This window comes from Castanea sativa, chromosome 5, assembly GCF_040712315.1.
Source record: "Castanea sativa cultivar Marrone di Chiusa Pesio chromosome 5, ASM4071231v1".
Classification (NCBI taxonomy): Eukaryota; Viridiplantae; Streptophyta; class Magnoliopsida; order Fagales; family Fagaceae; genus Castanea; species Castanea sativa.
The window spans coordinates 15061366-15133187 of NC_134017.1; the positions used below are offsets into that span (position 1 = coordinate 15061366).

General features: G+C 37.9%; 4 protein-coding genes and 1 long non-coding RNA gene across 8 annotated transcripts; 4 read left to right on the forward strand and 1 right to left on the reverse strand.

Annotated features, from left to right (window-relative positions):
* Positions 1-18778: 18778 nt before the first annotated feature.
* On the reverse strand, positions 18779-20145 carry LOC142634807 (uncharacterized). The gene is made up of 4 exons (XM_075809060.1): positions 19639-20145; positions 19306-19537; positions 19151-19220; positions 18779-18899 (listed from the first exon to the last, which is right to left on the reverse strand). Exons 1-4 carry the CDS (start codon positions 20143-20145, stop codon positions 18779-18781), a joined length of 930 nt encoding a protein of 309 aa, XP_075665175.1.
* Positions 20146-29625: 9480 nt separating this feature from the next.
* On the forward strand, positions 29626-37760 carry LOC142636091 (mitochondrial-processing peptidase subunit alpha-like). The gene is made up of 13 exons (XM_075810167.1): positions 29626-29806; positions 30717-30956; positions 31073-31369; positions 32441-32608; positions 32780-32947; positions 33066-33146; positions 33283-33349; positions 33690-33787; positions 36351-36423; positions 36552-36622; positions 36709-36758; positions 37140-37252; positions 37336-37760. The coding sequence occupies exons 1-13, from the start codon at positions 29768-29770 to the stop codon at positions 37386-37388; spliced, it is 1518 nt and encodes a 505-aa protein (XP_075666282.1). The 5' UTR covers positions 29626-29767; the 3' UTR covers positions 37389-37760.
* Positions 37761-39099: 1339 nt separating this feature from the next.
* Positions 39100-40309, forward strand: LOC142634808 (uncharacterized). Its single transcript, XM_075809061.1, has 2 exons — positions 39100-40048; positions 40290-40309. Exons 1-2 carry the CDS (start codon positions 39100-39102, stop codon positions 40307-40309), a joined length of 969 nt encoding a protein of 322 aa, XP_075665176.1.
* Positions 40310-42139: 1830 nt separating this feature from the next.
* LOC142636254 (pentatricopeptide repeat-containing protein At1g51965, mitochondrial) lies at positions 42140-46078 on the forward strand. 4 transcript variants are annotated; one of them, XM_075810408.1, is made up of 3 exons: positions 42140-43012; positions 43423-43933; positions 44024-45746. In XM_075810408.1, the coding sequence occupies exons 1-3, from the start codon at positions 42203-42205 to the stop codon at positions 44626-44628; spliced, it is 1926 nt and encodes a 641-aa protein (XP_075666523.1). In that variant the 5' UTR covers positions 42140-42202; the 3' UTR covers positions 44629-45746. The 4 variants fall into 4 exon arrangements, 2 of the variants coding, with proteins under 2 accessions (XP_075666523.1, XP_075666522.1); XR_012844286.1 differs by adding an exon at positions 45756-46078 and having other exon boundaries at positions 42141-43012; positions 43423-45231; XR_012844285.1 differs by adding an exon at positions 45756-46077 and having other exon boundaries at positions 42141-43012; positions 43423-45224.
* Positions 46079-50773: 4695 nt separating this feature from the next.
* Positions 50774-52233, forward strand: LOC142636256 (uncharacterized). The gene is made up of 2 exons (XR_012844287.1): positions 50774-50952; positions 51067-52233. It is a non-coding gene; the product is annotated as an uncharacterized LOC142636256 (long non-coding RNA).
* The last annotated feature ends 19589 nt before the right edge of the window (positions 52234-71822 follow it).

Here is a 71822-nt window from a genome sequence, read left to right on the forward strand (position 1 = left end):
TTGGTATCCATTTGACACAACTTAATTACCTTAAAAAAAGTTTTTGGAAATATAATATAAATATCATATATTTAAAAAGTGAAGTTTTAGAAAGGTTAATTTTTTAATGAGTTACAGTTAAACTAACTAGTAAAATCTCTGATGGTTGAATAAGAGATCTAGAGTTCAATCCCTGTCTACACCAAAAACTAATTAGTATCTTGGTTTGATAATAAAGAGTTATTATTAAGAGCAAATATTATAGGTTTAAACTCTCTAAAAAACAATTTTGTTAAATTTTGCGGTTTTCAAATGGGCGCAAGACAGCCAATGCTTGCAGGCTTGCAGCAAAAACCAAAAGACACCTCCATAAACATGTTGTAGCACGTGCCTAATATGGTTCTCTTCCTCCAACGCTGAGTTGATTTCAATGTCATCCATTACATTTAATCGTACTAAGTTAATCTTCCTATTTTCTTTATTGATTTCATTGTTGTCCTTGCTATCTATATAGGAACGAAATTTTTTCTCCAAAAAAAAAAAAGGAATGAAACTCAACGTGACAAACGTAAATTAGCCACACTTTAATTTTAATTATGGACCATATAACATGGTACCACACCTCACCTAAGTTGGGGCACATCACTTCTCAATTTTTAGAGAGAGGGAGGGAGAGAGAGAGAGAGAGATTCTTCATTAACAAGGTTCGACAGTAAAGTGCGCTCAACTGGCAGCTGGGCAACTTGGATTATGTAGGTGTAAAAATGTCACATTTAAGTAACTAATAAATGTCACAAAAAAAAATTACTATTTGTGTCTCCATAGATAGGTCAAAATAGCCAAGTACCACTATTTGCTAAAATATACAGTGTTTTACTACTGTTTGAGAAATATTTAATAATTTACCATTCATTTGAAATTTGAGTTTGAAATAATTGAGTTCGCCGTGAAACTCGAGTTTCATAATCAAGCTCGAGTTCTTAACAAAGCTTGGATATCAAGCATAGGGAAAAGTGAGGACCTAGTATTGTAGGAGAGTGAGTGTAAAAGTCTAACTTTGTCATGTGAGTGTAAAAGTCTTCCTACTAGTCTCAGTGGTGTAGGAGCACTTAGATTTTCATAAGAAAAAACTGCGTACCTTTGGTGAATTAATTTTTTGTCAATAAAAATGTCTTTTTTCACGTGTTCTAGTCAGAGACAACAGTTAAAGCATAGTAAGAGAAAACATATTTATTTGGGAGCGTGTTATATTTTCCTATAAAAATGTTTATGTCAAATTTTTAAAGAATTTAGGCTTTTGAAACTCGAGTTTTATGTGAAACTCGAGTTTTATGTGAAATTCGATTTTCACAAACTTGAATTTTAAAAAGTAATAAATTATTAAATATTTTTTAAATAGTGATAAAACACTATATATTTTAGCAAATAGTAGTGATGGTACTGACGAATACGGAACTGACGAGGATAAGTATAGACGAAGCTGCCTTCACGGACGAACATGACCAGTATCCGCGTCATCAAAAAGAATTAATGTCATTCAATGCTGCCAATAAAACTCCAACCGTTACAAGACCAGCTGGACGAACCAATGGGAACGCATTAAAGTCCATAACTCCATCAGAGACGTTATCAGGGAGTCATTAACACTCCAACGGCTACAATCCCCAAGGGTATATAAAACCCTCACAACATCAATACAAGGTACACAAAAAAACAACATCACCACCTGAATCATTTTCTGGTATTTCAAGTATTATCTTCTTCGATACTGACTTTATCATCGGAGGTGTTGTGGCAGGCACCACACCGGTGATCACTTGAGTAAATTCCTGCTCTCGCAGGCTCGTAAGAGTACTTCCAGGAGCCATCTGGACGAATCCAAGCAAATCAACGAGATACTGCTTCATCAGTTTGGCGCCGTCTGTGGGAAACGACTTTCTCATACAACGAGAACGCAGTTCCTACCAGCTCCAGATGGAATCCAACCAGGACTCAGCGGCCTTGGCACAGCAAGTCCGAAATCTCGCAGCCACCGTTGAAGAACTTACAAGACAGAATCAAGAGATGAGACAGAGGTTACAGCAAGAAGAGAACCGGTTAAGAGCTGTTCAAGAAGACGAAGGGGATAGCCATGGAAGGAGTGACCGACGGAGAACGGAACCCCTGCAAGAGCGACGATTCCGACATCCTCCAAGAGATGAGGAAGGAGATGGATGAATTACGAAACGCCATCAAAGAGAAGATCGATCGAAGCCTCGGATAAAATGGTCGGAGCGACGGACTCCCCTTTACCATGGTACTCCCGGAACGACCGGCATACCATGAAATTTTCGGCTACCTCGGCTTGAGCCTTTTAACGGGCTCAAGGACCCCCCAAGATCACCTTAACACCTTTAAGACGACCTTAGGCCTTCAACGGCCCACGACGAGATCATGTGTCGTTCATTCCCCACTACGCCGAAGGAGCCGGACGAGAATGGTTCACGAGATTGCCCACCTCGTCCATCGACAACTTTGAGCAGTTAAGTAGTGCTTTCCTGCGCCATTTCGTCGGGGGGCAACGTCCCAAAAGACCAGCGGATCACCTACTCACTATTAAGCAAGGAGAGAGGGAGACCTTGCGATCATATGTAAAACGCTTCACTCGGGAGACTCTAGAGGTGGACGATGCAGACGATAAGGTCCAGCTGACGACATTTAAAGCAGGGCTTAAGTCCAAAGAATTCGTCGTCTCGTTAGCAAAAAATCAGCCCCGGACGATGGCAGAGATGTTGTTGAAAGCTCAAAAGTACATGAACGTTGAGGATGCACTGGCAGCCATTGTAGACGAGGGGAAGCTAAAGACGGAAGGAAGGAAGGAAGACGAACGCAGGGGACAAAAGAGGGAGCATCCGAGCCGTCGGGGAGGTGACACCGACAGACGAAAAGACGAGAAAGCTCCACGACTGGTAAAATTCACACCCCTAATTATGCCTGTTGACAAAATTTTGACACAGATCCAGGATCAACACCACCTAAGGTGGCCAAGACCCTTGCACTCGTCACCAAGTGTACGGGACAAGAGCAAATACTGCCGATTCCACAAGGACCACGGCCATTACACAGAAGATTGCCGAGATCCGAGGAGCGTATAGAAGAACCGATACGTAAAGGAAAACTTCGCAAGTTTGTCAAGAAGGGGGACTCCGCGAGGTTCACAGTAGGGCGACACGAGCCAACAAGAGCCCTCGTCCAAAAACGAGAGCCGCCGATCTCAACCACAAGAAGTAATCGGGGAGATAAGCACGATAGCAGGAGGACCTTTCATGGGGGGATCGTACAGGTCCCTCAAGAAAGCATACCAGAGACAAGTAAACAGTGTCCATATGGAACCCCCGTTGAAACACAGACGGACGAACCAAGATATATTCTTCGATAATAAGAGGACGCGAGGGGAGTCAGTGCAGCCCCATAACGACCCTCGGTGATAGCACTTACAATTGAAGGGTTCAATACTAAAAGGATCCTCGTCGACAACGGTAGCTCAGAGACATTATGTACCTATCGGCCTTCCAACAATTGAAACTAGGTCCCGGTAGATTGCGTCCGTTTCGAGTCCCCCTCGTCGCCTTTAGCGGTGACCGGGTATACCCCAAGGGCATTGTGACACTAAGGGTCACGATAGGCACCTACCCGAAGCAGCAGACCCGTCATCTGGACTTCCTGGTTGTAGACTGCCCCTCTTCGTACAATGTGATCATTGGGAGGCCCACGCTCAACCAATGGAGGGCAGCAACGTCCACCTACTGCCTAAAGATAAAATTCCCAACTGAAGACGGAGTCGGTGAGGTAAAAGGAGACCAAGTCTTAGCTAGAGAATGCTACCAAGCCGTGTTGGCTGCAGGAGAAAACCACACGTGGACGATTGAAAGAGAAAAAGAAGACAACGTGGAAGCCCTAGAAACGGTGGAACTCGTTGAGGGGGAAAGCTCGAAGGTGACGAGGATAGGTACAACTATAAGCCCCGAGATGAGGAATGAACTCGTCCATTTCCTTAAAGGAAATTTGGACGTATTTGCATGGAGTCACGAAGATATGCCGGGCATACCATGCCAGGTAATCCAGCACGAGTTGAAGACAGATCCGGAGAAGAAACCCGTCCAGCAGAAACGACGGGTCTTTGCCCCCGAACGAAACCAAGCAATCATGGAAGAAGTTAACAGATTGTTGCAGGCAGACTTCATCCGAGAAGTTTATTATCCCGAATGGCTGGCCAACGTCGTGTTAGTGAAGAAAGCAAATGAAAAATGGAGAATGTGTGTAGACTTCACGGACCTAAACAAAGCCTGCCCGAAAGATAGTTTTCCCCTGCCGAGGATAGATCAGTTGGTAGACTCTACAGCTGGACATAAATTACTAACATTCATGGATGCATTTTCAGGTTACAACCAGATAAAGATGGTCGAGGAAGATCGTGAAAAAACCGCATTCATCACAAGCCAAGGACTCTCTTGCTATAAGGTAATGCCCTTCGGATCGAAGAACGCAGGCAACGTACCAAAGATTGGTGAACAAGATGTTCAGCAAGCAAATTGGAAGAAATATGGAAGTGTATGTGGACGATATGCTCGTCAAGAGCAAAGAAGAGTTGACTCACCTGGACGACCTGGGAGAGACATTTAATACCCTCCGAAAATACCAGATGAAGCTCAATCCCAGTAAGTGTGTTTTTGGGGTAGCTTCGGGAAAATTCTTAGGGTTCATGGTATCCCAAAGGGGAATAGAAGCAAATCCGGAGAAGGTGCAAGCGATACTCGACATGGCATCCCCCAAAACCATCAAAGAAGTCCAGAAGCTCACGGGAAGAATAGCTGCACTGAATAGGTTCGTCTCTAAAGCGACGGACAAATGCCTCCCATTTTTCAAAACGTTGAAGCAAGCGTTCGCCTGGACTGACGAGTGTGAGGCAGCTTTTCAAGAACTCAAGCGCTACCTAGGCAGCCCGCCCGTCTTGAGTCCCTCAAAAGCAGGAGAGAGCATTTATTTATACCCGGGTACCTCATCCACAGCCGTCGCCAAAAGTGCGGCCTTAATCCGTGAAGAAGACAAGAAGCGGCTCCGAGTTTATTATGTCGGGCCAAGCCTTCCAAGGAGCGAGAGGCCAAATACCCTAGGATTGAGAAGATTGTCTTCGCCCTAATAGTGGCTTCGCGAAAGCTACGACCATACTTCGAAGCACACCATATCCTTGTAATGACGAATCAGCCCATCGTGAAATCCATGAGCAAGCTCCAAGGTGGGAGAATGGTCCAGTTGGGCAATCGAACTCGGCCGATTCGACATCGAATACCATCCCGAACGGCCATCAAGGCACAAGCTCTAGCACTTCATAGCGAATTCACCCTCCCGACGATGGTGACGGCATGGACGAGGCGGAACGAGTGGACGATTCTGGATCGACGGATCGTCGGCCCCAAAAGAGGGGAGGAGTAGGGGTCATTATAAACACCCCCAATGGAGAAAAACTCCAATATGGAGTCCAATTAAAATTCCCGGCAACCAACAACGAGGCTGAATACGAAGGCATACTGACGGGACTAAGACTTGGCAATGCTCTCGGGATGAAGAACTTGCTCATTCAGAGTGACTCGAAACTAGCGATAGGGCAGATCAGGGAAGAGTATGAGGCGAAGGAAGAAAGGATGCAGAAGTACCTCAAGTTGGTCAGACATCTAGCTCGTGGGTTCGACAAGTTGAATTTCGTTAGGATCTCGAGAAGCCAGAATGCAGAGGCAGACGAGGTCGCCAAGATGGCCTCGTCTATAGAGGAACCAACGAACAAGGAGATTCTCATGGAGATCCAGAAATACCCTAGCATCGAGGAAGTCCCGGTATTCCCCATCCAGAACATAGGTGGTTGGATGGCACCGATCGTCTTATATCTTCAAGACGGACATCTCCCTTATGACTCAATGGAGGCCAGGAAGATTAAGGCAAGGGCGGCCAGATTCACAATTTTGAATGATACCTTATACAAAAGAGGGTTCTCCTTGCCTTATTTGAAGTGTATCAACGAGGAAGAAGCTAAGTACGTCCTCCACGAGATCCACGAAGGGATTTGCGGGAACCACGCCGGGCCCAGATCCTTGGTAAGTAAGGTTATTAGAGCAGGGTATTTCTGGCCAACTATGCAGGCAGACGCTAGGGAGCTCGTCAAGAGGTGCGATAAGTGCCAGAGGTTTGGGAACGTCCAGAGGCTGCCAGCAGAGAAGATGACAACGATTACCTCCCCCTGGCCATTCGCACAATGGGGGATCGATATCGTCGGCCCGTTACCCCTGGGAAAAGGACAGGTACGATTCATGCTCGTCGCTATCGACTACTTCACTAAATGGGTTGAAGCAGAAGCAATAGCAACGATCACAGAGGCAAGAATCCGTAGCTTCGTGTGGAGAAATATAATCTGCAGGTTCGGGATTCCGCAAACGATCATTTCAGACAATGGCTGACAGTTCGACAGCCAGGGATTTAGAGACTTTTGCTCGGGGCTAGGTATCAAGAATAAGTTCTCGTCGCCCGGGCACCCACAGTCTAACGGGCAAACGGAGGTAACTAATCGAACATTGCTCAGGATCATAAAAGCACGACTAGACGAGGCTAAGGGCGCATGGCCAGAAGAATTGCCCCATGTTTTGTGGGCCTACAGGACGACAGCAAGAACTCCCACGGGAGAGACGCCTTTCAGGCTCACTTATGGCACTGAAGCAGTAATCCCAGTCGAGGTGGGTATAGCCAGCACCAGGCGAGAAGTTTTCCGCGAGGAGAACAACGACGACCAGCTTCGAATCAATCTGGATTGCTTAGACGAGGTGAGGGACAAAGCCTCGAACATGACGATGAAGTACCAGCAGAAGATGACTGAATACTACAACAAAAGGGTCAGGCTCAGAAGACTAGAAATTAGCGATCTCGTCTTACGTAAGGTGACGACTGCAACTAGAGACTCTGCCCACGGGAAACTTGGCCCCACATGGGAAGGACCTTACAAGGTCGTGCACTACTCCCGACAAGGCAGCTATCACTTGGAGACCCTGGACGGACAAAAACTCCCGCGACCTTGGAACATAGAAAACTTGAAGAAGTACCACCAACAGAGATAGATCAAGAATGTACTAATTACTCAAAATTAATGAAATGATGGTTCAAATGATGTGTTCATACAAGTACCAAGTATCGGAGAGTTAGAAATAAAAAAAAAATGCCTAAGTAATAAGATTCCGCATCGACGGATGTACATTACTGACGAATACAAAAGCAAAGAACTTTTGTCTAAGTAATAAGATTCCGCATCGACGGATGTACATTACTGACGAAGACAAAAGCAAAGAACTTCTGTCTAAGTAATAAGATTCCGCATCGACGGATGTACATTACTGACGAAGACAAAAGCAAAGAACTTTTTGTCTAAGTAATAAGATTCCGCATCGACGGATGTACACTACTGACGAACAAAAGCAAAGAACTTTTGTCTAAGTAATAAGGTTCCGCATAGACGGAAGTATATTACTGACGAATACAAAAGCCAAGAACTTTTGTCTAAGTAATAAGATTTCGCATCAACGGATGTACATTACTGACGAAGACAAAAGCAAAGAACTTTTGTCTAAGTAATAAGGTTCCGCATAGACGGAAGTATATTACTGACGAATACAAAAGCCAAGAACTTTTGTCTAAGTAATGAGATTCTGCATAGACGGAGGCACATCACTGACGAAGACTAAAAAAAAAAAACGCCTATGTATAGGAGAAGGCTTAAGTGATAACGTTCCCGTCAAGTGGGCAAACATTACTGACGGATACAAAAAAAATTTTTATAGCAGAATATGTCCAAGTAGATGTAATATTATAAAAGCCTAAAACCAAAGGCCATTGTTCAAAAAAAAAAACCCATAAACACTGGGCTAAAAATACACATGAAAATTTCTAGTTGTCCAGGAAATTGAGCCTGAAAAATATGTCAGGCACCTCAAAAAAAAAAAAATATATATATATATATAATAAAAACTTCTTAATGACAGGTTCAGACATCCGGATCGGCATCGTCTTCAGCTGGGGCATCGAGGGCAGGGGCATCGATGACGCGAGCATCAGGAACGTCCCCAGGAGCTTCGGCGGCGGCGGCTAGGGCAGCCTCGTCAGCAGAGATCTCCTTGTCGACCTCCTCCATATCCAGCGCCTCCAAATCCACCCCGGAAGGATGCTTGATGCAATACCTCCTCAAGAGCTCAAACCCCTTAAAGTACCAGCTGAAGAGCACGGAGTTGTACTCTTCAGTCTGCTGGAAGCCCTCGATGGCCCTAGAGGCGACGACCTTGATTTTTTCCTTCGTGGCTGCCACTTGCTCGTCCTTTTCCAGAACCAGCTGCTGTTCAGCCTTAAGATCGTCGCCCAGCTTCTTGACCTCGTCCTTGTATTGGTGAACATCCTCCATCGCGGTTGTCAGTTCCCTCTTCAGCCTCGAGTTCTCCATCTCCAGGACTTTGATCCGAGAAAGCGAAGACTCGACCTTGGCCTCCTGAGCTTGATACTCCGCTGAAAAATGGACGGCTTCCCCCAACACCTAAAAAAAAAAAAAAAAAGGGCATGCAAAAGAATAAATAAGAAAGAGAGGGGCATATATGCAAAGGCGTCATGAGAAACAAACGATTTACCTGGACGAGTTTATGGATATGACGGCCCATCAACTCAGCTGGAGTCGAACCTGAAAGCACCTTCAGGTCCTCAGCATTCACGACCCCATGAGCCCGATCCGTCGCCAACCTCTCGTCATCCCAAATAGTGGACGAGCCGGCGGCCTCCTTTTCTTTATCCAATGTGCGAGGCCTCTTGGAAGCAGGTGTCAGAATTTCCTCTACCGAAGTGGCCGGAGAAGCCGTCCTCGTCGTCTCGACACCCGAAACCACGGGTGTGGTCGAGATCGTCGGAGTAACGGAAGCAACCTTGCCTTTCACTCGAACCACCTTCTTCCCGAGGTTCGACAAGGGTTCGTCTTTCTTGGACCTCATTTTCTCATACATGCCCTTGTTGAATTTCGTCGTCATCTCTGCAAAAGGGAAAAATTTGTAAGAGAAAGAGTAAATTAAACAAGTACAGCCTCAGGGTCGAGACCGACGAACTCAGAGGCTTACTCTTCTTTCCCTCGATATCAAGGCTCCGTAAGACGTAGGGAGACGGATCGGGGCCGAGGTTGTAGAAAGCGAGTGTCCTCGGGTCTACCAAGTCGTCCCAATTGTCAATGGATTGGGAATAAGTGATGGCCGCCTCAACGCGCTCCTTATACCTGCTTTTCAACTTCGGTCTTCGTTTAGCTGCACGAGGACGAAGGAAATTAGCAACAATCACCAAAAAAAAAAAAATATATATATATATATATATACATATGTAAAAAAAAAAAAAAAGGGGGCGAGAAAGAAGACTGACGCACCTAAGGTCGGGGTTCCCCACCGACGAAGCAACCTGGGGATCTCACCCCAGTCCTGGCTGGAGGGAGTCTCAAAATTGTCCCCAGACACAAACACAAATCTGGACTTCCAGTACCTGAAGGACGAAGGTAAGCCCTTGAGGTTCTTCTCTCCCAAGGTACTAGCTCGTAATACCCGTACTCTTTGGACTCTTTTAGACGGTATAAATATACGAGCTCATTTACCTTTATCATATCCCCGTTAGCGGCCAACCATATTTCCATACAGTTGACCACTATTCTCCACGAATTGGGCATAAGCTGCCCGGGGGCAATCCCCAGATATGCCAGGAGCTCCATCATAAACTGGTGGACGGGAAGCCTAAGTCCACAAGTGAAAGCGGCCTCGTAGAAGCACACTTCACCGGGGAAAAACGAGCAAGCCCTGTCGTCGTCAGTGGGGCGACGAACACGGACCCGCTCTGGGAATTGAAATCTATCCCTAAACCGACTGACGGCGTCGAAATCTAACCCGCACGGCTCCACGAGGGCATGAAAAGCCCTAACCTCTCTAAAAGTCGAGACGGCCGTATCTCCCTCCATAGGATCGTCGCTAGACGACAACCCAGTATCGAGGTCACTAGACCTAACCTCTGACATCAACTGAAGCTTCTTCACCAAATCTTCAAACCAATCGACGGACTCTCGGAGCAATGGGAATAAATCACCCAAAACAACACCTAAACTGCTACCCTCAGAAACAAAACCCCTCAAATTGGGAAAAGCACCTAATGACCCCCCTAAGCGAGCAAAAAGAAAAGAAATTGAAGGACAGGTTTCCCTAACCTCTAAATTACTGACCATGAACTTCCAGTCTAAAAAGAAGAATACTAAAATTCCCACAGAAAGAAGGGAGAAACAAACAGGGAGAACCGAAAAAAAAAACAAAAAAAACAAAAAAAAAAAAAAAAAAAAAAAAACAAAACAAAAAACAAAAAACAAAAATCAGATACTTGCAAAGAAAAAAAGAAAAAAGAGAGAGAATGAAGAAGCTTACCTCGAAGAAAGCAAGAAGCCCAACAGCCAAGCAAACAATCAAAAAGGAGCAAAGAAACGTACGGGGGGGATGCTTAGAGGAGAAGAACTGGAGTTTGGAAGGAAATGAAAAAGTAAAGTGTAGAGAAATGAGTTTAAAAGCCAAATAGAAGTGAAAACCGAAAATCGGCGGGAAACCCAAGGGTCAGTCCCTTTCCAACCACATCACGCCACGTGGCCACGACCCACGTAACGCCGCCATAACGCATTCAATGCGGCACGAAATCCTAAAGGACAAAAAAAAAACTGTTCGGCTTCCACGATCGTCACTGACGACCATAAAGCCCGGGGGCATCTGATGGTATTGACGAATACGGAACTGACGAGGATAAGTATAGACGAAGCTGCCTTCACGGACGAACATGACCAGTATCCGCGTCATCAAAAAGAATTAATGCCATTCAATGCTGCCAATAAAGCTCCAACCGTTACAAGACCAGCTGGACGAACCAATGGGAACGCATTAAAGTCCATAACTCCACCAGAGACGTTATCAGGGAGTCATTAACACTCCAACGGCTACAATCCCCAAGGGTATATAAAACCCTCACAACATCAATACAAGGTACACAAAAAAACAACATCACCACCTGAATCATTTTCTAGTATTTCAAGTATTATCTTCTTCGATACTGACTTTATCATCGGCGGTGTTGTGGCAGGCACCACACCGGTGACCACTTGAGTAAATTCCTGCTCTCGCAGGCTCATTAGAGTACTTCCAGGAGCCATCTGGACGAATCCAAGCAAATCAACGAGATACTGCTTCATCAAGTAGTATTTGGCCATTTGGGCCCATAGAAAGCAGCATTTTTATTTATGACAATTTTAGAAGAAAGTTTTCCAATTGTGGTAAATACAGACAAAATGCATCTTTTGGGTTCTTTGAATGAAAAGACCCTAAAATGCTAGATCATTTGCAATTCTCCTCCCAACTAAAAAAGAAAAAGAGAGAAGGTATTTTAGTCATTTTGGCATGAAATATGAAAGGAATCAAAAGATTCTGTTGTGTTTTAATAACAAAGTGGACTACAAAGGGCTATTTTCTTATCTCCAATAGTTGATGGTGTATATTGGTTGATTGAATAATGTCAAAGATACAAATTATTCTACAAACAATTTTATAAATGGTTGATGTGATGAGTAATTATTGGTAAATGAAACAGTTATATTAATGGTGGGTTTAGATAAAACTAATAAAAGTTTGGCTACATCAATATTTTGTAAAAATGTTATAAAATTGTTTGTGGCTGTAGCATTTTATTCTTATAATTTAGGATTAACATTGTGAATGGCTCAATAATTAAAGGGAAAAAAGTGATAACTAAGGCCTTGGACACGAGATGGAATACTACTCCTTTGCTTTGGGCTTTACATGCTCAGCATAATGAGTGCATTACTATTGGAATTCATGTACTTTTTGGGATATGCCGTTTGGAAATTTGTAAAAAACAGAAAGCAGTTTATAAAATTTGTACACAAGACCACTGTCTATGTTCATAAGCATTGAGCAGCTCCATTAGCCTCGCGATCAATGTAGTTAAACTTCAAGGTTTCTTCTAAAATTTCCCTGCACAAGTTCTTTATATACGTCTTCAAATAACAGAACTCACCTCCTATCCTTTTTGCTGGTTGGTCCATTCAGTGTACGCAATGCACCAAATCCTTCAAATCAGATAGAAATCGTAAGCTCAGCAACGCTGAGTTCTTCCATTAATTTAATAAACTTGAGAGTGTATAAATAAGAGCTGACTCTTTACATATTTACTCTAGCTTGGTTTGGATTGATTACCATATACATGTACATATGATATGAAGGCTTAAGATTATTCAAGTTCGGTTTAGCTACAACAACTTGTAGGTTCTCCTAATATATATGATTGTGATGAATGAATTATTTGTTTGATCTTCGATTATATGCTGTGCTATACTTATCCCTGAAGAAAAGAAAATGACAGAGTGATCTTCAATTCTATTGTCTTGGCATAACATGAAGCTTCCGGCCACTAACCCATGGAGTACTTAAACTATTCAGGGGCGGCTGCACATACATTTCAGGGGGTTCAAATGAATCCCCTGACTTGAAAAAAAAAATATATATATATATATATATATATATAATATTGTTTTATTAATTTAATACTTTTATAAATATTTTTGCACACTTTGTTTTAAATCTTGCACACTTTGATCACATATCAGCTTATTTCACAATCAAACAACAACTTATTGTATTATTTATGGGTGGATGAGTGTGGTTGTGTGAGTTAATAATTTTAAAGTACAAGTGGAGTTGAGTTTTTTCATTTAGTTTAAATTATTTTTATAAAAAAATGACAAATATATAACCACAATTACATAAAAACAAAATATTATACAAACTTAACAAAATAAAATGGTCATACTTATATTGACAATAGATAATGAAAACTGATAATAAGCTATCATGAGACGATTTCAAAATATGAAAACTCATAGAAGGAAATTGTAAAATTTCATGTATTTGTGTGTTTTTGTTTTCGATAACTCAATATATTCAAGTTTTTTTTTTTTAAATTAAATTTTTGTTTAATTTAAGTTTCTCAATGGCCCCTAGAAAAAAATTCTAAAGTCGCCATTTACTATTCTTCTTTCTAGTTGATTGTTTGACACCTTTATATGAATTTTTTTTCTCTGAATCCTTTATCTGCTGTCATGTTACTTTAATTAAACTACCGAAGAAGATTTTATCTAGTGGACAGGTGAGGCAATACCAATCAGTATCAATAGCTCTAACTTATTTTTTTCCAGAAAAAAACCAATATCAACAGTTAACAGACATCTAAAAGCTAGCACTTTATGTATAAGATCAATGATTATGGTAAAAGAGAGCAAACCGAATTGATATTTACACAACACAATACTGTGCTGTACATAAAGACTTGAAAATATAAATAATACATAGAAGTATATATAAATATACTGTGCATAGTAACATGAGGGAGTTTTGATATAGTCATGGGCTTTAAAATAAGTTTGGGCCTGGGAGCCCTAGTAGTATAGATCTGACAGCTTCCACATTCTATGGCTAATATTATTTCTTCCTTTTTTTTTTTTTTCTTTATTTATTATTATTATTATTTTTTTGGTGGGGGAAATCCAATGGTTTTTTTAATTATATGTTCGGAACAATTTATATACTTTTCTTTCTTATTGAAAATACTATAAATAAAAATTGAAAGCTAAATAAATAAATAAAACTAATTGTTTTATTTTTTGGGTGAAAATACCGATGAAAAATGAAAGGTTAAAGAGAAAGTCACGTGGGACCCATTGGACTCACAAATAACACTTAGAGCATCCACATTGGTGCAGCCATAAATTTAGTAATATGGCTCTATAAAAAACTAATTTATCTATTTTACATTTTCACTTTACAAAATACCCAACAACATAATATAAAATAATATAAACAACATAATAAAATAATATATCTACTACAATAAAATAATATATTCATTACAAAGCAGTGTGAATACATGAGTAAAATAATATATTTAATATAAGCAATGTGAATACACAATTTAATAATGGAGTACTTTTTTTTTTACCTATGAGCTACTTTGCACAGCCACTTTTGGCTGTGCACTGTTGTTGTGAAGCAAAATTATTTGGTTTTGGTTTTGGCTTTGCCAATATAGCCATAAATTTGTGTTTAGTGGTACTAAAAAAAGTAATATAGTTTTTTACCACCACCAATACTAATGCTCCTATGCAAACAATAGCAATTAGTCGCTAATCCATGTGATGCACGGATTAGTTAAGCAAAAGTTTTAAATTTTCACTTTTCTTAAAGATATAATCACTTGAAAAAATAAGTTACGATTTAAGAGGGAAAAAAAATACTAATACCAATAATGTTAGGCATGCCATGTCTATTATCAATGACATCCTTTATTTAATAAAAATTAAGGTCTCAATCATATTTTTAATATAATATAATCCCCCATTGCTCAATTTGTTTGCAAAATCCTGGATTGTTTCTTGCCATATAAGATGCAACCAAGAAACCCAAGAATAAGAAAATAAAACCATAGTAGTTTTTACATAGAAAACAGTAATTAATTACACTCAGAAATGACATTGACACTCAGAAAGAGAGTCATTAATCTAGAACAATAGGTTTTTGATCTATATATGTTTACAAGTACCACTTCTTCATTGAGGAATTTTATCAACCATGTTATAGTCAACCCCCCCCCCCCCCCCCCACCCAAAAAAAAATTCATGAACATGCTAAAATCAAATTTTGATGGGAAGATAAATTGAGCCTTGGGAATTATCCATTTTTTGGATAAAGAAAGGTTCATAAGCTTTTTACCTTAGATTGAATACAAAAAAGAAAAAGGAAAAAAGAAGAAGAAGAGAATGCTTTTTTCTAAAATCTCCTCTAAAATAGATTGGGATGATGTACTGGTGATTCGACAAAGTAATCGATATAAAGTTTTTCATTATTTGCCAAAAGATTACGTTTGATATTTGGACAACGTTTATGTTGTGATGTTGAACCCTTGAGAAGTTGGTTCATATCTCATCCTTATCTGAGTTATCAAAAAGCAATTTGCGAAAAAAGAGAGCAATCTATGACACAATTTTCAAGACAACATTGTTAAGAAATTATCAATAAATAATAAAAAAAAACTACTTAGAGTCCGTTTGGATAGAGCTTATTTTGCTGAAAACTGAAAACATTGTAACAAATAATTAAAAAATGCAAATGATAATTTTTTACTGTAGCACAGCTTTTTTTTATTTAAGGGTTGCGTTTTATACTGTTTTTTTTTTTTTTGTGCCTTCTCTCCTCACCCACCGTAGCTCAGCAAGCAAGACCCTGGTAGAGAATGCTTTTGGTGAGGGATAAGAATGGTGGTGACGGGTCAGATTCGAAAGAAGGACGATGATACGAATCGATTAGGGAGGTGAGGAGTGGATCGGAGCTGCGCAAATGGTCCAGGGCAAGATCGATTTCGCCATCGAGTGTTAATAGTTACCAACCAACCCAAGCAAAGATCTGCAACTCTCTCTCTCTCTCTCTCTCTCTCTCTCTCTCTCTCTAAGAGTGCGAGTGCAAAGCGCGTGGCGGCTCTCTCACGCATCGCCTTCAGCTGAAAATAAAAAAGCTGCAGAACTAGTAGAGCTAGAAACCATTTTCTGTTCATCTGCTCCAAATTTCAGGTACTCTTTCTTTCTTTTTTTTCTCCTCAACTTTCTAGGGTTCCAAACACGTCTTACCTGAGTCTACTCCTTTTGTTTGACTCCAATCGAGCTCGGATTTCTCAGATCCGTTCTTACATTAGGTTGAATTTCGATTCAATTTAACCTCTGTTTGGTTGCCGAGAAAATGCAGGGAAATAAACAATATTTCGGTTTCTCAATTTTAATTTTTTTCCTTTTCAATTTATTAACTGTGTCTAAGCGAGTTAGAAGTGAAAAAGGGAAAAAAAAAAAAAAAGTCCATGTTTTTATATTGATTTCTTAATTTCCCGAGCAATCAAACTGAGGATTATTGAATTCCTTGCACTTTCTGAATATTATTGTTATTATCTGAAGTATTACTAAGAAATTATTATTATTGTTGTTGTGGTTGTTGTTATAATATAAATTTGGTTTGAATTGGTGTAGGAAGTGGAAATGGCTAATCGAAAGGAGGATGAGAAAAACGAACGAATTATACACGGTCTACTCAAACTTACTGAGAATCGTTGATGTATCAATTGCAATAGTATGGTATGCTATCCATTTCCCTTCCCCCCCCCCCCCCATTATATTAACTAATTACTGAGATAGTTTTAATTACCAAAACCTTACATTTGAGAGTTGCTTTGCTGTATTGCATTGTGAATTAATGGAATTGGACTGTGCGCGATCATTGATTGTTTTTTTTTATTAGTTTCTATTTGGCTTTGTTTAAAATGATGTGAAGTAAGCCAGTAAATAACTTGCCATGAACTAGTGAGAAATTGATTAATAGTGGATGTCATTAACTGCGGCGATCAATTCATTGAAATCTATACTTGGTTTTGTCTGTTTCTTGTTAATATCATTGCTTAGGATATGTGGGCTTGACACATGTGCAATAACCGTTTATAGGGAAATCAAGCAATGAAAGCTTTTATCAAAAACCTTCTCTTTTAAGCATTATACTCGGACTGAGATAAACCTTTAGGATACCTCTAGAGATGCAATCAGTAATTAGAAAGACCTTACTGAAATCAAGGTATATTATCTGGATATCTGAAGAAGGATAAAATTTGGAAATGAAAGCTTTTAATGTTTTAAGGATTTACTTTTCTTTTCTTTTGTTGGGGTAACGGGAATTGTTTCGCTATATTTTTCATTGATACTCTTAAGAATTACTTTTCTTTTAGTTTGTATTTCCCTTAATAAGTCATCAAATGTGATGCGTTCTAATCCTCACTTGCTATGGTGAAAGGACAAAACACAATTGATCCCTTTACTTAAGTGGTTTCTGCTTCTCTTTCTTCCTGTTCCAGATCCTTCTATGGTATCTCCAAATGTTGGCACTTTCATTATGTAATGGGTTATAAAGACAAAATCTTAAATTTATAACCATTTTACCATGTTATGTTAATTATTTTGTATTCTTTTCATTTAATAGGAATCCTGTCTCAATGAAACTGTGCATTTAAGATTCTTCCAGTTTTAGAGAAATAACTCTTCAAAATTTCTTGAACATTCTCTTGGTCTATTGTTTACTTCTGATTTTTGGTTAGAATTTTAATGTCTGTGTGGCTTGTAACATAAATTGTTTTGAATGGTTAGAGAAATCATGGCTTTCACTTATCAAAGAAAGAATTGATATGTTGATCATGACTTTGATTAATCTCTGGATTAAAAAGTTATTGGAATTCAGGTTATTTTGATTACGTATGTAGAGCAGACACAAGATGAAGTTGTTGTTTTTTAGTGTTTTCTTTTAGGATTTACTTTACCTGGAATAAAATTACATCCAACAGTCCAACCTCAAAATCATCCCATTAGTATGTTTAATGAAAGAACCACTGTGGTGGACTCTTTAAGATTGTTACTTGTTTATAGCAATTTTTGAGTTGGTGCTCACTTACATAAAGTATTGGCGTTGTTACTAAGAAGTTCAAAGAGCGTTTACACTCAAATTTTTCCTAAATGGAAAAGTAGATATGGTTTGTTTTACAAGTTCTACTTTATCTTCTGCTAAGCAGGGACCTCAATATGTTTGCACAAATTTCTGGACGTTTGTTTGCACCACCTGCAGTGGAATATAGTAAGTGTTGATGTTTCTTAAAATTTCCTTTTCTTTGTGTGTGTGTGTGTGTGTGTGTGAGAGTGAGAGAGAGAGAGAGAGAGAGAGAGAGGGCAAATAGTATTTCCTTTGATATCATACCTACAGTCTGTTGATTATGTGTAATTATTTTTCAGTTGGGAGTTCACGCATCGAGTAAAATCAGTATCAATGGCCAAATTCACTTCACAAGAAGTTACTGCCCTTCAAGAAGGGGGGAATAAGTTAGACATGCATGGATTTTTTTCGGAGATCTGCCAAGTTTTCTTTCCCTTTGTCTTTTTATCTTCTCAATTTTTCATGTTGCTTATCCATTAAATTGTGAAGTCAAATCCTGTAACCTTTCCTTTTGTTTTTGCAACAATTTTCTTGTATTTAATTCATTTTCTTTTTTACCTATTTCTTACAGTGGAAGCATCAATTAGCTGCAAGAGTAGCGGCATCCTTTGGAACTTGCATTGAAGTTAAGGTGTATGATGAGAAGTTAGCTCTATTGCTATCAAAACTCTGAAATCTTTCATTAAAAGTTGTACCACGTGATTTTTATTTTGTGAGGAACATTTCTTAAATATGAATGTTAGCATCCATAGGCATTGGAAATTAGAATATATTTTTCCTTGTGTTGTATATGTGTATCTAAAAAACTTTGCCAGCAATTTCATACTTCCGATTCTTGGGGTCTTTAAATCAAATTCAGAGTAGATATTCTTTTGTAAGACTATTTTTAATCTGCAAGTTCAACGTCATTTACTGTTGTAATCTTAAAATTCATTGAGTTAAAGGTAGATACTGTTGTAATCAGGGTATATACAAATGCATAAATTAAGTTTGTGAGCCATTAGCTTTGCTTACCAAAATCACCATAATTTGAAAATGGTATATATATTCAAGTTTGTGAACCATCAGTTATGGTCTCCACAAAAAATTACCATAATGTTATATTGTCACGAACATATCGATGCTGTGATATTGTTACGAACCTCTCTCATCTCAGCTTCGTCCAACATTGAGATCACATCTGCCATGGCATCGTAATGACCTCCCTCACTACGTCCATATGTGCCCCTGCAGAGTTGGAATGTTCACTATCGTTGTTTTCACGTGCTCTAATGAAATTGTGAAGAACCATTGTAGCAACAATGATGCAACCTTGAGTGCGTAAGTGAAAGGGTGGCATACTTCTCAAAATTTTCCATTTATTTTTCCAAACTCCAAAAGTTCATTCTATGACCGAACAAAGTGATGAATGGGGATAATTAAATTTCTCCTCTAGACGATGTAGCTGTTCACCTCGGTTAAATTCGGGGATGTGGTACCTCTCCCCTTTATATGGTGCAAGGAAGCCTTGCTTCATAGGGTACCCTGAATCAACAAGATAGTAGTTCCCTGCAAAATTATATGTTAAGTGCATTAACATTTTCATTACATATACATACTTTAATACAGTCAATTATTCTGCATATTTACAAACTTGGTGGAGGTTTTGGGAAGTTGGCACTCTCATTATTGAGGCAGCTTAAAAATATCCTTGTGTCATGCGCTGACCCTTCCCATCCAACACAAGCAAATGTGAATTTCATGTCAAAATCACATGCGCACATGCAGTTTGTTGTGATGATCCCTTTCCTAACTCTATACGGGTGTTGCTCATCAACAGGTACGACCACTTCGACGTGGACCCCATCAATCGCACCAATGCAACCCTAACCATTGCCACAAAAAAATAATGTGAAAAGGTATACGCGGTATGACAATAAAAATAATTTGAATAAAATCAAGTCAAGATACGAAATTCACAAAGTACCTTGAAATGTGGCCAATATCGATTTGAATGCTGAATATGTTCTGGCACATTACGAAATGTACGATCAGCAGGCTTGATAATGTCTGGTGCCATAACAGTGGCTAACAATGTAACTACCGTGGCCACTTGTCGATGCACTGTCTCACCCGAATGCTGAAATCTATCTTGCACTACTCTGTTACCCAAGGCATGACCAAGTACCACCAATGTCATTGCCACAGACTCTTCCACGCAAACTCTTTTGGTACCGTTATATCCATACTGAGTGCGCAATGTATTACACAATTGTCGAAACACATGGCTTGACATTCTAAAAATATTGCGACATTTCTGCTCATTTCCATTTAATATATACTGTACCCATTCATACCCCGTTTGTATATTTGTATGCATTGGTACTTTGGTCATATAGGTCTCCACGTAAGCTACACATGCACACCCAGCTATATATGTCGCGAGTACAATGTCGTCAGTCAGGTCGAAGTCTGAGTCATTTACCAAATCCATCATTCTGGAAGATTTAGAATTGCGTTATCTGACCAGTACACACATATTCACCAGCCAATTGGATATAAAGCAATGCCACAGTACAACGTGAATTAAATTGTCTGCATAAACTACACTTCTTTCTCCAAGCATTTAATACAGTGATTTTGATGTTATTTGAAAAAAAAAAAAAATTCTTAAATCATTTGCATAAACTACACATAATATTCACTAGTGAAAAGAAAAAAAATGGATTATTGTTGTCATAGTGGAGTTTCTTATTATAAATTGCTACACGTAAAACTCACATATGATTTGGATTTTTTTTTTTTTTATAGCTTTTACCAAACTTTTACCAATATAAGCTTTTTTATATATATTTTTTTGTTAAAATTTTTTTTTTGTTTATAGCTTTTAGAACTGTTGGCCACTTTTTATTTTATTTTTATTTTTATTTTTGTTATAGTTTTTACCCATATAAGCTTTTACCAAACTTTTACCAATATAGGCTTTTTTTTTTTAGCTTTTCAAGTGGAGAGAACCGTTGGCCCCTTTTTTTTGTTATAGTTTTTACCAATATAAGCTTTTACCAAAGTTGTACCATTGTGATTTTTTTTTTTAAGCTTTTAAAGGGGAGAAAACCGTTGGCCACTTTTTTTTTTTAATAGTTTTTACCAATATAAGCTCTTACCAAACTTTTACCAATATAAGCTTTTTTTATAGATTTTTTTCTGTTAATGTTTTTTGTTTATAGCTTTAACCAATATAAGCTTTTACCAAACTTTTTTTTTTTTTTAAAGAATCATAACAACAATAGCACATGGAAAATGTCATTCATTTTAAGGCCAATTTAATGATCACAGCCTATCATGGAATACTCAAGGAGTTCATATATTACTTCCTAGCAGAATGTAAAACATGAGTACATGCCTATTATATCCAAATCAAGATGAAGACACTGACCAAGAGAGGCCAAAGTTTTTTAATAGTAATAAATTTTAAAGACATATTTGTGAACACATAAAAAATAAAAATAAACAAAAAAGAGTGCAATAGGTAAATTTTTGAAAATCCGATTACTACACAACACCACATTGAAGCAACTCTATCGAGACAATCCCCTTTCGTTCAGAGAAAATGAAATTGAGGGTTCCTTTGGAACTGCATCTCTAGCCACTTCAGCTGGATGTCCTTTTCATGAACAAGTGCTATAAACATGCTCTTATTCACTGCTGTTTCCATGAAGAAGAGGGTGCTAAACATAAAAAGACAATCGCTCGATTGCACCCCAGGAAGACCCAACACCATGTCCAGAATTTCTTTAAACTTAGTAGTTGTTGTGTTTGCAATTGGTGGACGAGTACTTACAGTTCTACTTTCAACAATAACATTTGAGATACTCTTCAAAGAGTCGGACAACTCTTGCACAACTGAACGCTTTTTTTTTTGGTTTCTTGCAAATTCCCCTAGCAATGTGGACACTACTGAGCTTGCCTTTCCCCTTATCTATTGCCGGTCCTGCCCTCGACAATGATGGGTCTTCAACCTCTATTGGGTCAACATTCACAAGGGATTGACATTGGGGGTCAACAAACTCTTCGCTATCAACGGAGTCCCCAGACCCTTCGGTGCTTTCCTTTGGCATTGGACCACTAGTGCAGAATGCATGTTTCCCCATTCCAACTGTGCCTCCATACATGATGTCCATGGAGTCAAGATTCGGCATTCCTTTTTTTCTAAAGGTTCTTGCGATGGGACATGCCTACATGTAGACAACCAGTAGTTAGAACACAATATAGTTGTAGACAATGGAAGTGAACTCACCGCAATCTTTCGGGACCACCAGTCATCAGTAGCATCAAGCTGCCCAGTTCCAGCGTCAATACCCAACCCATTCTCATGCTCAAAACAATCCTTATACTTCCTCCAAATTCTCCTCAGATGATCCCATTTATTTTTGAACTGCTGGTGAGTTACCACTTTTCCCATTTCTGCCAACTGCTTAATCACTTCATCAACCCCTTCCTTTCTCAAATATCCTCCTTTCCTCTTGCCCTCTAGGACTTGAACAGCACAGAAATCACAAAATGCTTTTACTTCATTCGGTTCTTTCCAATCTTGTCTCACATCATCACCACCATCATTCGATTTCCCCTTACCCATTTTTGCTACAAGCTTGATCTATACTCATTGAGGCATTTCAACAAACAGGCCGTGTGCATGATATGCAATTGGTTACACATGCCCACATGAAAAATAAAAAGTAAACTCACATAGTCACATACTACTGTCATGGCAAACACAAAAACTACACAGACTAGAGTTGAACACAGCAACCACACACACACACACGTTGAACACAAAAAAAACCCACAAATTCAAGCCTCAAACCTCATGGAAAATAACCACAGTATGAGAAGAGAGAGTATGAGAATAGAGAGAGCAACTTACCCGTGAATGCAGATGGCCATAGTGGCAGCAACGGCGTCCTAAGCGGCAAGAAGGTGCGCTGGAGCGAAGGAAGAACAGAGCTCCGGATCGGGTGGGTTTGTTCCGTGTATTTACGTGGTTCAGAGTAATGGGTTTCCTTTGGTTTAATGGATTATTGGTGGGTGGGTAGGTGGAGTTAATTGAAGAGGAAGAGGACGAACTATTGATGAAGAGTAATGAAGACGTTTGCCACGGTAGTTGAGAGAGAGGAGGCTGTGTGAAATAGCCGTTGCTTTGTGTGTGTTTGGTCAGATCAGTAAATTCGAAGAAGAAGAAGAAATATCTCTGGTGAAACTGACCCAAAATGTACAGTGAGAAATTAATAAAAGCACAGACCAGTGAAATAAAAAACAAGAAACGGTGCGTTTTGCAACGCGTTTCCTCTGCTCCTGGTGTCCATCTACAGTACACGTGAGGTACTGTGCACTTGCGTTTAACGCATTTTAGTTGAAGTTCTTGCGTTTCCTGTCCAATGCACTGTAGCTGTGGGACCCATGCTGTGCTAAACGTAAATGTGAAACGCTGGCCACTAGATGCTATCCAAACATTACCTTAGTGTGTGTTTGACAAAAATTAAAAAGCCAGCTTTTTTTTTTTTTTTGTTGCTATTATACATGAGCTCCACTGCACTTTTTGGTACTATTCATGAGTCTTACTGTATTATTTCAGCTAACTTTTATCTTTATCTACAATACTTTTAGCAAAAAGTTTTCAATTTTAGCAAAATAAACGAATCTCAAATAGACCCTTAGTGTATGAAATATAATATAAGAAAAAACTCTTAGAAGAATTTGCCAAAATAAGGTTGAAACAAGACATAAGTATAGAAGATATGACATCAAACATAGAAATTATAAAAGCTAGAATGTTGTGATTACATAAGTGGCATAGTAGAAAATACAAAGGAATTGCATAAAAAGAGTTAGGATCTTTTTCTAAAATAACAAAATACAAGTCATTGCCATGATCTACTACTAAGATAAGGTTGGAAAAATATATCATCTACATGTGCCAAACCTAGGCAACCTTTTTGGCTTTTCTACCAATCGGTCTATCGAACTCTTTTATTTAATCATCCCCCCCCCCCCCCCCCGCGTGCAGGCGACTTAATCTATTCAACTTGAAGTTTGAGATAAACCTTTTGATCTTTCCATAAGCTTACTCCACATTTGTTGGTTCTTTAACATAAGCCAACAATGTTCAAATTGGAAATTTGTATTGTTGGATGATGCTGATGCATATTTATACAAAAGTCTTTGCTTGCTCAAACTATTTTTTTTTTTTAAATAGAACATAATTAGTACATTCAAATTATTACTAAATTAATATTTTGACACAATTGTAATATAATTTATACATTTATTTGGTCAATCACACCACTTTTATTCTTCGCTTCAATTTTTAGCCATGAACCCATAAAACTTATCTGTCTCCTTATTAATCATAGATCATCAGCTTGTTCGGGAGGAAGAAGTATGTGTGGTTCCGAAGATATTGTGTTTTTGCAAAAGCATTGCCAAACTTTTGCACGAAATTTCTCTACCCCCCCGAGCGGGCGACTTAATCTATTCAACTTGAAGTTTGAGGTAAACCTTTTGATCTTTCCATAAGCTTATTCCACATTTGTTGGTTCTTTAACATAAGCCAACAATGTTCAAATTGGAAATTTGTATTGTTGGATAATGCTGATGCATATTTATACAAAAGTCTTTGCTTGCTCAAACAAATTTTTTTTTAAATAGAACATAATTAGTACATTCAAATTATTGCTAAATTAATATTTTGACACAATTTTAATATAATTTATACATTTATTTGGTCAATCACACCACTTTTATTCTTCGCTTCAATTTTTAGCTATGAACCCATAAAACTTATCTGTCTCCTTATTAATCATAGATCATCAACTTGTTCGGGAGGAAGAAGTATGTGTGGTTCCGAAGATATTGTGTTTTTGCAAAAGCATTGCCAAACTTTTGCACGAAATTTCTCTTGCTTTTGCTCATTACCATGCATGGCATCTAGGGGTGTGCAGTCAACCCGCCAACCCACCAAAACCGACCCGACCCAACCCAACCTGCCGGGTTGGATCGGTTTTTAGGGCTTGGTGGGTTGGGTTGGATTACAAATTTTTTTTTGATAGCGGGTTGGGCTGGATTTGGGTCATAGAATTCCAAACCCGCTATACCCAACCTGACCCGCCCATATATTTAAAATATATTATATAATTAATAATTTTTTTAAAAATAAGTAGCTCTTCCTATCCTATATAAAAGCCAATTGGTTTACACAATAGTAATTAATAATTATTATTGTTGTTTAGTCATTAGTGTTGTTTGCCTTTAAAGAGTTATATTGATACTAATCTTTGGGTTAATATAAATATATTTATATTTATATTTTTTTTACTCAATTTAATAATAATAATAATAATAAATTTTTTTTTCCAACCCATGGGTTCAACCCAACCCACGTGGGTTGGGTTGAATTTTTTTTTGACCCATCATGATGGGTTGGGTCAAAAAATTTCCTTAACCCAACCCATGCACACCCCTGACATCCACGCTAGTGTTAAGCCATGCCCAGAAAAGGAGGTTGCCTTCCTTTACACTAAATTTTTTTTTTTTTTTTTTTGGTTTCCCACAGTCCTTTACACTGAAGTTGCCACCCTATTTTGTTGTCTTAGGGGTGAAAATTTCAAGTTCCAGTTAAGAATCTTGGATAGGCTTTGGAGTATTTTGAGATACATCCAAAAATTGTGCCTCTAAATTGGAGAAAAGTGACTGAAGAGAAAGAAAGAGGAGATATTTTGATTAAAATAATATAGTTGGTTTTACCAACATTGCTATAGTAGTTGGTATATTTTTGAATTCACTGTTCACAATTACTATAAAATTTAGCAATAGATACTTGAGTAAAGCTCGTTTTAGGTGTGTATGTTTGTAAAATAGCAATTTGGGGGGGAGAGGAGGGGGGGGGGGGGGGTTACACCCCAATGCTAATGCTATTAAAAATACATACTCATACTAAACACTCAATTATGTTTTTTCACTTTTGAAAATATATTGTTAGAAACATGGTACCAAACATTTTTTTTTTTTTTTTTGCATTATGAGTACTTTAAACATATGCTTTCACAACATTTTTTAAACTACAATTTTCACTTTTCACATTATTTTGAAAACCAGTACCTAAACTCTCTTACCAAACAACCCCAAGACTTGTTGTATAAAGGCTTTATATTGGTTATAAGTAAACTTAAGGTGCCAATCATCATGTGGCATGAGAATGAAGAATTGCAAATAACTTAATTAACATTGCTAATACAACAATTACAATAGTAGTATTAAGCAAAAAGAGTACAACTTGCATAAGACGAGTACAATTTGCTTGACTCACATATGGGTTTGTGTTGGATTGAGATCACCAGCAATAAACTAAGTATTGCACCACTTGCAATAGTTTTTAATGTTTAAGATTGAGAGTTAAGACAAACAACTTTTAATCTTAATCCGTAAATTGAAAAAGTTAGAAAATGTTAAAGAGTGAAAAGTAAAAAAGTGAAGAAGTAATTATTTTTTATTTTTGTGTGGGAGGAACGAGAGTAATTCTATTTAGGGCAATAGTCTACCCTGATCTCAATTCGAATTGGGCCTAATAAAGAAATTGTTTATCAACAATTCTTCTTGGTAATAGTGGAATTTGCTTTCCCAAAAAGGAGTATAAACAATTCCACATTCGTGATTTGACCAAGTGTGGATATCAATGAGTTACTTGAAGATTTATTTTTATTTTTATTTTTCTTCTTTTAAGGGAGGGGATTACCTCAAATGAACAATCAAATAAACAGCAATGTAATATTCCTAAATTTGAAGACGATTAAGCCAACATAAATCCTGATTTTTAGGGGGGGGGGGGGAGGGAACATAAATCCTGATTAAAATATTCTTCATTTCATCTCAAAAATTGTTTTTCATAATAAATTAACCAATCAAATAAATAACGATGTAATATTCCAAAACTTGAAAACTATTAAGCCAACATAAATTTTGACTAAATATATTGATTTCATCTCAAGAATTGTTTTTCATAATAAATTAACCAATTGTTATGAGAACTGTAAGGTCACAATTTGCACCCGGATCCAACAATGTGAAGGGAACCGGCCTAAAAAGTCCAATACAATGAAATTTATAAAGAGTGGGCTTGAAACCTAGGTACTACGGATATGGGATAACATGAATGATAGGCTAGATCTGCAATTCACATGCAACAAGACGTTTACGTAGCAGAAAGTCTCCCCGGACATATGCCGAGAACCATTTGTATTGATTTTCTTTGTTCTAAGGATAGATTACAATTTAGGGTGATGTGTCCAGTGTCTTCTTTCTTTCTTCTTCCATCCCCATCCTCGAATGCCTTTTTTTTTTTTTTTTTTCCTTTTATATCATTTTCCTTCTTCCCTCCATCTTCCACGTATGGCTCAGATCACCAATCTAGATACTTGTCCCATCCACCACCCTCTTAAAGTTTTCAAACAATAGCTGTAAGGCTGATCGCTACTGTTCAAAGGTCATTTATTCATTAATGCGGCCAGAGAGGTAGGTGTAGAGTTTTTAATGCGGTGGTAACAGTTTTTTCTAAGATATTTCTCATTCACTCTTTCTCTCTGTATCCTTGTGGAACACATCTTCATCCACTCGATCTCCTAGAATTTCCTTATAAACATCATGGCGCATAGTAGAGTCTTTATTTCATAGAGCCGAGGAGATCACCCTCCTCGGACTATTTCCACCAACCTCTTTTTCAATAGCTTGCTTGTGAGCTTTTAAGTTTGATATAGTTATTACCACTAAACCCTTCTCGGACAAGTTAATACACTCGGATCAAGCCCAAGGCCCAAAAACATATTCTGACCCTTCTGCGCCCACAAGAACCATTTATTAAGTTGAAAAATATCAACATAAAAATCTTAGTCAAGGCAATAACTAGATTATAATTGTGTTTATATATAAAAAAATAAAAAATAAAAACTTGATAATTGGAAGAAGATGAATTTGAATCATTCCATTGAAAACATTAGGAGGTGCCAATATAAACTATAGGACTCTTGACAACTAGATTATAAATTGTTAACTAGCAAAAAAAAAAAAAAGGTTGTATAACACTAAAAGTCTAAGATTATTCTAAGATTTATTGAAGCAATAATTTTGCCTTTGACATAGCTAGATTTAAGGTGATAGCTAATACATCACAAATTTATTTTACGTAACAATAAAACATGACACTAATTTTACATTTATGTGATCTACATGAGTGAACTCTTATACCAGCTCAACAAAATTGGAGGCTTAAAATGATATATTTAAATGGGGTCTTTTTATTATCACTTAAATAATTTTTTTTTTGAGGAACCCACTTAAACAATATTTAACTAGTGTTTAATATCATAATTTTTATATAACAAAAATCCATTCTTTTTTATTTTGTAATACGTTTTTAATTTTTTGTTGGAAAAATGCTAAAGATATAACAAATTTTACTAATAAAAAAACTTGCAAACGATGTATTTGAATAAATTTTACTAAAAGGTGATTAGTAATACTTCAAGAAGATAATAAACAAGTATTTGAATAGATGATGTTAGAGATATTATAAATTTTACAACATCAGCCTCATCAATCATAAAAAATTAATTAAAAAATGTATTTAATAAGTTATTGATGTCCACAAATTATGTTAATTGTCACATCAATTTAAAAGACCCATGTATATTTAAATTTATAGTATTTTTAGCATTTTTCTATTTGGATTATTTCTTGTGATTAGTGACATATATATTTGTAAGACCCATGTATTTAAAGTTGTATTATTTCCAACATTACTTAATTCTTTAAGACTTCTTAAATGTAGAAAAAAATGTAAAACTAATTTTTTTTCTTATATCTCAATTTTTTTTTGAAAATATATCAAATTTTGCCCCAATTTTGGGCCCTTTTTTTTTGGGCCCTTTCTCTAGTAGGTAGGGGTGCTCTTATATATATTGTATAATAGTAAAAAACTAAAAGTATAAAGCCACTATATACATCTTTACACTAGTGACTAGACTGTAACCCCAAAAAAAAAAAAAAAAAAAAAGAGAGAGAGGGTGTGGTTAGTGTGTTTTTCATAATAGATTAATTTTCTGAGTTTTTTTTTTTTTTTTTTTTTGAGAATAACCACTCCCTCTCAAAAAGCAAATTTAATAATAAAAACTCAGCAGGATATTTTTCTGAGTTATTGATGCTTTTTCAAGAGAAACTTGGTCTAGAACTCCAAGTCACTGAAATTTAAAAAATGGCCAACATCATCGGCACAACCACCTGGTCCTTGGCCTATGTGGTTGAATGGTCTTTGTGATTGCAACATCATCGGCGCAACCACCTGGTCTTTGTGATTGCAACATCAAGCGGACCTGGCCCTTGGCCAATGTGGTTGAACCAAGGCAATTTCAGACTATAAGAGCATCATCGACGCTATCTCCAACGGTCACTTTTGTGATTTTTATGGTGAAATTGGGTTTTGATTTATGAAGATTTGGAGGTAATCGTGCGTGTGTTTTTTTAGTACTTAATCGTGTGTGTTAAAGTTTATTACTCAGCGGGTAAAAATTTGACGTGGTACCTTATCATTGGATGACATAAATAGCCTCTTTTACGTCAGGTTTTCTTTTAAGAATTATGCCGTGTCACAATTTGTGGCATTTGTGTCACAACTTGGTCATGTGACAAGTTGTGATTGGTGAATGGGGTATTCATCAAATCACCCTTCCACCAATCACAAGTCGGGATATTAGCAAGTTGTGGCAGCTTAATTTCCTTTTTTTTAATTTAATCTCTATGAATATTGGCAAATTTATTTGTTTTGTTTTGTTTGTTTTTTTTAACTCGCGAAAGTTGGGCCGATCTGATAAAAACCCAAGTCCCGACCGGGCCCAATACTTGTTTTTGTGTTGTGTCGCCAACTCAATAGTTTCTCTTCGGAAACCTCAAAAGCTAAACCCAAAAAATCAAAAAACACAGAGAGACACACAGTGCGAGAGTCTCAAAGGTTTTCAACTCTTCTCTTCTAATCTATTCTAGGGCTTGACTGCAGCCACCTTTAACCGACCACCATGTACCGAACCGCAGCTTCACGTCTCAGGTCTCTCAAGGTCAGTTCTCTGTTCCCCACTCTAACTAATCCTAACTTTCTGTTTGCTTCCCTAGAAAAATGGTAGGTGACACCAAAAAAAAAAAAAGGTTTATGAAGTTAAGACATCTTAGCCTAGACTCAAACATCATGAAAGTGTAAAGATTGAGAATTCATTTTTTTGTTTCTTAAAATTTTTGACTTTTTGTATGTTAGATCTGATGTTGGTATGTTGGGTTTTGATGATTGGGTATTGGTGTTTCATTTTTTTTTATGATTTTGTGTTGGGTGGAGAGCTTAATCAGTGATTTGGGTTTGTTTTGTTTAAGCTATATATCTATAGGATTGGATTATCTTAAGGGTTAGGAAGAGAAATGTGTTAGTTTTAGTGTAAACTATGGGTCTAATGTTACCTGCTGACTTTTCGTTTTCAGGAATTTTCCTTAGCAATACCAAAATCAACTTTAGATTCTTCAAAGATTTTTTTTTCTTCATGTTTGTCTCTGTTCAGCTCAGACATTGGTTTTTGCTGTGTCTTGCTTTGCTTAACTTATTATATTATTTTAGCAACACATGGGTAGTTTTCTTTTCGTACATCGCATATATCTTAAGTCTTCTAATTTGTTTCAATGCGTTTTTGGGATGAACTTTTTACTTGCAACTAGTATTGAATGTGTAAATAGTCTGTTTTATTTTCTGGTGGGGGAAAACAGATGGGGTTCTTTATGTTTTTATATGTTTCTGGACAAAAGATAACAAATTTTATTGGATTCTCTGATGGTAGCTTGTTTAGTGGTGACCCTACATTTGCATTTTTTTTTACCATGTATTAAGGTAGGAAAGTTACTGGTAAAATTTCATTGATGATGAATCTACATTGATGCCTTACTAATTGGTAATGTATCATCCTTTTAACAAAACTGCTTGAGTAGGGTCGTGTGGGCAATCTGGGGGCGACCAGGTTTGCGGCTTCGAGTGCAGTTGCTGCAAAGACATCCTCTGGGGGTTTCTTCAGCTGGCTGACAGGGGAAAAGTCGGCTACTCTACCTTCTCTCGAAATCCCACTTGCAGGCATTACTTTCCCCCCTCCACTACCTGATTATGTTGAACCGAGCAAAACTAAAATCACAACTCTGCCGAATGGTGTCACAATAGCTTCCGAAACATCACCTGTATGGGCAAACCTTTTGCATACTTTGATTTGTTTAACTATTCTTGTTAAAGTTCTGCACCATTGTTTTCGTTGTTTTTAATCCTGATCAAGGTTTTGCTGGTTGGTTTTGATCAGAATCCTGCCGCATCAATAGGGTTGTATCTCAATTGTGGTTCCATTTATGAAACACCAGAGACATTTGGGGCTTCACACTTGCTAGAACGAATGGCCTTCAAGAGCACAACAAATCGAAGCCACTTGCGCATTGTGAGGGAAGTGGAAGCAATTGGTGGTAACATTGGAGCCTCAGCCTCTAGGGAGCAAATGGGGTACACTTTTGATGCTCTTAAGACATATGTTCCTCAAATGGTAGAATTGCTAGTTGACGCTGTGAGGAACCCTGCCTTCTTGGATTGGGAAGTCAATGAAGAGGTAATATTTTTTATTTACGTTCTTTTTGTAATATTTTATAGATATAATTATAGAATTCTTAGTGGAAAGAAGCCCTAGTTTGTACTAACCTTTGTGACATAGTGGTATAACTCCTTAAACCTGTGGGAGGGGAGGGATTTGGAATGTTGGAGCTACATTGGCTTCTCTAAAATCGTATAAGCCCCCCAAATTGCCAATAATAAGCCCAAACAAATACCCACTTTGGATAACCAACACATTAGCCAAAATAATATTTTACTACAGTGCTCTCTAAAAATAGAGCACACAGTGAAGTGTGGGTTTTTTGGGTTAAGTAAGAGAGAAGAAATGGGAGGAAATAGTGAAAAATGAAAGAAAGAATATTTAAATGAAATAGAGTTTAGAATAGAGAATTGGATGTGGGTAAATTGGTTAGCTAAATTAGAAAAAGTAGGTTCTTGTACTATAATGGAGTAGATATTTTGCATAAACCAATGTGAATGCTCTTAGAGAGGGATAAGCCTGTTTGTAGCATAATATCTCTAGTGACCATAAATAAGATAAAATAAAAGAGCCTCCATGGATTTCCTTTTCCATTTTTATTTTGTATAGTTGCCTAGCTATTCCTGATCTTTGTATCTTGAGTGGCCATGGGCTTAATCATTAGCTTTCTTTAATAAACTTGAAAGAGTAGCAAACTACAAATTCCCCTACTTTTCTATGATATAGGCTGGACAGTTTTCTTATTTAAGCAAGTGGCATATTGAACTCCTGTTGCTAAATAACTTCCGTTGCCATTGCATGAGCATCAGTTTGGACAATTATGGAGTTTGATTCTGTTAATTAAAGGATGAGGTGGAGTGTAACTACCGAATTGTACTCTTTTTCCCTCAGGAATTCAGTATGAAGCTATTTATTTGTCCCAATTTCTTTTGGTTTCCATGTTATTTTGACATTCACATGTGAGATCAGACAGGTCTAGGAGGCTTTCATGTGTGACACTGTACTTATTTTTAAATCTTCCTGTTTATTTTTGTTTGTAGTAGTTGGTGTGTCAAATGTTCTGATCTTAGTACGCCCTGTTATTTTCAGCTGCAAAAGGTGAAAGCAGAAATTGATGAACTTTCCAAGAATCCTCATGCCTTACTATTGGAGGCAATTCACTCTGCTGGTTATTCTGGCGCATTGGCAATTCCTCTTTTGGCTCCTGAAGCTGGACTAGACAGATTGGATGGCACCATTTTGAAGGAATTTGTTACTGTAAGACCATGAACCATTTTAAATAGTGCATGTGCACTATAACTTTCATAATGGTGTTTGATGTCTGTATTTGACAATTCGTGGTTGACTTCCATAATTTGATTGTTTTTCTATATCTTTCTTCTTCGTGTGCATGGGCTTTCTAAATGGTGGTTGATTTCTGTTTTCTAGGAGAATTATACTGCTCCTCGGATGGTTCTTGCAGCTTCTGGGGTTGAACATGAGGAGCTTCTATCAATTGCAGAACCGCTTCTCTCCGACTTACCAAGCGTGCACCGGGCTGAAGAGCCAAAATCTGTATATGTTGGAGGGGATTACCGTCGTCATGCTGACATAGGGGTATGTATCAATACTATTTGACTTTTTGTTGGGTCATCTAACTAAGAGAATATTTTATTTATTATTATTACTTTTAATATGTGCTGTTACTTATCTGATCAACTCCTTGCAAGAACAGTGCACACACATTGCTCTTGCTTTTGAAGTTCCTGGTGGCTGGCGTAAAGAGAAAGAAGCTGTCCTTTTGACTGTTCTTCAGGTATTGCATTTAAAATAGATATTGTGCATTTGGGACCATTGTTCCCCTCACATTCCTTTCAACACAGTCCCCCCTTCCCCCACTTCCCAAAATAAGTTGTAAAATGGCTATGAATTAACAAGTGTGAATCCTGCAGATGCTTATGGGAGGAGGTGGTTCATTCTCTGCTGGGGGCCCTGGAAAAGGGATGCACTCGCGGCTATGTAAGTTTTAAGTTTTACCTAGGTGTTCTCGAATAGTTTGGCTAGATTACTTGGTTTTATTTTGTCCCCTTTCCCTGAAACTTAGTCCCCTTTCTGTGCAATTCTCATTTCTTGTTGAATTTCACCAGCTCATAATGTGAATATGGTGGCAATAGTCTCATAGATATTACTTGGTTTTATTCTGGTTATGGTCACTTGTATTTATTTTGTCATCCCTATCCTTTAAACTACTTTTCTTTCTGTTTTACTCATTTCTTTTTGAATTTCACCAGCTCTTTCTGTGAATATGGTAGCAATTCTTTCTGAGATCTAAATTTATGTTATGTCTGTTTGGATACAGATCTCCGAGTCTTGAATGAATATCAACAAGTCCAATCCTTCTCTGCATTCAACAGCATCTTCAATGAAACTGGATTGTTTGGAATTTATGCTAGCACTGTAAGCAAATATCCTATATTTTCCCGTTGTTGTGACTTTTTATCAACACTTTTGGTGGATATACACATTCCTGTAGGGACATGTGCATGTGAGTCTGGTTTTGTATAAATAGCATAATATTTACAAAAATAAAATGATACTGCTGGAGGGTGAACTAATATTTTCTAATTAGGTAGGCTTTGATGGCCATCTCATTGTTTATCTTTAATTAAGGCCCCTCACTAGGGTTGTTGGCGTTCTATTTGATGATATTGGACATTATGCTTGTTTACTGGTTGTGCATTTTATTAATTCATCTTGATTCATATGAAAGGTTAGACAAGAAAACTGTGACTCATATGAGCGTTATAACTTAAGTAGATAGTAGCTTTGTCTCTAGAGGATGGCTTCTGTTGATATGTATTGAGAGTATGGAAATTATTTGGAAATTAGTTGGTCCAGTGTGAATTTATAATACTTATAGGCTAAATTGCAAATTACACCCCTAATGTAATACTTATAGGCTAAATTGCAAATTACATAAAGTTTGGAAGTTTGGGAATGTTTGGATTTACATCTTGAAATTTCAAAATTTGGATTTTACCTCCTTAAGTTTGGGGGTGTTTGGATTTTACACCCAAACACCCCCAAACTTTAGGGGGTAAAATCCAAACACCCCCAAACTTTAAGGGGTAAAATCCAAACAACCCCAAACTTTAAAGGTGTAGTTTGTAATTTAGCCATACATATAATTTTTCATTAGTTTGTAATTCTGCAAGTCCATTCATAAATGTGGATTATATTGACAAAGAAATGAATCAAATGATAAAGAAATGAATTAACTGATCCGATGGCGAGTTTTCTGTGTGTCTTATGTGGTGCCTTTGGCATGAACGTAATGCTCAGTGCTTTGAGGGTCAAGAGCTTAGTGTGTTTAAGTTAAATATCTATTCCTGAAGTCCTTGTATGAGTGGACTTCGTTGCGTACATCGTTTTCAGTTGAGGGTTTCCTAGATTATTTGGCCTTGAGAGTTTTTCATGGATGCTTTTTCCCCCTTGTTGTAGTTTGTCCTGCCATTTACAACTAGATTACTTGGGTAACACTTTTTTTCCCTTGATTTTAATGGAATTATATTCATATTTAAAAAAAGGAAAAAATTTTGTCTACATTGTGTACACCGCTTTCTTCAGGTGGTTTGGGGATTAGGAACTTGAGAACTTTCAATGTAACTCTATTAGGGAAGTGGTTATGGAGATTTGGGCAAGAAAGGGATGCTCTATGGCGTCAAGTGATAGAGGTGAAGTATGGTTGTGATTGGGGTTGGTTGGTGTTCTTGCTCTTTCTCTGGTCCATATGGATTCAGTTTGTGGAAAATATTAGAAGGGGGGTGGGGGGGCTCTTTATCTCGGTTTATTTTGTATGAAATTGGAGATGGTTTAAAAGTGCAGTTTTGGCTAGATCGTTGGTGTGGAACATCTTCTCTTGCAGACTGCTATCTTGAATTATATAGGATTTGTCGTATCAAAGAGGCAAGTGTGGCGGATCTAAAGAGGCACACCAATGGAGTCCTCCATTGGGAGATTCTCTTTTGTAGGGATGTGCATAATTAGGAATTGGAAGCTTTCAGGAGCTTCATAAATACCATTTATAACACTCCTGTAAGGGGGATTGGGGAGGATAAGAGATGTTGGCTACCTTGTAAGAGTAAGGGGTTCACGGTTAGTGCGTACTACCATCTTCTAGTTGGCCATAGTGAGCAGTTTTTCCCTTGAAAAAGCATTTGGAAGCAGAAGATTCCCTCTAGAGTGGCTTTCATTGTATGGACCGCTGTCTTTGGGAATTGTTTGACAATTGACAATTAAGGAAAAGAAAGGTTTGCATTTTGGATTGGTGTTATATGTGCAAGTGTAATAATGAAACTGTTGACCATCTATTCCTTCATTGCCCGGTTGCTTTGGAGTTGTGTGATATGGTTTTTGGTTTATTTGGAGTTTCTTGGGTTATGCCAATGTCTATTGTTGGGCTATTTTCTTGCTGGCAAGGTCGATTTGGTCGCCATTGTAATGGAGATATATGGATGGTTGTTCCTCATTGTTTGATGTGGTGTATTTGGTAGGAGAGAAATAGTAGGTGTTTTGAAGACAATGAGCGTTCCATGCCTGATCTCAAGCTTCTATTTTTCAGAACCTTATTGGACTGGTTCTTTGTGTGGAGAAACCAACATTTTTCTTCTATTTTGGATTTACTTGATTTATGTAATGTTCGTATTTGATATGTTCACTCCTGTATACTCCCTATGTACTTGGGTGTCTCTTTTTTTTTGAAATCAATAAATCTTTGTTACTTATCAAAAAAAAAAATGCAAGGCCCTTTTCTATTTTCTTTGGCTAGATAGTGTAATTTCGTGTATATTTATAGAGTATTAGATCTTTAATATTCTGAATTTGCATTTTTCTAAAACAATTTGAATACTATGGTAGACTTGCTGACATTATTAATTTATTTTGATTATGTGTGTAAAATTTTTATGCCACCATTTAAGCTTTGTTACTAAGCTTGAGGATGTTTGGTTTGTGTACTTAGGTCCCTGAATTTGCATCAAAAGTTGTTGATTTAGCAGCAGGAGAATTGATCTCAATTGCAACACGTGGACAAGGTGTGTTTTGCATCCCTCTCATTCTGTGTTTTCTTAGCAAGATTCCTGATACTAAGCCCTCTCTTTTGTTTGTTTGTTTTTTTTTTTAAATTTTTTTATTCATTTATTTTTTATGGCTGGTCTCACAGTTAGTCAGGGTCAGCTTGATCGTGCCAAACAGTCCACCAAATCTGCTGTTCTAATGAATCTGGAATCTAGAGTATGTTCCCACCCCCTAGTTTTTCTTTTTGGTTAATTTGTAATTTGGTGCTTGTTTTTATGGGCTTATAATGGTTGTACCTGCAGACGATAGCATCAGAGGATATAGGGAGACAGATTTTGACATATGGAAAGAGGTATGCCATGAGTAGATGGATTATTTTTCTCTTCCTCCTATTCAGCACAGAATTTCTTCCTTCTATAATCTGCTTTTGCATCTTACTCTCAGTGTATTCTACTGGACACATGTCAGATTTATGAAAACCCACTAGATTATAACTAGGATTATATTATATAATATTTTTGGAGGAATGAATGATATTTGTTGTGTTGTAGTGCAAAAGCAAATGAAGGAAACAGACGCAGGCACCTTTGTTGTTAGACTATTAGAATATATAAATATATACCATATCCATTGGAGATAATCATTTCCCTGGGAGTTAAATACAGCAGTACTGTGCTTTACCTAGAAATGAATGTAGAATTGGTCTTTTATATTAATCTTTTGACCTTTGCAGGTTGCCTGTGGAGCATTTCTTAAAGGCTGTAGATGAAATCACTTTGGAGGATATTTATAACATTTCCCAGAAGATTCTTTCTTCACCTCTAACCATGGCATCATATGGGAATGGTAATCTATTATTCTTTACAGAATTATATGATCTTGTTTTTACTAGAGCTGGTTAGTAAGTGAATTTCCCTTCTTTTGTGCAGTTCTCAGTGTCCCCAGCTATGAATCCATTAGCCGCAAGTTCCAATCTAAGTGAGAGTACCTCCGCATTTCAACTCAGGCATTTTTGAAATAAAAAATTTGAAGGAAATTTTTTTTGGTCAAAGCTGCAAATGCAAAGCTTCAACAAGCTATGTTACTGTTGTTTGAATTTTATCTTCACATGTGGCATCATTTATTTGTGTTGTCCATGTTTAAAATGCAAACAGCTTTATTTGTTGTGTAATAAATATTTTCAGTCTAGATCTGTGCCAAATCGAACAAGAGAAGCCATACTTCAGAGGCCCACTTAGTCCAGGTTTTTGGATGATTTTGTATCTGACATTCTGGGATCTGTGAATAATTTAAGAAATTTCAGGAAAATGGTTATGCAAGTTTGGAGATTTTTAAGTCTCCAACATTCTTATAATGGCCTTTTGTTTCATAAATTGTCCAAATTTTATTAACTAAATGGAAAATGCTAAAACCACTACAAATTTTATTAAGTATAAATTATTGTATAAATGTAATTGGCAACAAATATTATCTAGTCGTTGCGAAAAAGAAAAAGAAAAAAAATTCAAAACTTGAACATCCTACCCACATGTATGTACATGTAAAATTCTCTCTTTTTATTTATTTTTTATTTTTTATAACGACGTATAAAAGATGCGAGTGGCCACGAGGAATACAAGGTTTGTGAGCCCATCTTACAGTGGCCCAAAATAGGCAAGGCCTAATGTCGCATTTTTTTTGAATCAAATTTTTAGAGTCATCAAAGAAACGGTGCCGTTTCATCCTGGGATGCACGGACGCGGCACCGGAGGTGCCGCACCCGCGTCCGACGCGGCGGGACTCGTCGACGCGCGAGGGACGCCGCTGCTCGCGCGTCGGTGCGGCGTTCGGCAGCGTCGGCCACGTGGCAGATGGGTTTTCCCGCCGACTCGCACCGACGCGGCGTGGACTCGGCGCGATTCGCGCTGACTCGGGCGGAATCGCGCCGAATCGGTCCGTATCGGGCGAAACCGCCGAAATTTCCGGTTCAGCCCGATACGGCCGATTCAGGCCGAAATTCAAAAAAAAAAAAAAAAAAAAGGTGCGAAACGCACCGTATGAACTAAACCTAAACCTAAACCTACTTCAGCCAAAACAGAACACTACATTCTCACTTCACCAAATTAAAAAAAAATCTCAACCGTGCTCTTCATTATTTCATTGCTCTCTGCCTCTCTGCTCTCAGCTGTGTGCTCACTGCTCTGCCTCTCAGCTGTGTGCTCTGCCCTCCATCTTGGTCTTTGCCTTCAAGCTTCACTGCTTCAGCCCTCCATCTCTGCCTTTACTCTCTCCGTCTCCCCTGTTCAAGCTTCAACCCTTCGGCCTTCACTTTTAATCTCTCTCACACATTCTCAACTCTCTCTCACGCATTCTCAAGTCTCAACTCAGGTATTAATAAAGCTTTCACTTTCAATCTTAGTTTGATTTGTGATTTGTGAATGTGATTTGTGAATCTTAGTTTGTGAATATGTGAACTTGTGAATTTTCTCAAAGTATTGTCAACTCAAATTCTTAGTTTTATTTAGTTAATAGTTATCAAATAATAGTTTGAGTTGAGAATAATAGTTTGTGAATCTGTAAACTTGGTTAATATCATGAACTGTGAATCTATGAATCTGTGACTCTGTGAATTTGTGAACTTAGTTTGATTTATTATAAATTTATTTAGTTAATAGTTATTATTTGTAGGTTAAATTCAATCTATTGAATTTGCAATGGACGAAGTTACTAGCACAGAAACTTCACCTTCGTCTAATCAAGAAGTGCCAAATGATGAATCTTCTCTTTGGCAGTATGTGACTAAAGTAGAAAAACCAGCTGGTGCATCTGTTAAATCAGGGGGAAACACATACTTTAAGTGCAATTATTGTGGTGTAGTTTATATGGGATCTTATTCTAGGGTTAAGGCTCATTTGTTAAAAATTCCTAATAAAGGAATTAAACCGTGCCCTAAGGTGACACCGAGTCATAGGCTGGAAATGCAGCAAATGTATGATAAAGTTGAGAATGATAAGTTAGAGAGAGAACGGAGAAGTCAAATTCCCTTACCCCCACCTCCCCCAGGCCGTGGGCCTATACCTATTTCCCAATTTCGGAGACATGAAAGGAGTGATAGTACAAATCCGATTGATGGTAAGAGGAGGAAGGTGGCTGTGAATAATACTTTGGAGAAAGCATACCAGAATAATGCTAGACATGAGTTGGATAGTACAATTGCTAGGATGTTTTACACCGCTGGGCTTCCGTTTAACTTTGCAAGGAACCCATATTATCGTAATTCCTATGCATATGCTGCTACTCATAGCATTCCGGGTTATGTTCCTCCTGGATACAATGCTTTGAGAACAACACTTTTGCAAAAAGAAAGAGCTCATGTTGAAGGACTTTTGAAACCAATTAAGGACTTTTGGCTTGAACATGGTGTAAGTATAGTTTCTGATGGATGGTCTGATCCACAAAGGAGGCCTCTTATTAATATTATGGCTGTATCAGATGGGGGTCTAGTGTTTATAAAGGCAATTGATGGGTCAGGTGAATTCAAAGACAAACATTATATTGCTGGGGTGTTGAAGGATGCTATAAAAGAGATTGGACATGAAAAAGTTGTTCAAGTCATCACTGATAATGCTAGTGTGATGAAGGCTGCTGGATCTCTTATTGAAAGTGAGTATCCTAAAATATTTTGGACACCCTGCGTTGTCCACACTCTCAATCTAGCTTTGAAGAATATTTGTGCAGCAAAAAACACTGAAAAGAATGAAGTTACATATGAGGAATGTAGTTGGATTACACGTATTGGTGATGATGCATCCTTCATACGTGTTTTTATCATGAACCATTCAATGAGGTTGGCAATGTTTAATGAATTTTGTCCATTAAAACTGCTCCAAGTTGCTGATACTAGATTTGCTTTGGTTGTTGTAATGCTAAAAAGGTTGAAGTTGATAAAAAGATGCCTTCAAGCCATGGCTATTAGTGACCAATGGGCTTCTTATAGGGAGGATGATGTTGGAAAAGCTCAAAAAGTGAAAGATCTGATTCTAAGTGATCTTTGGTGGGATAATATTGATTATATCCTTGAATTCACAGCACCTATTTATGATATGCTACGAATGGCCGACACAGATAAGCCTTGTCTTCATCTTATGTATGAAATGTGGGATTCAATGATAGAGAAGGTGAAAGCAGCAATATATCGGCACGAAGGCTTGGAAGATGATCAGCATTGCTCATTTTGGAGTGTGGTGTATGATATACTCATTGATCGATGGACTAAAAACTGTACACCACTACATTGCTTAGCTCATTCCTTAAATCCTAAGTAAGTACATTTATTTTTTATTTTCTTTAGTTCCCCTTTCTAGTAAAACACACATTTTATTTATATTTGTTTTTTAATCTTTAACTCTAGGTATTACTCCATTGAATGGCTTTCGGAAAATCCAAAACGCGTTGCTCCACATCGAGATTATGAAATTTCTATGGAAAGGTGCAAGTGTTTAGATCGATACTTTGAAGATGGGAATGAATTAAGTGTGGTGAAGTTTGAGTTTGCGATTTTCAGGAGGGAGGTTTCCTTCACCAGCTGCCTTGACAGATAGGTGGATCTTACAACCTTTGGATTGGTGGCAATACCATGGTACCGCATTTCCAACTCTTCAAACCCTTGCCCTTAAGCTTCTTGAACAAACTTGTTCATCCTCATGTGCTGAGAGGAATTGGAGCACATACAAATTCATTCATTCCTTAAAAAGAAACAAAATGGCTCCTGCACGTGCTGATGATTTGGTATATGTGCATTCTAATCTTCGACTCTTGTCAAGGCGCAATGCGGAGTACATACATACCGCAACAAAGATGTGGGACATTGGAGGAGACTCTTGGAATGAGAGCGACATACATGGAGGAGCTGGAATTCTTGAGAGTGCAACCCTTACTCTTTATGAGCCAGAGTTGGAGGCCATAGTTATTGGGAATGTTAGCACTAGTGCTACTACTAGTGAAAGTGAAGTTCGAAGTGAAGTTCGAAGTGAATCTATTGATCTTGATGATGAAGATGTTGGGATTTGATTGTCTTGTTGATTGTCTTTTATTTAGTTTTAGTTTCAAACTTATGAGTTGTATTCTAATTTCTAAACATCTTGGAATGTTTTAGTTTCAATCTTGTGGGTTGTATTTAATTTATGAACATCATGTTTTAGTTATTATCTACTGTTGTTCTTAAATTTGGTATATGTTTGTATAATGTGAAAAAGTATGCTTAGTAATATATTAAAAATATAAATAAATATATTTTTAATAATTTTTTAATCGCCGAGTCCCGCCGCACCCGCACCCACCTTTTTCAAAAATTGCCGAGTCCCGCACCCGCACCCGCACCCGTGCTTCATAGGTTTCATCACGCTTGACCTTTTGGTCCGTTTGGATGGAAGGAGAAGGAGGGAGAATAAAGGGGAGTAGAGTAAAGTTAGCTTAAAATAAGCTAATTTTAGGTCAACTTTATTCTACTTCCCTTCCTTTCCCTCAATCTAAACGGACCATTCAAATTTGTCTCTTTTTCAGGTCCCATATCCTCCTAAAAAAACAAAGTTGTATATCGACTATTGTTCTCAAACCCAACTAATTATGGACCTGGTAGGAACCGAGCCCAAAATAGGCAAGGCCTAATGTCAAAAATTGAACCCAAGGAGCCCATCAAACAAACGGCGTCGTTTCATCACACCTGACCTTCATGTCTTCAACTTCAAGTCTGTCCCTTTTCAAGCCTCAACTTCAAAAAAAAAAACAACTCCCGAGCCAAAAACCCCCCACACCACCATGAAACCCCACCACCTCCACCACTTGCCAACCACCGTAGTGACCTCCACGCGCCGCCACTACGCCACAAAATACACAGCAAAAGTCACCTCCACCTCCCCATCGGGCCGCTCACTCTCCGCCGAAGTAACCGCTCTCCCATCATCCCCATACCCCACAGACACCCGCGGCTACCCAATCCCCCGCCGCCACGTCGTCTGCAAAGCCACACAAATCCTCCTCAACAACAATCACAACAACAACCAATCACATCCCTCCGCGTCATCATCATCACCATCACCATCACCATCACCGTTCCTCGACCTCTCCGACTACCTCCACTCCCTCTCTCTCCCTCTCACCCCAACCGAAGCCTCCGAAATCCTCAAATCCCTAAACCACCCTTCCCTCGCCCTCTCCTTCTTCCGACTTTGCCCCTCCATTTCCCCAAATTTCCAACACGACTCCCTCACCTACACGCGCCTCTTCCTCATACTCTCCAACTCCCCCTCCGTCCCCGACCGCGCCCACCTCGTCCGTTCGATCCTCTCCGAGATGGACCGCTCCAACACGCGCGGCACGATCTCCACCGTCAACATCCTCATTGGGTTCATCGGAAACTCCGAAGACCTCGACCTTTGCATTTCCTTAATCGGTAAGTGGAAGCTGTCCATGAACCCTTACACTTACAAGTGCTTACTTCAGGCGTATTTAAGGTCCTACGATTCCGACAAGGCGTTTGGTGTCTACAACGAAATGCGTCGGCGAGGTCATACGTTGGACATTTTCGCTTACAACATGTTGTTGGATGCTTTAGCCAAAGACCAAAAGGTATAGCAAGTAACATTCTCATATTCTCATTGTTTTATGCAACTCTTGTGTACTTTTAACTTGCTCTTTAGTATTTGCTCGACTCGCTGCAAGAAAGTATTAGTTGCTGGAGAAGAATGCATGAACAAAGTACCAGTGATGGTTAGAATATTGGATTTCTATTAGATTGAAGATTATGGAGTAGTAACAGTACTAAGGCACTTGTAAAGTCTTATAAAGGTAGCTTCACTAGTATAACGCTTCACGTGAGCCGTAGAAGTAACTATCATATAAATACAAGATTTTTAAATAAATGAAATGAAAAGATTATAAGGATTACTGTTTGTATTTGAAGTGACCTCTTCATCGACTTTGTGCAATGTGTTTTAGTTTCATGGATCCTGATTATCTGATCTTCAGAATTGTGACAGGTTGAACAGGCGTACAAGGTTTTTGAAGACATGAAACGGAAGCACTGTGAACCGGATGAGTTCACTTGCACAATTATGATCAGAATGAATGGAAAGATTGGTAAAGCTGACGAGGCACTGGCACTCTTTCAGGAGATGCTAGCTAAGGGCTTCTCACCAAATTTAATTGCTTATAATACTATGATCCAGGCACTTGCAAAGGGTCGGATGGTTGACAAGGCCATATTTCTCTTTTCTAAAATGGTAGAGAATGATTGTCGGCCCAATGAGTTTACATATAGTGTCATTTTGAATGTTCTGGCTGCAGAAGGGCAGCTTGGTAGACTAGATGAGGTTGTGGAAATATCAAAGAAATACATGAATAAGTTGATCTATGCATATCTTGTAAGGGCGCTGAGCAAATTGGGCCATGCAAGTGAAGCTCACAGGCTATTTTGCAACATGTGGAACTTTCATGATAAGGGGGATAGGGATGCTTGCCGGTCCATGTTAGAGAGTTTATGTAATGCAGGTAAGACAACAGAGGCTATGGACCTTCTAGGTAAGATTCATGAAAAGGGAATAACTACTGATACGATCATGTATAATACTGTTTTCTCAGCTCTTGGCAAGTTGAAGCAAATTTCTCATCTTCATGATCTTTTTGAAAAGATGAAACAAGATGGTCCTTCACCAGACATATTTACGTATAACATTCTGATCTCTAGCTTTGGTAGGGCTGGGAAAGTTGACGAGGCTATTAAAATTTTTGAAGAACTTGAGAACAGCAATTGTAAAGCTGACATTGTCTCGTATAATTCATTGATCAATTGCCTTGGGAAGAATGGTGATCTTGATGAAGCTCACATGAGGTTCAAGGAAATGCAAGAGAAAGGATTCACTCCTGATGTTGTCACATACAGCACGCTTATTGAGTGCTTTGGCAAGACAGATAAAGTTGAGATGGCTTGCAGGTTGTTTGATGAGATGCTTGCTGAAGGATGCTATCCTAACATTGTAACATACAATATCTTACTTGACTGTCTTGAGAGGTGTGGGAGAACTGCTGAAGCAGTTGATCTATATGCAAAACTTAAGCAGCAGGGGTTAACACCAGATTCAATTACATATACAGTACTTGAACGGCTGCAAAGTGGTTCACATAGGAAAGTCAGATTTCGCAGGCAAAGTCCGATTACTGGTTGGGTTGTTAGCCCTTTGAGGTAATGGAGGATGAGTTTGGTAAGTTTTGGTAAAGCTTCAGCTAGGCACAGCAAAGGTTAAGCTAGGCTGCTGTGCAGGAAGCATCTGTGGTTCACAGCAGATGTTGGGAAGCAGCTAGGGGTTACTTTACAAAGCTGCTGTGTTGATAGCAGGCCCTTAGTTTAGTAAATTATTTTAATGATCAAAATTTTACCTATGATTTTTTCTAAACTTGCAGGACATTATTTTCTAGAAATTTCTCCTATCATTTGATGAAATCTATATTGGTTATTTCAAATATTCACAGTAATTTTAAAAAAAACATTTACCAAAAACTCGGTAAAGGATTTTAACTATATATAGCTGCATCTGCAAAACATTTACCAAAAAAGCTATGGCCTGCTTTTGCACAAGAATTCTTGTCGGAGCAGCTTTTGCAAACTAGAGCACTATCAAACTTTCCTGGAGCGAGCTAAAGTTTTGTAGTATTGGTTTGCAGCTTAGTAGGTGACCATGTTTTTGGAGACCTGGGCATACGTTAATGACATCACACATTCACACCAATGAACAGCGGGATACCCAAGAAAGTACTTACATATTTTCTGTCACTTCTTTCGAGGGTAAGAAGTGAACATTCGATTCTGTGGTTGTGCCTTTGAGAATTTTAACCCAGCATGTACACATTTTATGAGCGATGCACCCTTGTTATGCACAATAATGTTGTATACTTGTATCTTCAAAACATCAAGCTAGTTTTTGCTTCAATTCAAGTTATGGTTCTAGTTTTTTGTTTTGTATGTTTGTTTTCCCCTTACTATTTGGAAGCAGCAGCGGTGTTTATGATTGCTACTGTGTGGATGTTAAATCAGCCAAGTCGCTTTGAATGACAGTGGCAATCTTAGTTATGCAAATTTTGATGTTGTTGTAACGTGATGTGGTTAAGGTTGCTGATTGGAATGTACATTGTTGGTTCACAATTGAGGTGGTTATTGCTTGATACAATTAATTGTGCAGTTGTAAGTACTTTTGTTCTTGCCATATCTGTCTCTCTCCAAATAGTTCATGTGAAATGTATCTGTTACTATTGTTTATGGACTAACAATCTACCTACTCTAGTATAATCTGTGTCCTGATTTCATATTATATTACAGGTCATACTTGTGAAATCATCTGTTGGAAAAGAGAAAGGAGAACAAAGTAGGAGAAGCTCGGGATAACATTTCTAGAAATGAAAAACAAGGTTCCAAAACTTACCTTATTGAATATAGTGTGTTATTAAGCATTGATCTCTAACCTAGTGCAACTAGATAAACAATTATCTTTTGCCCAATTGGTGTTTGGACCTAATAGTCAATTTGCTTTGCATCTAAATTTTATCGTTTTCCTTACAAATATAAAAAAGACATTTATTTCTAATCCTATATTGTATGTATGCTTGATATGGAAGGAGAAGAAAGGACATGTGATCCGAATATACTCTCTTTTCTTCTCTATTTCCTCATTTATCTCCTTCCATCTAAACATAAGGCTATCCATCTGCCCCTTGCTACTCAAAAGACAAAAACAAAGCCTAAGCACAATTTTTTTTAATTTAATTTAATTTTTTCTGGTTTTAAGTGGGCCGAAAATGGCCTTACATGGTAAATTTTAAAAGACAAATACAAGGCCCATCATTCTTCACCAATGGACTCATCATAAAAAAGTCGTGTCTGGGCAATGTTGAAAAAGAATTTAGCTTTTGGTCTTTTTGTCTCAGTTTTTATTTTGCAAATAATCTAATGGCGGGAACACTATTTTGTTTTCTCCCTTTTGGAATTACAATCAATTTGGTCTTTATATTTTGATAACAATCAATTTGGTTTCTACCGTTAACTTACTAATGAAAAATGTCTAAGTGACAAATAGATTGTATAGTTGGCACATCTAAGCTTATATAGCCAATAAAATATTAATAAAAAATTTTAAAATTAACATTTAAAAATGCCACATGAGCATTTGAATAATAAAAAATTTCACGTCAGAAAAAAAGCCAAAAGCAAAAAAAAAAAAAAACTTAAAAACACAAATTAAATAATAAAAAATTATCAGTCATCAAAGGGCCAAAAAAAGACCCTTAAGATTAGAATGAATTAACTTAATCTTTAATCTTCAAACAAGAAGAACACGAAATATAAAAAATCAAATAGGAAGAACAAAATTTGTAATCTTGAACCCTTTCATCAAAATTTTCTATCTCAATACAGAATGTCTTTACAAATTATTCCAAAAATAAAATCAACAACATAAGTTAAACCAAAATTTTCTCTTCCACACAAATATGATTCAACTAAATACATATTCAAATTTGTACAGCCTATACATATTCAAACGTGTATTGCCAAAACCCAGAGAGAGAAAAGAAGAAAAAAAGCCAACATTTGTGATAACTCGCATCTTACTCCCATGATTCCTTAAACATTCCCCTTAGAATTCTTAGCAAATTTAGAAAATCGCAATAGGTGAAAGGGAAACGATAACCCAAATCTGGGCAGAGGAGATAGAGCTTGGAGTCACTTGTCCATGGCAGATCAATGATCTCAACCATGACAGATGAGGTTGGCTATGACGTGGATGGCAGCGACATAGCTGTTTGGATCTCGGGTATCTGGGCATTGTTGGCCGGGTTGAGAACTGTGCCTTGATGGGTTTACTTGTAACTCAGTTGACTTGTGGTGGAGTGGTTGTTGGTGGTGCTAGGATTTGGGATTTTGTAGGATTTGAATTCTTAGAGATTTTACATTTACCCACAAAGCTTCACAAACTAAGTTTGAGAAAGTAGATGCTGAGTTAATTTTAACTCTATGTTTTATTTTTTATTTTTAATGTGTTTGATGAACTTTTCATAAAGGTTTTGGTGTTTTTTTTTTTTTTTTTGATGACGTGAAGTTTTTGATCATTCAAAAGCTTCTATGGCATTTTTAAATGTTAATTTTAAATTTTTTATTAATATTTTATTGGCCGCATAAGCTTTAATGTGCCAACTATACAATCCGTTTGCCATGAAGACATTTTCTGTAGTAAGTTAATGTTAAGGATCAAATTAACTACAGATTAAAAATGATATGAACCAAATTGATTGCTATCAAAATGTAGGGACTAAATTGATTTTAACCTCAAAATATAAGGACCAAAATAGTATTTTTGCCTAATCTAATTTCAAAACTTTCTAAAATACAATAAAATAAATTTTAACTTTTCAAACACATTTATGGTCAGTTAAGGATTCACTTCTTTTGCTGAAACTAAATTTTTTTTACTGAAAGTACTGTAGATAAAGGTAAAAGTTAGCTGAAATAGTATAATGAGACCCATAAATAGTATCAAAAAGTATCGTGGGACCCATGAATAGTAGCAAAAATAAGCTGAATAATAAAATAAGTTGCAAAAAAAATCTTTACCAAACGGACACTTAACATTAAAATTACCAAATTATGGAGTATATTATATATACTATAAAAATAAACTACCAAAAAATAATCAATTTCTAAATTGGGACTGAGAGTTAATAATTACTATATGCATATTTGAAACATTAATGAATAAATAATTAAATACACTGTTGATTCTTCAAGTTTACCATGTAAGCTCTATTAGTCCTAAAAATTTCAAATGAGCTCTATTAGTTCCTAAAGTTTTAAAAAATGAGTTATATTAATCATTTTGTAACCTTATATTAGTCATTTTGTAACCTTATATTAGTCTCTTTACCTATGTGCCTAGCAAAACAATAAAATTACATTTTTTAAGTTTGTGGGAATGCCTATTATATAAAAAATTACCCATCATCATTGACATGTCACCCAAGCTAAAACAAGTCTCCCCAAATCCAAAAGGACCAAAACTGAGAACTGAGTCCTAACCCAATTCTCACCTCTAGCAGCTGCTTAGCCCCCATCTGGACCAAACAAGTTCCAAAGTTCCCCATCCAATCCGAGCAAGAAAAGGTACTGTGAAACTAATTCAGTCAACATTTAATTTACAAGTGCTTTTTATGCTTTCAAAACAATTAATAAATATTTTCAAAATCTCTACCTTAAAATGCTAATACAAAATCCGAATACGTTGTATCACTAAAGAAAAGAAAAAAAAAGAAAAAGAAACTGAGCAGATCCATTTTGCCTTAATTGATATGTCAACGGTGATGTGTAATTTTTTAATATAAAAAATATTATTCTGTCACTTAAAATATACTATGTTATTATTCTGTTATCATGTAAATAAAAAAATAACTAATAGAGTTAACAAAACAAAAAAATAACTAATAGAGTTAACAAAATGACCAATAATGTTCATTTTTAAAATTTCAAAGACAAATAAAGTTTATTTGAAATTTCAGAGAATAATAGGGCTTGTTTAGAAAATTTCATGGACCAACAATGTATTTTTGCAGGTCAAATCAAAATTATCTTTTTTACAAAGGTTAAATGCCAATTATTGCATAATAGTATAATTCATAATTTTCTGTCGGCAAATATGGAATGTACAGACCAATAAACATGACAAAATCTTATCCACGCATAGCACAATGACATTTGCACTCGCCGCATATTCTTTATATCTTATGAATATCCAACTTTTGTTATGGATCCAAAAAAAAAAAAAAAATACAAAAAAAAAAAAAAAACTCAACTTTGGTTGAGCTCAGTAAACTCAGATGGTATTTAAAAGTTTGAAGTTAAGGGTATTACAAAATTTTAATTACTTAAAAATACTATAAATTGATGTGTTAATTAAGAAAAAATTTATTTAATTGAGTGATGTTAAAAACATTATAGATTTTAGCACACAAATTTTGTAATTTGAGGTGTCGATTTTTAAACCCAAAACCAAAAGAAATAATTAAAATTTATTTATTTATTATTATAATATAAATGTGATAGTCACCTCAAATATATAAATTTATATAATACAATTAATTATAATATTATCATTTTCTTTTGAGCTATTGAATTATCGCTGGCCACTTTTGATTGGGAGGTCAATTTATAAGATTTATATAAATGCAATTGTAACTTTCACACGCGTTTCTATGTATAAAAGAAACAAATAATAGACTGAGAATCTCCCCGTTTTTTATTTGTGTAAATCACAAAGCAAAAGACCAAAGAGGTACCTTGTTTCAATCTGAGGAATTAAAAGAGATAAAAAAGAAAAGACAAGAGGCCCAGCTAAGACCACTGGACCCCTTTAAATTGGTCCATTAATGTCTAAACATTTTGAACGTGGCTTCACGTTTCCTTTGTATTGTGTGGCTACAAAATGTCAAAATCCTTCCCCACAAAGAAGGAAAAATAATTGTGGCCGTTGGATGAGTTATCTTATCTTCCTTATCCAACTATAGACGACAATGCTACGGTACAAAGGACAATAATTGATAATTCTTTTGTTTTTTTTGAAGAACAGGGAAGATAAGACAATAGTTCTACAACCTGTTTTACTCACCATTTTTCATTACAATTTTTTTTTTTTGGCGAGAAAGTTTCATTACAATTTTAACAATAAATTTTAAGTGAGAAACGCTTATGGGTTTTAATCTAAGCTCACTATTGAAATTGTTTTCTTATCCATTAGAAACTGCTTGTTATCTGTTATCTTTTTTTGAGAAACTGTTCTGTCATCTAATTAAGAACAAAAAATACATGTATGCCTAACTAAAAATAAAAAAGGCATGTGGTGACATTTTTAGGGAAAATTATTGAATATTTGGGGAGTACTATAAATGCGTACTTCCCCCTCGCACATAAGCTATGTGTTCCACTATAATTAGTGAGACCCATAGTTGTGTGAGAGGAGGGAGTACACATTTACGGTACTCCGAGAATACTCAATAATTACCCCATTTTAAGGGTCTAATTAATTATGATTACTAATGGATATATTGGATTACAATTTTTTTCTTCATTATTTTTGTGACATATGATACATAATCAAAATTAATTTTCCAAACATTATAACACATATGATTATTATAAAATAACTAATAACGAACATGTGCATCGTACGGAACATTTTCTAGTTAGAATTAGTAACAGCTTACCACCTCAGATTTGTTAGGAAATTACTGTCAAAATTTTATAAATATAGCATTACTCAAATAAAACTATTATCTAAACTATATTCCATCCCCCCTCCCCACCAAAAAAGAAAAAACTAGACTAATATTTTCATAACATGCATGTCCGTGGCCAGTGAGTTGTCTTGTAATTGATCCAAAAAAATGAAGGTATTTTGTTTGTACATTACAGGACATATTACTATGGTTTTCCCCGCTGAGTATTAAAAAGAAATACTTCATTACATATTAATCAGGTACTTATTCTCGGAAGTTCTACATGTCAATTGCACTAATAGGATTAGAGTTTTTGCCAAATACATTACTTCTGTCTGTCTTTTGTTTAACACCAGATTCAATTACATATACAGTACTTGAACGGTTGCAAAGTGGTTCACATAGGAAAGTCAGATTTCGCAGGCAAAGTCCAATTACTGGTTGGGTTGTTAGCCCTTTGAGGTAATAGAGGATGAGTTTGGTAAGTTTTGGTAAAGCTTCAGCTGGGCACAGCAAAGCTTCAGCTAAGCTGCTGTGCAGGAAGCATCTGTGGTTCACAGCAGATGTTGGGATGCAGCTAGGGGTTGCTTTACAAAGGTGCTGTGTTGATAGCAGGCCCTTAGTTTTATAAATTATTTTAATGATCAAAATTTTACCTATGATTTTTTCAAAACTTCCAGGGCATAATTTTCTAAAAATTTCTCCAATCATTTGATGAAATCTATATTGGTTATTTCAAATATTCACAGTACTTTTAAAACAGCATTTACCAAAAACTCAGTAAAGGATTTTTACTATATATAGCTGCATCTGCAAAACATTTACCAAAAAAGCTATGGCCTGCATTTGTACAGCAATTCCTTGTAGGAGCAGCTTTTGCAAACTAGAGCACTATCAAACTTTCCTGGAGTGAGCTAAAGTTTTGTAGTATTGGTTTGCTGCTAAGTAGGTGACCATGTTTTTGGAGACCTGGGCATACGTTAATGACATCACACATTCACACCAATGAAGATGGGGGATACCCAAGAGAGTACTTACATATTTTCTGTCACTTCTTTCGAGGGTAAGAAGTGAGCATTTGACTTTGTGGTCGTGCCTTTGAGAATTTTAACCCAGCATGTACAGATTTCATGAGTGATGCACCCTTGTTATACACAATAATGTTGTATTCTTGTATCTTCAAAACATCAGACTGGTTTTTGCTTTAATTCAAGTTAATGGTTCTAGTTTTTTGTTTTGTTTTGTTTTGTATGTTTGTTTTCCCCTTACTATATGGAAGCAGCAGCAGTATTTATGGTTGCTATTGTGTAGATGTTAAATTAGCCAAGTTGCTTTGAATGACAGTGGCAGTCTTAGTTATGCAAATTTTGATGTTGCTGTAACGTGATGTGGTTAAGGTTGCTGATTGGAATGTACATTATTGGTTCACAATTGAGGTGGTTATTGCTTGATACAATTGTGCAGCTGTAGGTACTTTTGTTTTTGCCTTATCTGTTTCTCTCCAAATAGTTCATGTGAAATGTATTCGTTACTGTTGTTTATGGACTAACAATCCACTCTAGAATAGTCTGTGTCCTGATTTCATATTATAGGTCATACTTGCAATGCAAATCGTCTGTCGGGAAAAGAGAAAAATAAGAACAAAGTAGGAGAAATTGTTACTGCATGGCAGATTCTGAAAGCCTGCTCAAAACTCTAATTTCAGTTTTAAGGTTTGAGAAGCTCGGGATAACATTTCTAGAAATGAAAAACAAGGTTCCAAAACTTACCTTATTGAATATAGTGTGTTATTAAGCATTGATCTCTAACCTAGTGCAACTAGATAAACAAATATCTTTTGCCCAATTGGTCTTTGGACCTAATAGTCAATTTGCTTCCCATCTAAATTTTATCGTTTTCCTTACAAAGATAAAAGGACATTTATTTCTAATCCTATATTGTATGTATGCTTGATATGGAACGAGAAGAAAGGACATGTGATCCGAATATATTCTCTCATTTATCTCCTTCCATCTAAACGTTAAGGCTATTCATCTGCCCCTGGCTACTCAAAAGACAAAAACAAAGCCTAAGCACAATTTTTTTAATTTTTTTTCCCCTCTGATTTTATATGGTAAATTTTAAAACATAAATACAAGGCCCATCATTCTTCACCAATGGATTCATCATAAAAAAGTCATGTCTGGGAAATGTTGAAAAAAAATTTAGCCTTTGGTCTTTTTGTCTCACTTTTGATTTTGCAAATAATTTAAGGCCAAAAACACTATTTTGGTCCATGTATTTTGGGATCTCAATCAATTTAGTCCATATATTTTAATAAAAATTAATTTGGTCCCTGTTATTTTCAATCCATAGTCAATTTGGTCCCTATCGTTAACTTACTAATGAAAAATGTATATGTGGCAAATAGATTGTATAGTTGGCACATCAAACCTTAGGTAGCCAATAAAATATTGATAAAAAATTTTAAAATTAACATTTAAAAATGCCACATAAGCATTTGAATGATAAAAAATTCCACGTCTAAAAAAAGCTAAAAGAAAAAAAAAAAACTTAAAAAACACAAAAATCAAATAATAATAAATTATCAGTCATCAAAGGGCCAAAAGAAGAACCTTAAGATTAAAATGAATTAATTTAATCTTTAATCTTCAAACAAGAAGAACACAAAATATAAAAAATCAAATAGGAAGAACAAAATTTGTAATCTTGAACCCTTTCATCAAAATTTTCTATCTTAATACAAAATGTCTTTACAAATTATTCCAAAAATAAAATCAACAACATAAGTTAAACCAAAATTTTCTCTTTCACACAAATATGATTCAACTAAATACATATTCAAAATTGTACAGCCTATATAGCTATACATATTCAAACTTGTATTGCCAAAAGGCAGAGAAAGAAAAGAAGAAAAAAAAACCAACATTTGTGATAACTTGCATCTTACTCCCCTGATTCCTTAAACATTCATCTTAGAATTTTCAGCAAATTTAGAAAATTGCAATAGGTAAAAGGGAAACGATAACCCAAATCTGGGTAGAGGAGATGGAGCTTGAAGTCACTCGTACATGGCAGATCGGTGATCTCAACCATGACAGATGAGGTTGGCTACAACGTGGATGGCCGTGACACAGCTGTTTGGATCTTGAGTATCGGGGCATCGCTGGCTGGGTTGAGAACTGTGGCTTGATGGGTTTACTTGTAGCTCGGTTGACTTGTGGTGGAGTGGTTGTCGGCGGTGCTAGGATTTGGGATTTTTGTATGATTTGAATTCTTAGAGATTTTACATTTACCCACAAAGCTTCGCGAACTAATGGCCTGTAATGGAGAGGAAAGGAGGGGGAGTGGAGGGGAGTAAAGTAGGGTAGAGTAGAGTTGGCTAAAAATGGCTAAAATTGTGCTAAATCTACTCTATTCTACTCCCCCTCCGCCCCCTTAATCCAAACGGATCAAAAGTTTGAGAAAATAGATGCTGGGTTAATTTTAACTCTACATTTTATTTTTTAATTTTTTAATGTGTTTGATGAATTTTTCATAAAGGTTTTGGTTTTTGGTTATTTTTTTTGATATGAAGTTTTTGATCATTCAAATGCTAATGTGGCATTTTTAACACTTTGTTTGTTTCTACAATGATATTTTTTAGAAAATGAGTTATTTGCTAAAAAACATTTTCTAAAAAACAATCTCATTTTCCAATATTTGGTAGCAACTTTAAATGAGATGGAAAAACAACTTCTTAACTTCCCTTATTTAGTTTGCTGTGAGATAGAGTTGTTTTCCAAAAAAATTTAATAGAAAACAATCTCTAAAAATAAGTCATACTTTTTATGTTGACCAAAGATAGTTTTTCTTTGACTCATCTTTTTTTATGCTACCAAACACTGGAAAACAAGGAAAATTATCTTTATACAAGGTTTTCTATTGAAACAAACGGAGCGTAAATGTTAATTTACTTTTTTAATTGCAGATTGAAAATAACAGGGTCTAAATTGATTTTGACCCCAAAATGTAAGGACCAAAATAGTATTTTCGCCTAATCTAATTTCAAAACTTTTTGAAATAAATTAAATTTTGACTTTTTAAACACATTTAGGGTAAGTTAGGGATCCTCTTATTTTGCTGAAATTGAAAACTTTTTACTTAAAGTACTGTAGATAAATGTAAAAATTAGCTGAAATAGTACAATGACACCCATGAATAGTACCAAAAAGTGCCGTCGGACCCATCAATAATAGCAAAAATAAGCTAAATAGTAAAATAAGTTGCAAAAACAATCTTTGCCAAATGGACACTTAACATTCAAATTACCAAAAATTATGGAGTGTATTATATATACTATAAAAATAAACTACCAAAAAATAATCAATTTCTAAATTGGGATTGAGTAATAATTACTATATGCATATTTGAAACATTAAGGCATAAATAATTAATTACATCGTTGATTCTTGAAGTTTACTAAGTAAGCGTTGTTAGTTCCTAAAATTTTAAATGAGCTCTATTAGTTTTTAAAGTTTTTAAAAATGAGTTATATTACTTATGTGGTTAACATAACAATGATATATATTGCATTTTTTTTTTTATTTTTTTTAATATTTTTTTTTATACAAGATAGAATTTTTACTCTAGCCTAATCTAAGTGAATATGTGTGTGAAGCTCTCTCCTAGAGACATGAACCCCGGCTCTTGCTCCCCACACTCCACAAGTATTTATACCTGTGAAGTGACCATCGCACCAAAGGTGTGCGGTGGTATGATATTGCATTTTTAAAGTAACGTGAGAATGTATATTATATTAAAAATTACCCATCATCATTGACATGTCACCCAAGCTAAAACAAGTCTCCCCAAATCCAAAAGGACCAAAACTAAGAACTGAGTCCTAACCCTATTCCCACCTCCAGCAGCTGCTTAGCCCCCATCTGGACCATACAAGTTCCAAAGTTCCCCATCCAATCCGAGCAGGAAAAGGCATTGTGAAACTAATTCAATAAACATTTAATTTACAAGTGTTTTTTATGCTTTCAAAACAATTAATAAATATTTTCAAAATGTCTACCTTAAAACGATAATACAAAATCCAAATACGTTGTATCACTAAAGAAAAAAAAAAAAAAAACTAAACAGATCCATTTTGGCTTGGTTGATATGTCAACGATGATGTGTAATTTTTTAATAAAAAAAATATTGTCACGTCACTTAAAATATACTATTTTATTATTCCGTTGTAACATAAACAAAAAAATAACTAACAGAAGTTAACAAAATAACCAATAATGATTGTAAGTGCACAATTTGTACCTGGACCCAAAAACAAGTGATAAGCTCAGGTCCAAAGAGCCTTATATAATGAAATTTGTAGAGTATGGGTTTGAAACCTAGGTTTGGGATGTTGGAAGCTGATTAACAGGCTAGAGTGCCACAATCTATGCAAGTGATAAATAAATATGACAAAGAAACCTCCTCGGATGTAAGCCGAGGACAATTTGTATAGTATTTTTCTTTCTAGGCCAAAGTTTACAAGGTTTAGCTTTTTTTTTAACCAAGAAGAAGATCCCCTTCTTCTTTCCTCTCTCATCTTCTTATATACTTCTACTTCTTCCCTGTTTCATCCATATGTCATACAAATCTTCCTCCTAGATCCTTGTCCCCTCTACCACCTTCCTGAAGTCTTCAAATAATAATAGGAAGACTGAATTCTACTGTTCAGAGGTCATTTCTTCATTAATGCGGCCTGAGAGGTAGATGCAGGGCCTTTAATGTGGTGGTAGCAGCTTTTTCCTCAAATATTTCTCACACATTCCTGCTTCTAAAGAGTTGCTTGGATCACACTTTTACCCACCAGTTCTTCCATAATTCTGCCTCTAGACTGTTTAGCAAGTCTCAGGGCCTTTGTTGGGCCTGTCCGAAGAGATATTCCTCCTCGGACAACTCCTCAGACCACTATAGTGTAGATTGACGTGTGGGCCTAGAGACTCTAATCAAACAGATTTGTACCAACCAATCAGGCCCAAAGCCTAAATGTTTATTCAAGCACTTTTACCCCTCACAATAGCCCCCCAAAACTTTATTTTTCCCTCCCATCAGAGGAGAGAAATAGAGTTTTGAACCAAACAGCACACCCTCCATACACTTTGCAAATCGTCACACGTGTGGGGGTCCTTTCGTTCCCTTAAACCGTCTCTGACGCTTCGAAGCCCGGAACACGCGCATTTATGACTGCAAGTTACATCCTGTTCCCCACGTTCAACGGTGAGATATGCATCCAACGGCCCAGATTTGCTTTAAAAATTTGAGCGGGAGAATTTTAATTTCAAGGCCGCCTCCTGCACGTCAAAACGCCTGGGAACCCGTATCTTCATTCATTCTTTCAGAAATCAATCACATCTAAGTGCCAATCATTATCTTTTCTCTCCAGAAGCTCGTGAAGACTCGCCTAATCAACTCCCGTAAGTTCTCACTTTTCCTTACTCATTCCTTCTCGACTTCTATCCTCGGCCACCATCTAGATCCCTTCCCTTCTTTAAACTTTCATTTTCGTTCCCACCAAATGGGTAGATTTAAGTGTTTAGTAGACACTGACGCCGGTATGGAGGGTTTTAGGACCAAATATCAAATTCCTCATGACGTAGGCTTGAAATATCGCCCAGCAGAAGCCATAGGTGACGCTAGGAGAGAGGGAGAAGTTATCATTTCCATGATCGCCTTCATAGAAGGTGGGATGACCCTCCCCATGAAAAACGTAACCAGTGAATACTTTCGTAACCATAGGTTATGTCCAGATCAATGCACACCAAACGTATTTAGGGTTTAGGTTGTGTCAATGCTTTAAACGAGCAAATGGGTCTGAACCTCACATGGCACGACGTTGCCTATATGTACGAGTGCCATAAACTCAAAAGTGTAGGATACTACATTAAATCTAGGTCTAGCATCGTTAGGCTGATATCCTGTCTTCCCAAATCCAACAAAGGCATGAAAGACGACTATCTCATTGTCTCGGGAAACTGGTTTGACGGTCCTCATTGCCTAGTCGAATGGGAAGAGCTAGGTGTGACTCCATAGGAGTTAGATTCCCTAACCCATGATTCCCTAACCCATGATTCAATCCCGTTACCTTTACCGTTTTTAATTTTATTGCACATTATTGCTTTTTGCCTTGATATTTATCACTAATCTGACCATGCTTGTCTTCTCGGATGTTTCTTTTTACAGATAAACAACACGTACGCCCCCATCTAAGCCTTTGCAACGTTGCTGACTTAAACTGTGTCCTTCGATCTGAAGTTTTTGTCAGTGAAGACCTACAAGTGAGAGCGGCCCACCTGATACTAGGATACGATCTTTTATCAGTGGATTTTCAAGAAATTGACAACGCGATCACTGCGGGAGACAAATGACGTAGAAGGATAGACGTGTCATGCCCTAGCTTCCTTTCTGACCGCGAACTCCCAGACGACCCCTCCATCATCCTATACTCCCGCCCTATCGGAGCGGTTCCTCTCTCGGCACATTCCCAGACAACCGCCGTCCGAGAAGAGCAAGCGTCCTCGCAACAATCGTTGGACGAGGAGATAGACCAATTTCGACTGGAGGAAGCTGAGAGACCTCGAGAGGAACAACTCGTCATCCTCTCGGACGAAGAACGCACGCCTGCCGAAACTTCGGGCATACAAGGTCTAATCCTTACACAGCCTGACTCTAGCTTCGAGGAGGAAGATATGGCCACTCTATGGAGGCTGATGAATAAAAGGGGCTTGAAAGTCTCTAACAAGGAAATGGGTGGGTCCCAAGTCCCTCCATCCTTGCCACCACCCCCTCCTTTCTCCGACCCTAAGCCCCCCGTTCCAGAGCCCAAGAAGAAGAGGAAGAATGAGGCCGAGGAGGCAAATGCGGAGAGGCAGAAGAAGCTGAAACAAAAACAACAAAAAAAAAAAACTGGGAAAGGCAAGGGGCGTGCCTCTTCAGTTGAAAGTGGGGAGAACCGAGACCTGGCCGAGGTACGCCGTACACCGGCCAACTAGTCTCCCGAGCTGAAACTGGACGGGGCACCAATCTCTTACCAATCCAGTATTAGGGCGTTCCAACAAGGTCACGCTCACCACCTGGCCGATGCTTTGGAACGTCCTCTTCTTCTGCCCAAGGACATGGACGCCCTGGACAAGATGAACCAACTGCATCTATTCCTCTCGCTGAAAAGGGAGTTGGCTCTGGTGAGTATCTAAGTCTTATCCTCACCTTATTGCTTTCATGTACTTTAAATTTGCGTTACTAATAACGCATTTATTTTGATATTTCACCACAGGCCATTCAAGAAGTCTTCGCTGCCGAGAAGTGGGTGGAAGACTCTCGGAAGAAAGCTGCAGCTGAACTGAAGATTAGGCAGGAGACCGAGAAGTCCCTAGGCCAAGCTCTTGCGCAGAACGAGAAACTAACCACACAGTTGGCAGAGCAGAAAAGAGAAAGGGACGGTGCCGAGGCCAGCCTGAAGACAATGAGGACCCAAGTAGAGGGGTAACGCAAGTTTCTTCGTTAGAAGGACGAAGATTTATCCAAAGCTCAGCAAGAAAACTTTGACCTGAAGAAGGAGCTTGCTAGGATGAGGGATGAGGCTCATACCTTTAAGGACTCCATGGAGGCCACGAAGAAGACCGCTTACAAGGAAGGGGTGGAGGTAATAGAAAACCAACTGACTGAGGAGTTCGCCGAGCTATGCCGGGAATACTGTCAGCAAGTGTGGGAGGAAACCTTAAATGTGGCAGGGATTCCCACAACTTCCGAGTTGAGGAAGCCTGAAAACATCTAGCTCCCCCAAGACATCCAGGTGCTCGATGATCTTCCTCCAGTCGCACCTGCCCTTGAGACGGCGTCTTCCACGCTCCCCTCCATGATTCCAGAGCCCATTCCAACTCCTAAAGAACCTGAGGGTTCCAACAAAGAGAAGGAACAGGGTGATGGCACCGAGAAGACTACGAGCCAAAATGCCGAGCCCAATGTCCCTCCACTGGCGGCAAGAGATAAAGGGAAACAAGTCCAGACCTCATTTGAAATAGAGCTGAAATGAACAGAGGCTGCCAGCACTTCCGTGCAGGACCCCCTTTCTAAGGCTTAAGGCTAGTTAGGACTTCCCTTTTGGTCATGTAAAAAAAAAAGGCTTTTGCTTCGAATGTATATTAAGAGAAATTAATGAGAAATTGGCTGGTTTGATTTTCATTTGACTTCCAATCTTTAGTATACAAATACTCATCAGCGCAAAAATGAATGAATGGAACAACTAACTCCACTTCCAATATTTCAATTTGCCATAACTTTAAATAAAAGTACACATAGTTAGCGTATACCTGTAAATCATGCCTCAAGAGCATAATATATGTGACATCAACACACAATCAAAAACTTAACTTAGAATTCAATTTCGGGCATGAAGCAATCCAAGTGGCTCATCAACACCTCAACACTAATGTGGTATGGTTTCTGCTAATATTCCCAAAGTAGAGGGTCCAAGGACCCGACATGACTAAACTTCCTTTTAACAAAAAGCAGGATGTCAATATCCACAAGGCATGTGGTCTGAGGATCATGCATATCCAAGTTTTTGTTTGATACTTAAAAGTAGTAACTTGAAATGTTAATTTCCTCAAAGTAGAAGGTCTGAGGACCCTACATAACCAAGGTTCTGTTTAACAAACAATAGGATATCAATTTCCACAATGCATGTGGTTCGAGGGCCATACATGTCCAAGTTTCTATTTGATACTTAAAAGTAGTAACTTGAAATGTTAATTTTCCCAAAGTAGAAGGTCTGAGGACTCGACATAACTAAGGTTCTGTTTAACAAACAAAAGGATATCAATTTCCACAAGGCATGTGGTCTGAGGACCATGCATGTCCATGTTTCTGTTTGATACTTAGAACTAGTAACTTGAAATGTTTATTTTTCCAAAGTAGAAGGTCTGAGGACCCGACATAACCAAGGTTCTGTTTAACAAACAATAGGATATCAATTTTCACAAGGCATGTGGTCCGAGGACCATGCATGTCTAAGTTTCTATTTGATACTTAAAAGTAGTAACTTGAAATGTTAATTTCCCTAAAGTAGAAGGTCTGAGGACCCGATATAACTAAGGTTCTGTTTAACAAACAATAGGATATCAATTTCCACAAGGCATGTGGTCTGAGGACCATGCATGTCCAAGTTTCTGTTTGATACTTAGAACTAGTAACTTGAAATGTTAATTTCTCCAAAGTAGAAGGTCTGAGGACCTGACATAACCAAGGTTCTATTTAACTAACAATAGGATATCAATTTCCACAAGACATGTGGTCTGAGGACCATGCATGTCCAAGTTTCTATTTGATACTTAGAACTAGTAACTTGAAATGTTAATTTTCCCAAAGTAGAAGGTCTGAGGACTCGACATAACCAAGGTTCTGTTTAACAAACAATAGAATATCAATTCCACAAGGCATGTGGTCTGAGGCCCATGCATGTCCAAGTTTCTATTTGATACTTAGAACTAGTAACTTGAAATGTTAATTTCCCCAAAGTAGAAGGTCTGAGGACTCGACATAACTAAGGTTCTGTTTAACAAACAATAGGATATCAATTTCCACAAGGCATGTGGTCCGAGGACCACGCATGTCTAAGTTTCTGTTTAATACTTAGAACTAGTAACTTAAAATGTTAATTTCCCCAAAGTAGAAGGTCTGAGGACCCGACATAACTAAGGTTTTGTTTAACAAACAATAGGATATCAATTTCCACAAGGCATATGGTCTGAGGACCATGCATGTCCAAGTTTCTGTTTGATACTTAGAACTAGTAACTTGAAATGTTAATTTCCTCAAAGTAGAAGGTCTGAGGACCCTACATAACCAAGGTTCTGTTTAACAAACAATAGGATATCAATTTCCACAATGCATGTGGTTCGAGGGCCATACATGTCCAAGTTTCTATTTGATACTTAAAAGTAGTAACTTGAAATATTAATTTCCCCAAAGTAGAAGGTCTGAGGACCCGACATAACTAAGGTTCTGTTTAACAAACAAAAGGATATCAATTTCCACAAGGCATGTGGTCCGAGGACCATGCATGTCCATGTTTCTGTTTGATACTTAGAACTAGTAACTTGAAATGTTTATTTTTCCAAAGTAGAAGGTCTGAGGACCCGACATAACCAAGGTTCTGTTTAACAAACAATATGATATCAATTTTCACAAGGCATGTGGTCCGAGGACCATGCATGTCCAAGTTTCTATTTGATACTTAAAAGTAGTAACTTGAAATGTTAATTTCCCTAAAGTAGAAGGTCTGAGGACCCGATATAACTAAGGTTCTGTTTAACAAACAATAGGATATCAATTTCCACAAGGCATGTGGTCTGAGGACCATGCATGTCCAAGTTTCTGTTTGATACTTAGAACTAGTAACTTGAAATGTTAATTTCTCCAAAGTAGAAGATCTGAGGACCCGACATAACCAAGGTTCTATTTAACTAACAATAGGATATCAATTTCCACAAGACATGTGGTCCGAGGACCATGCATGTCCAAGTTTCTATTTGATACTTAGAACTAGTAACTTGAAATGTTAATTTTCCCAAAGTAGAAGGTCTGAGGACTCGACATAACCAATGTTCTGTTTAACAAACAATAGAATATCAATTCCACAAGGCATGTGGTCTGAGGACCATGCATGTCCAAGTTTCTGTTTGATACTTAGAACTAGTAACTTGAAATGTTAATTTCCCCAAAGTAGAAGGTTTGTGGACCCGACATAACTAAGGTTCTGTTTAACAAACAATAGGATATCAATTTCCACAAGGCATGTGGTCCGAGGACCATGCATGTCTAAGTTTCTGTTTGATACTTAGAACTAGTAACTTAAAATGTTAATTTCCCCAAAGTAGAAGGTCTGAGGACCCGACATAACTAAGGTTTTGTTTAACAAACAATAGGATATCAATTTCCACAAGGCATGTGGTCTGAGGACCATGCATGTCCAAGTTTCTGTTTGATACTTAGAACTAGTAACTTGAAATGTTAATTTCTCCAAAGTAGAAGGTCTGAGGACCCGACATAACTAAGGTTCTGTTTAACAAACAATAGGATATCAATTTCCACAAGGCATGTGGTCCGAGGACCATGCATGTCCAAGTTTCTGTTTGATACTTAGAACTAGTAACTTGAAATGTTAATTTCCTTAAAGTAGAAGGTTTGAGGACCCGACATAACCAAGGTTCTGTTTAACAAACAATAGGATATCAATTTTCACAAGGCATGTGGTTCGAGGACCATGCATGTCCAAGTTTCTGTTTGATACTTAGAACTAGTAACTTGAAATGTTAATTTCCCCAAAGTAGGAGGTTTGAGGACCCGACATAACTAAGGTTCTGTTTAACAAACAATAGGATATCAATTTTCACAAGGCATGTGGTTCGAGGACCATGCATGTTTAAGTTTCTATTTGATACTTAGAACTAGTAACTTGAAATGTTAATTTTTCCAAAGTAGGAGGTCTGAGGACCCGACATAACTAAGGTTCTGTTTAACAAACAATAGGATATTAATTTTCACAAGGCATGTGGTCCGAGGACCATGCATGTCGAAGTTTCTGTTTGATACTTAGAAATAGCGAAAGATAAACCCAAGTACATACTGATAATTTGAACAACGAACGATAAAAATACTTTTTATTAATAATAATACCTTCGTAGGTTGTTTACATTCCAGGGGCATTGGACAATTTTTTCATCTAGATCAGCTAATCTATATGACCCTATGCCCGCTACGGAGATGATCCGACATGGTCCTTCCCAATTTGGTGCTAGCTTTCCCCATGTTGGATTTTTGGCAGTACCCACGACTTTCTTTAACACCAAATCCCCAGGCGCTAGTGGTCTTAGCTTCACATGAGTATCATATCTTCGTTTAAGCTTCTGCTGATAATAAGCCATTTAGGCCATGGCGGGCTCTCGTCGCTCCTCAACCAGATCCAAGCTTTTTTCAAGGAGGCCATCGTTATTTTCCGGGCTAAAAGAACTCGTCTTTAACGTGGGGAAACCAGATTCTAAAGGTATCACCGCCTCGGCCTCATAGGTCATGGAGAAGGGTGTTTCTCCAGTGGATCTCCGCGGCGTAGTCCGATATGTCCACAAAACGTGTGGCAATTCATCTACCCATCTACCCTTCGCATCATCCAGCCTCCTCTTAAGTCCACTGACTATGACTTTTTTAACGGCCTCGGTCTGCCCATTTCCTTGAGAATAAGCTGGGGTGGAGTATCTATTTGTGATGCCCAGGTCATTACAATAGTTTCTAGAAGCTCTACTATCAAATTGTACACTATTATCTGAAATAAGTGTGCGAGGTACCCCAAATCTAGTGATAATATTCTTCCAGATAAACTTCTTGGAGTCGATATCCCTAATATTTGATAAAGGCTCAGCTTCGACCCACTTGGTGAAGTAATCAATTCCCACGAGCAGCCATCTTTTATTTCCCACAGCCCTCGAAAAAGGCCCAACTATGTCCAGTCCCCATTGAGCGAATGGCCAAGGACTGGACAAATGATTAAGGACTCCCCCATGCTGATGAATATTGGAAGTGAACCTTTGGTATTGGTCACACTTTCTTGCGTAGTCTTGAGCTTCCCTCTGCATATTGGGCCACCAATATCCTTGAGTCAAAGCCCTATGGGCTAAGGATCTTCCCCCAGTATGGCTTCCGCAAATTCCCTCATGCAATTCTTCCAGAAGCACCTCCGTTGCTTCAGGATGTACACATAGCAGGTATGGTTCGGAAAAGGAGTGCTTATACAACTTCTGATCCTCGAATAACCAGAACCGAGGTGCCTTTCGACGAATCTTATCTGCTTCAGATTTCTCCTCGGGCAGAATATCGTTTTTTAGAAAAGAAACCATAGAGTCAATCCAACTAGGTCCGGGCCTTATCAGATGGATATGGACGGCGCCTGTAGTGGTTAGGGTTGGTTTCAGCAAGTCTTCGACGAGGATAATCCTAGGCAAACATTGAGCCGAGGATGTTGCCAAAGTGGCCAACGAATCCGCATGTGTGTTTCCACCTCTAGAAACGTGCGAAAGGATGAAAGAATTGAACTCGGATTGTAAACATTTGACTTGGGTCAGATACTCTTGCATTCTTGGATCCTTAGCCTCCATGGTCCCCGTCACCTGACCCATAACTAATTGAGAATCTGAGGTCATATGAATTGCCTTTTCCCCTATTCTCCGTATCATACTCATACCGACCAAGACAGCTTCGTATTCAGCCTCGTTATTAGTAGCCGGGAACGCTAATCTCAATAATTTCTCAAAGATAATTCCCTCAGGGGATACTAAAACAAGTCCAACCCCAGACCCCCTCTGGTTCGCTGCCCTATCAACATACGCTTTCCAAATCGGAGGTCCTTTGCCAGTGATCATGCCAACTGATTTTTCATTCATGTGCGATTCCTTTGCAGTTTCTTCTAACGATGGTTCGGCGAACTCTGCCACCAAATCCGCGAGAACCTGGCCTTTCACCGAGTTGCGTGGCATATATTTGATATCGAAGGCTCCCAGAATAGTTCCCCACTTGGCTACCCTCCCTGAGTAATCAGCACTTTGTAACACTGACTTGAGAGGCAGTTGAGTCAAAACCACGATGGTGTGGGACTGGAAATAGTGAGGAAGCTTTCGTGTGGCATGGACTACAGCCTTTTCCAAAGGCAAGTAATGCATCTCAGCTTCATTCAAAGATTTGTTGACATAATAAACCGGTCTTTGTATCCCACCGTCGTCCCTTATCAGAACCAGGCTGATTGCATGGATAGCTACAACTAGTTATGCAAACAGGATTTCATCGACCTCTGGCCAGACATGATGGATGGTCGGGAAAGATATTTCTTAAGTTGCTAGAAAGCTACAGCACACTCCTCGGACGATTGGAACCCTTTCCATTTATTTAACAGTTGGAAAAAAGGTCTACACCTGTCAGCTAACCGAGAGATAAATTTGCTGAGAGCAGCAGTCATTCCGGTCAATTTTTGAACTTCCTTTGGATTTCGGGGTGGTTGCAAGCCCTGAATGGCTCTGACCTGTGCCGGATTTACCTCTATTCCTCTATGAGTCACCATGTAGCCTAGGAACTTCCCGGAACCCACCCCAAAAGAACACTTTGAGGCGTTAAGGCGTAGCTTGTACTTCCTAACTATTTGAAAGGTGTCATCCGGATCTTTCACATGCATAGGTACCGTCTTACTCTTCACTTCCATATCGTTCACATATACCTCAATGGTCTTTCCAAGTTGCGATTCAAACATCCTGGTCATTATCCTTTGGTAAGTAGCCCCTGCATTTTTCAAACCGAACGACATTACTTTATAGTGATAATTTCCTGTAGGAGTAATGAAGGCAGTCTTCTCCTGATCACCCAACGCCAATAGTATTTGGTGATAACCCTGAAAGGCATCAAAAAAACTGATCCGAGGATGGCTGACCGTGGCATCCACAAGCTGATCAATGCGAGGCATTGGGAACAAGTCCTTTGGGCAGGCTTTGTTCAGATATGTGAAGTCCACACATACCCTCCACTTTTCGCTCTTCTTTTTCGCTATGACTGTGTGTGCCAACCATTCCGGATAGAAAACTTCTTTAATAGCCCCAGCCCTTTTAAGCTTGAGCACCTCTTCCTTGACAGCCTCGGAATGCTCTTTCGAAGAATGCCGAGGTGGTTGCCTCTTGGGAACAACGGCAGGGTTGACATTCAAATGATGGCAAATGAAGCTTGGGTCAACCCCCGGAGCCTCATAGGGATCCCAGGCAAAGACATCGATATTTTTTTTCAAAAACATCACCAATTCCATTTTCTCTTGGTGGGGTAACCGTATCTCAACTTGAAAGAACCTTTTGGGGTCATCAGTTATGAGAAACCTTTCCAAATTTTCACACATGGCCTCCTCTGCTGTCACTGTATCGGGCGTATTCAGAGTTGTTAATTGCTATAAGTCTTCCACAACCGAGGCCGAGGGCTCTGATTTGGCTTGATGCAGTACTGCAGCTGATATGCATTGCCTTGCCACTGATTGGCTGCCAAGAATTTCTTCAATGAATTCCCCCGAAGGAAATTTTATTTTAACATACAAAGTTGAGGAGACGGCACCCAAAGCATGCAGCCAAGGCCTGGCAAGGATGGCCGTGTATGGAGAATATGCGACAACCACAATGAAATCCACATCGAACGTTTTCGAGCCAGACTGTACGGGCAATCGAATCTGTCCCTTTAGTATAACAGCCTTCCCTTCAAAACTTATCAATGATGAGTCATAGGGAGTGAGATCCTCCAGTTTTAACTTAAGCCCCTTGAATAAGTCAGGGTACATAATATCCGCACCGCTACCTTGATCGATCATCACCCTTTTGACGGTGTAATTCCCTATCCTCAACGTGACCACCAGGGCGTCATCATGGGGTTGAATAGTCCCAACCTTATCTACATCAGAGAATCCTAAAATAGGCACACTCCCTCTGATCCTCTTCAGCTTCGAGCCTGACTCCTCGGCCTGGGAGTGTGACACTGCCATCACCCTGGTAGGACAGGAACCGGTCCTGCCAGGTGCAGCGAAGATGACGTTAATCGTCCCCAAGGGCGGCCGAGATGAGTTGTTCTTCTGATTATTTGAACCTGACTGACTGCCTTGCCTGTTTGGTTGGTACAGGTACTGCTTCAATTTTCCTTCGCTAACAAGCTGCTCTAAATGGTTCCAGAGGGTCTGACAATTCTCGGTGGTATGACCCACATCCGGATGATCCTGACAAAAGAGGCTCTGATTCCGCTTCGTGGGGTCCCCAGCCATCTTCCTAGGCCACTTGAAGTAGGGTTCCTTACGGACTTTCTCCAGCAGTTGGTGCACTGGTTCTTGAAATACAGTATTAACTACTTGAGGAGTGGCTGAGCCAGATTGCCCAGAGTAATCTCTCATCGGCTTATTGTTATGGTACCTGTCCGACCTTAAATCCCTTCTCTCCTGCGGGATAACCTTCGCCTTACCCTTACCTTGTTGTTGATCTTCCTTAACCCTTTTGTACTCGTCGATGTGGTCCATGAGTCGACGTACACTCCATACGGGATTTTTGGTCAGGGATTTCCTTAAATCATGATCAGTGGGAAGGCCTACTTTGAAAGTATTGATCGCCACTTCGTCAAAATCTCCATCGATCTCGTTAAACATCTCCCAATACCTGTCGGAGTATGCTTTCATTGTCTCACCCTCCCTCATGGCCATAGATAATAGCGAGTTCAACTGTCGAGGGACTCTGCTATATGTAATGAATTGAGACGCGAACGCCCTAGTAAGTTCCATGAACGAATCGACAGACCCCGACTTTGGTCCGTTAAACCATCTCATAGCAACAAGTCCCAGGCTAGAAGGAAAGACCTTGCACATCAAGGTTTCGTTCTGAGAATGCACTGCCATCCTCTGATTGAAATGGCTCACATGTTCCATCGGGTCTGTCCTGCCATTATAAATGGTGAAGGTGGGCTGGATGAACCGTTTAGGGAGCCTTCCCTTCTTGATCGAGCGTGAGAAAGGCGATTTGGAGAGTTGGTGTAACGCTCGGCTCATAGCATCCTTCCCCAAGCCCTTGGAGGGAAACTTCCTATGCTTACGACTTGGTTGGTCGTCCCTTTTGTAAGAGAAGGTTTCGCTAGGGGGAGTCCTGGACCTTGGACTGTAACTGCTTCCCCGGGACCCCCCTGAGGAAGGACTAGATGGGGGTGAAGCTCACCTCCGTCTGACATGGCGTAGCCTTTTCTTGAGGTGGTCAATCTCCTTCTGCATGGCCTTGGCATCATTTTCATGGGTGGCACTGCTTCCACCACGCGAATGACTTGCGTCAGGATATACGGTATGCACGCTTCCCTCTTGATCCCTCCAACGCTCAAGACGCTCAAAAAGATCTTCGCGCTGGGATGCCTGAGATTCTGCATGATGCGAACCTAAGTCTGCCATGATGTTCCAATTCCTTCAACACTAGATTCCCACAGACGGCGCCAATTGTAAGTGCACAATTTGTACCCGGACCCAAAAACAAGTGATGGGCTCATGCCCAAAGAGCCTTATACAATGAAATTTGTAGAGTATAGGTTTGAAACCTAGGTTTGGGATGTTGGAAGTTGATTAACAGGCTAGAGTGTCACAATCTATGCAAGTGATAAATAAATATGACAAAGAAACCTCCTCGGACGTAAGTCGAGGACAATTTGTATAGTATTTCTCTTTCTAGGCCAAAGATTACAAGGTTTAGCTTTTTTTTTTTAACCAAGAAGAAGATCCCCTTCTTCTTTCCTCTCTCATCTTTTTATATACTTCTTCTTCTTCCCTGTTTCATCCACATGTCACACAAATCTTCCTCCTAGATCCTTGTCCCCTCTACCACCTTCCTGAAGTCTTCAAATAATAATAGGAAGGCTGAATTCTACTGTTCAGAGGTCATTTCTCCATTAATATGGTCTGGAAGGTAGATGTAGGGGCTTTAATGTGGTGGTAGCAGCTTTTTCCTCAGATATTTCTCACACGTTCCTGCTTCTAAAGAGTTGCTTGGATCACACTTTTACCCACCAGTTCTTCCAGAATTCTGCCTCTAGGCTGTTTAGCAAGTCCTAGGGCCTTTGCTGGGCCTGCCAAAGAGATATTCCTTCTCGGACAACTCCTCGAACCACTATAGTGCAAACTGACGTGTGGGCCTAAAGACTCTGATCAAACAGATTTGTACCAACCAATCAGGCACAAAGCCTAAATATTTATTCAAGCACTTTTACCCCTCACAATGATCATTTTTAAAATTTCAAGGACCAATAAAGTCTATTTGAAATTTCAGAGAATAATAGTACTTGCCTGGAAAATTTCATGGACCAACCATCTATTTTTGCAGATTAAATCAAAATTATCTTTATTACAAAGGTTAAATGTCAATTATTGCATAATACAAAAAACAAATACAAAAAAAAAAAAAAACTCTCAACTTTGGTTGAGCTCAGTAAACTCAGATGGTATTTAAAAGTTTGAAGTTAAGAGTATTACAAAATTTTAATTACTTAAAATAAAAAATAAAAATTTTATTTAATTGAGTGAGGTTAAAAACATTATAGATTTTAGCACACAAATTATGTAATTTGAGGTTTCAATTTTTAAACGCAAAACCAAAAGAAATAATTAAAAATTATTTTTTTATTATTATAATATAAATGTGATAGTCACCTCAAATATATAAATTTATATAATACAATTAATTATAATATTATCATTTTCGTTTGAGCTATTGAATTATCGCTGGCCACTTTTGATTGGGAGGTCAATTTATAAGAATTATATAAATGCAATTGTAACTTTCACACTTTTTTTTTTTTATGTATAAAAGAAACAAATAATAGACTGAGAATCTCCACGTTTTTTTATTTGTGTGGATCACAAAGCAAAAGACCAAAGAGGTACCTTGTTTCAATCCGAGGAAGAAAAAGAGATAAAAAAGAAAAAGACAAGAGGCCCAGCTAAGACCACTGGACCCCTTTAAATTGGTCCATTAATGTCTAAACATTTTTTTGCTGAATTAATGTCTAAACATTTTGAACGTGGCTTCACGTATCCTTTGAATTGTGTGGCTACAAAATGTCAAAATCCTACCTAATAAAGAAGGGAAAATAATTGTGGCCGCCGGCTGAGTTATCATATCTTCCTTATCCAATTATAGACGACAATGCTACTGTACAAGGACAATAATTGATAATTCTTTTGTTTATTTTGAAGAACAGGAAAGATAGGACAATAGTTCTACAACCTTCTTTAATTACTCACCATCTTTCATTACAATTTTTTTTTTTCCGGGAGAAAGTTTCATTACAATTTTAACAATAAATTTTAAGTGAGAAACGCTTATGGGTTTTAGTCTAAGCTCATTATTGAAATTATTTATTTTTCCATTAGAAACTGCTTGTCATTTGTCATCTAAGAACAAAAAATATATGTATGCCTAATTAAAAAAAAAGGCATGTGGTGACATTTTTGGGGAAAATTATTGAATATTTCGGGAGTACCATAAATGCGTACTCTTTCCTCTCACATGAATTATAGGCCCATTATAAATTTAATGAGTGAGATCCACAATTATGTGAGAGGAGAGAGTACGCATTTATGGTACTCTGAGAGTACTCAATAATTACCCAATTTTAAGGGTCTAATTAATTATGATTACTAATGGATATATTGGATTACAATTTTTTTTCTACATTATTTTTTTGACATATAATACATAAGTAATCTTCCAAATATTATAACACATATGATTATTATAAAATAACTTATGAGGACAAAAGGTCCAGGGCATGTTTTTGGGCCTTGAGCCTGATATGAGGATATGAACTTATTCGAGGAGGGTTTGGTGGTAGTAACGGTACCTAATTTAAAAGCCCACAAGCAAGCTGTTGCAAAAGAGGCTGATGGAAATAGTCCAAATAGGGGCATATCCTCGGCTAAATGAAGTGAAGATCATATGAAACACCATGATGTTTAGAAGGAGATTCTAGGAGGTTTGGTGGATGAAGATGTGTTTCACGAAGGCACAGAGAGGAAAAATGAATGAGAAATATCTTAGGAAAAGCTGCTACCACCGCATTAAAGACTTTGTACCTACCCTTCTGGTCGCATTAATGAGGAAATGACATCTGAACAGTAGTGATCAGCCTTATAGCTATTGTGGGAAGACTTCAAGAGGGCGGTGGATGGGGTAAGTATCTGGATCGGTGATCTAATCCATACGTGGAGGATGGAGATGATATAAAAGGAAAAGAAAGGCATTCAAGAGGGGGATCAAAGAAAAAAGGGAGAAACACTGTACACACCACCCTTAATTGTAATCTATCTTTAGAACAAGAAAAAACAATACAAACCGTCCTTGGCATACGTCCGAGAAGAATTTCTACTACATAAATAGTTCATTGCATGTGAATTGGGGATCTAGCCCACCATTTTTGTTATCCAACATCCATAGAACCTAGGTTTCAAGCCCACTTTTTGTATTGGGCTTTTTGGGCCTAATCCCTTCATACAGTTAGGTTTGGGTGCGAATTG

Bases quoted from the DNA above. Each gene is read 5' to 3' on its own strand.
- LOC142634808 (XM_075809061.1), top strand. From the start codon at position 39,100: ATGGACGAAGTTACTAGCACAGAAACTTCACCTTCGTCTAATCAAGAA. The intron at 40,049-40,289 runs GTGAGTATCCTA...TGCTGATACTAG, and splicing joins TGCTGGATCTCTTATTGAAA to ATTTGCTTTGGTTGTTGTAA.
- LOC142636254 (XM_075810407.1), top strand. From the start codon at position 42,203: ATGAAACCCCACCACCTCCACCACTTGCCAACCACCGTAGTGACCTCC. The intron at 43,013-43,422 runs GTATAGCAAGTA...GAATTGTGACAG, and splicing joins CTTTAGCCAAAGACCAAAAG to GTTGAACAGGCGTACAAGGT.
- LOC142636091 (XM_075810167.1), top strand. From the start codon at position 29,768: ATGTACCGAACCGCAGCTTCACGTCTCAGGTCTCTCAAG. The intron at 33,788-36,350 runs GTAAGCAAATAT...TTGTGTACTTAG, and splicing joins TTGGAATTTATGCTAGCACT to GTCCCTGAATTTGCATCAAA. The intron at 36,759-37,139 runs GTATGCCATGAG...TGACCTTTGCAG, and splicing joins ATTTTGACATATGGAAAGAG to GTTGCCTGTGGAGCATTTCT.
- LOC142634807 (XM_075809060.1), bottom strand. From the start codon at position 20,145: ATGGATTTGGTAAATGACTCAGACTTCGACCTGACTGACGACATTGTA. The intron at 19,221-19,305 runs GTTTGTAAATAT...ATAATTTTGCAG, and splicing joins CTTCCCAAAACCTCCACCAA to GGAACTACTATCTTGTTGAT. The intron at 18,900-19,150 runs GTACCACATCCC...CCAACTCTGCAG, and splicing joins GCACCATATAAAGGGGAGAG to GGGCACATATGGACGTAGTG.